At 43.3% G+C, this 71509-nt stretch overlaps 3 protein-coding genes, 1 non-coding gene and 1 pseudogene across 4 annotated transcripts; 3 read left to right on the top strand and 2 right to left on the bottom strand.

Moving 5' to 3' along the window:
• The first annotated feature begins 3966 nt into the window (after positions 1–3966).
• LOC114683596 (melanoma-associated antigen B4-like) lies at positions 3967–9175 on the top strand. The gene is made up of 2 exons (XM_028857915.2): positions 3967–4087; positions 7689–9175. The coding sequence occupies exon 2, from the start codon at positions 7750–7752 to the stop codon at positions 8770–8772; it is 1023 nt and encodes a 340-aa protein (XP_028713748.1). The 5' UTR covers positions 3967–4087; positions 7689–7749; the 3' UTR covers positions 8773–9175.
• An 8160-nt stretch (positions 9176–17335) lies between these two features.
• On the bottom strand, positions 17336–17442 carry LOC114683600. Its single transcript, XR_003733177.1, has one exon. It is a non-coding gene; the product is annotated as a U6 spliceosomal RNA (small nuclear RNA).
• Positions 17443–26821: 9379 nt separating this feature from the next.
• On the top strand, positions 26822–28143 carry LOC114683588 (melanoma-associated antigen B3-like). Its single transcript, XM_028857908.2, has one exon. It carries the CDS (start codon positions 26873–26875, stop codon positions 27869–27871), a length of 999 nt encoding a protein of 332 aa, XP_028713741.1. The 5' UTR covers positions 26822–26872; the 3' UTR covers positions 27872–28143.
• Positions 28144–35101: 6958 nt separating this feature from the next.
• LOC114683587 lies at positions 35102–44709 on the bottom strand (annotated as a pseudogene).
• A 5686-nt stretch (positions 44710–50395) lies between these two features.
• LOC114683586 (melanoma-associated antigen B4-like) lies at positions 50396–51939 on the top strand. Its single transcript, XM_028857907.2, has one exon. The coding sequence runs from the start codon at positions 50453–50455 to the stop codon at positions 51494–51496; it is 1044 nt and encodes a 347-aa protein (XP_028713740.1). The 5' UTR covers positions 50396–50452; the 3' UTR covers positions 51497–51939.
• Positions 51940–71509: the final 19570 nt, after the last annotated feature.

Raw genomic sequence — 71509 nt, 5'->3', positions numbered from 1 at the left:
GACTTTCTTAATGGCCTATACCAGCTATTCCTCTCTCCTGGAGACTGCTATCCTGCCCACTACCCAGCCTCATCTACATCACATCCTAGGAATGAGCCTTCCTAGCTACATGGGACCTTATAATATTTAATACATCTTATGTGGTTCCTGCATGCACAAATTGTGATGCCTGAGTTACAGGGAGAATCATAAATGAAAAGAAGCTGTGTCTGGCTGTGAAAGATTAATTCTCAAAAATAAATTGTCTATGGAGACTGATAAACTGATTAAAATCTCACTACTGTGGAATGTTTCAGGTCCAGTGGCTAATTACCTTATCGTTGGCAAGTTTATTTCTCCTTGTCTCTGTCTGTGTCTGAGCCAACATCTTGTGACTGATAGAAACCTTTTCAAATCTATTAACTAACAGACCACTAGCTTCCACTAAACCAATGCTAAGAATGTCATCAGATAGTGTCTTGGGACCATAGAAAAGTTTCTCCCATCTTGTATCTGCCTCTCTGAAGTTCCCATCAATGCATTTAAATTTGCCTTGATTTGTCACTTTCTTTATTCTGTAAAACTATAAAAACTTATGACACTTCTTCCACAATGGAACATAGAATTTGAGGTAACCCAAATCAGTGTTATCAGGCCATGGATACTCAAAATGGATCCAGAATAAACTATCTTATTTCCTTAAAATATTTTCTAATTTTTATTTTTGTGTGTATGAGTATTTTGCCTGCATGTATTTAAGTGCACTACATGCATGCAGTGCCCATGGAGGTCAGAAGAGGGCCTCAGATCCCCCTAAAACTGTTGAGAATTAAACCCAGATCCTCTGCAAGAGCAACCAAGCGCTTCTTAATTGCTGAGCTATCTCTCTAGCCCTTCAGTTTTTTTTTTTTATTTCTGTAACAACATCATAACAAATAAACCCTCTGATCTCAAAATACTGGTAGTAACATATAGGGAGATAAACGAGATGACCAAAATAATTGTGAAGACCTCTTATGTGTTTGTGTATCTTAGAGACACAGTTTCGTACTGCATTACCGACTGTCCCAGGGCATTCCATGCAGCAGATGATGTGGCAGTCATCATATCTTTCCTTCATGAGTGCAGTGATTGAATATATGATCCAAAATATCTGACTAAATATAAGGTATGGAAATAGAAAAAAATAGAATGTGTTTGGTGGTGATTGAATTGTGTACTTATGTGATATCAGACAGTTTCAAAAGATAAAGGACTTATAAAAATCTATCTGAGCCATCCAAATTTTTAAAAATAAAAGTTTAAGAAGCAACCTTAATAAATCAGGCTGACAAAAAAATGAAGGTATAGATAAGAGTTTTTAGCCCTTTCTGAATTCCATAATCTTCTTTGTATTTAACTTATTTTTAATTTTTTTCTTTAGGAGTTTGATCTAGACCAGGTGTTCTCAAATGAGGCTGACATTGAAATTATTACATAGTTTAGACTTGACCTGAACTTTCCATTTTCCTGGCTTAACAGGAATAAACTGCCATGTCTATCAGGCATTTTTATTATATAAAAATGGTGGTTTGCAGGCCACCTCCTAATTTTGAACCCCTGACTTATGTTGTTCATTTCCTGATGTTTTTATGACATAGGAGAAAAATGTTATCCTTGCATGAATTATTACTGAAAATATACACTCAACAAGACATCATTCAAACATCTACCCAAATGTAATATCATGCCCAGGATTCCTCAGACAATAGAGACATGCTATTAGATAGCTTCTCTTGAACCTACTGAGAGCATTGGCCAAAAGAGAGTGACAGAAATACAGAGAAAAAAATATTCTCAGATTTGATAGTCAGATGGGAGTCACAATTAGGATTTGAAGAGAAAGTAGAGTTTTGTTCCCTAAAATTCTTACTCTGCTGCTGGGTTTTCCAAAATCCAAACATGCCAAACCTAATGTAGCCCACAAAAACTTCTACCTTGGAGATTTCTCCAAAGAAAAGAAGCCACACTGGGGACTGAAAAGGGCAATCTAGGTTTATTGAGAGAGAAAGTGATCACTGAATCACAAGCACGGGATTGAAATAATATGTACAGATATATATGATTAATATAAATATATGTATATGGATATTTATACTAAAAGCAAAAGACTTCATGAACTGACAGCTGTTTTAGGCTAGGCAGAGCTATGAGGATGAGGTAACCCTGATTTTTCTCCTGAAGGAGGTTGGGAGTGAAATACCATGTCCTTAAACAGTCAGGAGGCTTGCCTTTAATGGGTACAAAGGTGAGAACAGCCAGGAACAGTCACAGGAGGACCAGATTCAAAAAGAGTGATAAAAAAATCTCTTAATAAAAAAAAGAGTGCTACCTCAAAACCCTCAGCCATGCTTCTGGCTGGACAGGTGAAGAATAGGAAACAGGTCCTAACTGGGGTGTGACTAGACATCCACTTCGGGTACTGAGGGGAGTGAATTCTATGGTAGAAGCAAATGGCCCAAGATCAGTAGAAGGGAAGATGCCACGAACCCCAGAAGCCATTTGTTGAGCCAGCAGAAAGAGTTTGTGGTGCACCTCCTCTCTGCCTGCAGTATCACAGCAAGCAGCCTAGTAGGTTTTAAGGGTCAGGACCCCAGTCCTGCAAGGCTGAGTTCCTGTTCAAAGCCAAAGTTAAGCTGAGAGACCCTCTGTGGAATGAAAGGAATTGTCTCCTAAGACAAAGTGTGAGCTCAGAATCCTGGCCCTGCTGTTGGAACCAAGAACCTCCAGCTTTGAGCACCATGTGAAGAAGTTTGCCTAGATTGTCTGGTCTCCTCTGGGACTAAAGAAGGTGTGGCTTCTTCTGGAGACTGGACCTTAACCTGAGGCATTTCTTGGCTCTGGGAAAGAGTGGGACTCAGCACTCTGGAGTCCAAGATAAAGCTGTCAATCTCTGCAGTAAATCTAGACTTCCACTTCAAGGACTGATGGGGAAACCCACAGAAACAGCTGACCTGAGCTAGGGGAAGCTCACGGAGTCTGGATGGACAGCTGGGGAACCTGCAGGACACTGAACCAGGCCCTCTAAATGTGGGTGAGAGTTGCATGGCTTGGTCTGCCTGTGGGGCCCCTGACAGTGGGACTTGGATGTATCCCTGGTGCCTGAACTGGCCCTTTGGAGCACACTCCCTATGGTGGGATACCTTGTCAGTCTTGATGCAGTGGGGAGGGGCTTGGGCCGCCTCAATTTGATGTTCCAGACCTTGTTGACTCCCCATGGGAGGCCTTATCCTCTCTGAGGAATGGATGGGGGTGGGGTGGGGTGAGGGGAGGTAAGAGGAGAGCAGGAGGAGGGGAGAAAGGGGGAACTGTGGTTGGTATGCAAAATGGAAAAAAAAAATAATATACGTATATATACACACATTTATTGTAAATATAATGTTATACATATATGAATGTGTGTTACTGAGGCAGGGAGGGCTGTGTGTGCAGCTGGCAGACTTGGATGCATACAGGTCAGGAGTTCAAGATTCACTGTTCCTAGTTGGGACATACTAGATAGAAGTTGTGACCTGGTAACTTTTATTCCCCCATCTCCCCCCCACACACACACATTACCCCCTCCCTGGGGTGGGGTGGGGGAGCAGAATTATAGGAAAACAGACAGAGAAGTGTACCTGAAAGCTGAGGATTAAGCTCTAAACAGAAGAAGAGTCACACACTGCCTGGGGCAGGGCATGCAAAGGGAAAGGAGGCGGCGTCAGGTGGTGTGGGGAGGGGATGGAAGTATGGCTGGTGGATGGAGCAAGTTTTCAGTGGGGGCTTCCGAGGCTGAGAATTAAGCTCTGTGTGCACTAGACGGAGGAGAGGGTGGGGGTGGGGAAGGCTAGGTGTCTTAGGGAAGCACAGTGAGGAGAGCAGACTCTGCTGTAAACTGCCTCCACTGCAGAGGGGTTCCATAGCAACCCAGCCCTGCTGTCAATCTTCAGAGCCAGCCCCTCACCGGATGTGGTTTATCCTTGCTTCCTGTGAGGAGGGGAGGAACTGGGTCTTAGTGCCCGTGGCAGAGAAGCCGCATTGCTGCTCTGGACCAGCTGCTGGCAAGTTCGGCCGGAGGTCTGCGGTTAAGGTAAGGACCCTGAATGTGTACCAAAGAGCAGATAATAACCGCAGGAGCTGTGCTCGCTCTCGCCCATAGGTCAGCAGGCCTGCCCTGGGAAACTGTGAGTCGTCTTGTAACTCTGCATGTCTGGGAGGAAGTAGGGACCCTGGTCTTAAAAAGTAACCCTCATTCTGAAAATGGTGGCTTCCTAGGTCACAGCTAAAGCCAAGCTCTGGCTTCTAAATGGTAAGGAGAGAACTTTGAACCGAATTCTTGTCCACAATGTGCTGTCCTGGCCCTGGGCTCTAAAATGCCCCAGGGAGAGTACACAAACAAAGGAAGTGGACTGGACTTAATCACCTCAAGATAGGGAGCTAATGTTTAAAAAAACGAGAGATGTAAACATAATTGTGGGGGAAAAATTTAAAAACAGGAGAAAAAACCCTAATGTCAGTGAAATGTGCGCTGGGTCTGTAAAACTTTAATGGTGGAATGAGAGAACCAACTTGTGCAATTTCTGTACAGTTTTTTAAATGCCTGAGGCGGCGCTTGCAACCCTCACCTCAGAAAAACAAAGAACTGGAAAAAGCCGCGAAAGGCACAGGGTTGGCCGTGCCCAACACGGGGTGGTGGGTGGTCTCAGTGAACCAAAAGGAAGAGATACTTTGAGGCTTAGGATAACCACGCCCAGCCTTTCGGAGTCCGAGGAAGCCTAACTTCGAGTAGCCATGCCCAGCCTGTGGGTGTAGGAGGAGGACTAACCAGGTGGCCACGCCCAGCCCGTGGGTGTAGGAGGAGGACTAACCAGGTGGCCACGCCCAGCCCGTGGGTGTAGGAGGAGGACTAACCAGGTGGCCATGCCCAGCCCGTGGGTGTCAGGACGCCTACCCGTGTGGCCACGCCCAGCACTTGGGAGTCAGGAGGCTTAACTGTGTAGCCACGCCCAGCCTGTGGTTGTCAGGACGCCTACCCGTGTGGCCACGCCCAGCACTTGGGAGTCAGGAAGCCTAACCAGGTGGCCATGCCCAGCCCGTGGTTGTCAGGACGCCTACCCATGTGGCCACGCCCAGCACTTGGGAGTCAGAGGAAGCCTAACCGGGTGGCCACGCCCAGCCAGCCCATGGGTGTCAGGAAGCCTAACCGTGTGGCTACACCCACCCTGTGTGTGTTAGAGGAGCTTTAACATGGTGGCCACGCCCAGCCTGTGGGTGTCAGGAAGCCTACCCAGGGGGCCATGCCCAGCACTTGGGAGTCAGGAAGCCTAACCGTGTGGCCATGCCCAGCTCGTGGGTGTCAGGAAGCCTAACCAGGTGGCCACGCCCAGCACCTGGGAGTCAGAGGAGGCCTAACAGGGTAGCCACGCCCAGCCCGTGGGAATCAGACGAGGCCTAACCAGGTGGCCACGCCCAGCCCGTGGGAGTCAGGAAGCTTAACCGTATGGCCACGCCCAGCACTTGGGAGTCAGAGGAAGCCTAACCAGGTGGCCACGCCCAGCACTTGGGAGTCAGAGGAAGCCTAACCAGGTGGCCACGCCCAGCACTTGGGAGTCAGAGGAAGCCTAACCGGGTGGCCACGCCCAGCACTTGGGAGTCAGAGGAAGCCTAACCAGGTGGCCATGCCTAGCACTTGGAAGTCAGAGAAGGCCTAACCAGGTGGCCACGCCCAGCCCAGCCGGTGGGAGTTAAGAGGAAGCCTAACTTTTGGTAGCCTCGCCCAGGGTATGGAGGTCAGAAGGAACCATACATATCTGGAGGCTTTTATATTCTCCTGAACTACTTTAAAAATCAGAAACGGAGCCAGGCGGTGGTGGCGCACGCCTTTAATCCCAGCACTCGGGAGGCAGAGCCAGGCGGATCTCTGTGAGTTCGAGGCCAGCCTGGGCTACCAAGTGAGTCCCAGGAAAGGCGCAAAGCTACACAGAGAAACCCTGTCTCGAAAAACCAAAAAAAAAAAAAAAAAAAAGAAAAGAAAAAGAAAGAAAAAATCAGAAACGGAGGGAGAAACAGCACAGCTGGGGTAGTGTTTGTTTAGCATTGGTGAAGCCCTAGGTAAAGTTGCAAAGACGGCAAAAGCAGTTGTTATTAAATGTATTTAGCCGTCAGGAGGCAGAGGCAGGGAGATCTCTGTGAGTTCAAGGCCAGCCTGGTCTACAGAGCAAGTTCCAAGACAGCCAGGGCTACACAGAGAAAAACTCTGTCTCAAAAAAGAAAGGGGGGGGGTGAGAAGAGGATAATAGGAAATTAAGTGGGATGAGGAGAAAAAGAATGAGGAAATACAGCAGTGGGTGAGGGAAGTGGGCAAAGTATGAAGTGTGCAAGGTATACATATGAAGAATTTTACAGCAGTTCCCATGGCTTAGTAAAATGAATGCAGACAAAGAAAAGGTGTCCGTTTAAAATGTTTGAGCAGGATACTAGCTAGCATCCTGGTTGAATGCAACCTGAGACCTAGCCCACAGCATAGGGATATTTAAAATGCCGCTGAATTCGGAGCTGGTAAAGTGAGAGCCCTCTCTGCTCCTCTCAAAGGTATTCTCTGAGAAGGAACAGCCTTGGTCTTGTCTAGGCCCACTTTAGCCTTGGTATCCAGTACCCAACATCAGTGAAGACAGGAAGGTGAGGGAATCACTTCCCAAAATAATGGGGCCTCTGAAAGTCCAGGTGCTATAGTGTGACGTGGACATGTAGTCCTGACTAGCCACAGTCAGTGTTCCCAGGGCATTTTCAGCCCAAGAGGGTAAGGCTAGCGCTGTGAGTTCCAGCATCTTCCTCATATCTTTGTGTGAGTGTGAGTGTGTGTGTGTGTGTGTGTGTGTGTGTGTGCGTGTGCGCGTGCGCGTGCGCGTGCGCGTGCGCGCGCTATTTTCTCAGTGCATGTGTATATGTGTGTGTCAATGTGTGAGTGCATGTTTGTGGAAAACAGAGGCCAAACTAAGGTGGTATTCCTCAAAAGCTATCCATCTTGTGTTTAAGATAGCATTTCTTCATGGCCTGGATCTGGCAGATAGGCTAGCTTTGCTGGTTGCAGAGGCCCCAGGATCCTTCTGTCTCTATCCCAGAACTGAGATTAGAAGTGCAATCCACCACACTTTGCTTTGCTTTTTACACATGGATTCTAGGTTTAAAGCTCTCAGGGCAAGCTCATTATGGATTGAGATACCATCCTAGCCCATCAGCATGTCTTATTTCAACCCAGAGATAAAATTCTTAGTTTGATATTGTAGGACCCAGTGAAAAGAAGGGTCATGGTGCTATGCTTAACATGGAGCCTAGCAAAGGAACCGCAAGTAGGGTTGAAGACAACAAAGAACATTGGATGGACCATTTTAGAATTCTCAGCACTCTGTACGCAGTCATTTCAATAGATTGAGCTCTCTGAAGCTCTTCTCCAGGTGCCTAGGCATCTTTCATATGGCAAGGAAAATAGAACAGTTCTGGATATGATTAGAACTAAGAGTACTCAGGCAACTCTGTAAGTCAGAATTAATGGGAGCCAGTCAGGAGAACAAAAGCCCAGTGTATTCTTACCACAGTGTTCTCCTCAAAATATGGGGAAAGAAATGTTAGGGAAAGCCAAGGTGTCTGAAATCTGCAGAAACTGCTTATAGTATATTGTTTTCCTGATCTAGGTGACAAGATCACCTGCTCTGCTACCCAAGCTACAGATTTCTCTTCCTGACCACAGCCATCATGCCCAGAGGAAAGAAGAGTAAGGCCCGTGCTCGAGAGAAACGTCGCCAGGTCCAAGATGAGGCCCAGGGGCTAAATGATGCTCAGACAAAGGCATCAGAGAAAGGAGAGTCACGTGCCTGCGCTGATCAAGCTTCAGGAGATGCTAAGCCAAGCACTCCTGCTGGCGTACCACTGGGTAAGACACCCAACATTACTGCCAGTAATAACATGGCCCTCCAAAGGTCTGGTAAAGGTGCAAAGGGCCAAGGAGAGAACAATGAGAGTTCTTTTAGGGCCCCACTCTCCACTGGAAGCATGCAGATGGATCTTTTATCAAGGAAGACAGGACTGTTGGTGGAGTACATGCTCTGCAAGTACAAAATTAAACAGCCTGCAAAGAGGGGAGAGATGCTCAAAGTTATCAACAAAAGGTTCAAGGAGCAGTTCCCTGAGATCCTTAAGAAAGCCTCGTATCGCTTGGATATGGTTTTTGGCATTGAGTTGAAAGAAATCCAGCCCAATGGTCAATCCTACATGCTTATCAGCAAGCTTGATTTCCAGGATGATGGAAGTCGGAGCAATGAGCTGGGTCTTCCCAACAGGGGCATTCTGATCCCTCTCCTAAGTGTGATCTACTTAAATAACTACTGTGCTTCAGAAGAGGAGATCTGGCACTTCCTGAATATGCTAGGAATCTATGATGGGGTCCCACATCTCATCTTTGGGGATGTCAGGAAGCTCATCACTGAAGAGCTAGTGCAGGAAAAGTACCTGGAATACCGTCGGGTTCTTGATGGGGATCCTCCATCCTATCAGTTCCTGTGGGGTCCAAGAGCCTATACTGAAACCAGCAAGATGAAAGTGATGGACTTTTTAGCTAAGGTCAGTGAAACCATGCCCAGTGCTTACTCATCTCTCTATGAGAAGGCTTTGATTGAAGAGGAAGAGAAAGCCAAAGAGGAAGCTGCAGCCAAGCCTGGCACTAAGGGCAAGGCCAAGGGACATACTAAGACCAAGTTAGGCCATGCTACTCACAAGTGAGTTATAGGTAGCCTCTGCTATATGGTTGAAAAGATCTGTTCATCTTTTTACAAATAAGTTGTTGATAAGGTTTTGGGAGTGTTTTAACAAATTGTTAACTTAGAGTTAGAATATATACAGATAAATTTTGTAGACTGTTTCTTTCCTGCTGTTTGTCAAGTTTAATGTTCACATTTTGAAATACAAATTGGTATTTTGCATGTGAGTTTGGCGGTGCTACATCAAAGTAACATGGCATTTATAGAGGAAGAATCTTGGAGACAGAAAAATCGGTAGCAAAATACTTGAAAATGGACAAAAAGTGAAAGTTGGTCATTTGTTGTTTACCCAGTTACTTTTTTCAAACTTAAGAGATGTACACCCTCATTTGTTTTTGATATTAAAGAATGCATGAGAAATTCAATCACAGTGAGTCAGATCTCTTTTTTAAGACTCGTGCTCTACCTAAACAATAATTAAACATCTAGTTTTGGGACGTCTTCAGACTTGATACTGAAGATGTTTATTGAAAGTAGATGTAGTGTCTGCTCATGCAGTATTAGATTCTAGGAGGAGATCTCATTATGCATGAAAATGAAAACTAGTTTTCTTCCCCATAAAGAAAGAAACTGGTTTTGTGGCAATGGACAGAAAACATTTTTAAGCTGCTTTTTTAAAGAAAAATTTCTGATAGTTAATTTTATTGCAATTTAAAATGCTATATACTCTGTGGCATCTCAGTTTAAACATGAAAAATAATCCCAGGTGGATGGGTAGCAATGAATCAATCAAATCAAAATGCTTATATTAATGATTTCCACTTCAAAAAAAACTCTTTTACAACTAAGGTTTTGTATACCAAACTCTGAAGTCATATATTGTGTTCACGTAACCAAAACAGCCATGTGTTGTTTCTCTTTGAACTTATTCCAGTGATGTTCCAGCCTACAACTTAGCAGGTTTTCTCAACACCTCACATAACAATCAAACCTCATAATCTTTAATTCCCTGACTGACTCAGAGTTTTATGCCACATACAGTCCTGCTGTGGGGGCTGATCCTTCTGTACACTGTGAAGATTTGTCCGCTGTGAGTAGTTTAATAACCAAGTTGTTCGGCCAATAGCCAGGCAGGATAAGGTTAGGGAGAAAAACCCACACTAAGGGGGGAAGAAGGGCGGAGTCAGAGAGTTACCAGCCAGACTGCAGAGGAAGCAAGAAGAGAATACCATGCTGAGAAAAGGTACCAAGCCACGTGGCTAAACAGATGTGAATTATGGGTAATTTAAGGGTAAGAGCCTGAGCTGCCGGCCAATATTTATAATTAATATGGCCTCTGTGGTAATTTAGAAAGCAGCTGCTGGGTACTTGGAGTTGCTGGCAGCACAGAAACTTCCAACTACACAGTACATACTCAATCTCCATATTGGAAAATGGACTGCTATGACCAGAGACATCAGAGTTCTGACAGGGCAAGGACTGAGGAGTAGTTTTTTTAGGAAATGGTTCTGCTAGAAACACAAGAGCAGATATCACTGAAAATATTCCAGAAACAAATGCACAACTGAGACTCCAGATTGCAGTTGAATACGCTTTGTTGAAGGATAGAAAACTAGCTCCCTCTACGAAATGTTCTGGTGACCCCCAGACAGTCACAGCCTCTCCTGACTCAATATCCTGCTATTTTCTGGTTATATCAAGAAGTAAACAATTAGCAAATGATTTAAACATTTTGTTTTGTTTTTTTTTGTTTGTTGTTTTTTTGAGACAGGGTTTGTGTAGCTTTGGAGCCTGTCCTGGATCTCACTCTGTAGACCAGGCTGGCCTCGAACTCAGAGATCTGCCTGCATCTACCTCTCCAGTGCAGAGCTCTTGGGCTCCACCTTCGCTGCCGCATCTGCGATAACCTTCCTCTTGGGCATCCTGGCAGCACTGTGTAGCCGCCACTGCACGAACTGCTGGGATTAAAGGTGTGCACCACCACCACCTGGCTGATCTAACCTCTTAAAAAGTCATTTATACTTAAAAAAAAAAAAAGGAATGAAGTGGGATTTTCCACCACCTTTTACAAATGTTGCTAGAGTTATTAAAAAACTCACATTTACAAAATAGTTGATAAAAATATTCCCACTTAGTTGGACCTATCTCTTCCACTTCAGAGGCTGGACTCTGGTTTTCAGCCTCACATTTTCTGCAAGCAGATCTATAGTTTGCTGGTCAGCCACATCCGCCTGTTTGCCCCTTGTTCCTCTCTTCCCTTTCGTTTACACTTTCTTGTGTGAGGATGTATCCTTTCCCGCAGCATCCCACCCCCCCCACCCCCCACCCCCGCTTTGCATCAGCCTTGGCAGGGGCGGGCTTGATCCCCAGCCTCGCAGAGCAGCGCTTGGGCTCCACCTTTGCTGCCGCGATAACCTTCCTTTTGGGCATCCTGGCAGCACTGTGTAGCGGCCACTGCACGAACTGCTGCAGCCTGCCATGGAGGCCGATTCCCACGTTTTATGAAGGTCACATGAAGCAGGTAAATGCAAATGCTGTCCATTCCGTACTGTTTTCTCAGTAGAAGAAGCCTCTCAAACTCATTTCTCGGTGTTATGTCAAAATTTTTTTTCCTGTGGAGATGCAATACATGTCTTTTCACCCCAGATATCCCACAACAGACCAAAATACAGATAACACCGAAGTCCAACTTGGTAAGCCATGAGTTTTACTGGGGCTACATACAGGACAAGAAATGACTCAAAGACCACTGTATCACCAAAGCTCCCTCTCCCCCCAATGAGTGACTGACTGGTCAAAACAGTGGGAACTTAGAGCACACTTCACAGCCTGCAGGAAGATCACCAGGTAGGAGACTGTCCTTTCCAGGTGCTACAGTAGATCAAAACCTCTTCCAAGCAGCTTGGCTGCTTTCTGCTGCTTCCGGGCAGCTGTTCTGGTCTCAGAGTCTTAGCAGTTTTTCGCCTTTGAAAGTTGTCGCAGCGTAGCTTTTCTGAGTCTTGGCAGTTTGGCTCTTCTGAGAGTCTTCTTTGCAGCCCAGCTTCCTTTTGTCTTAAGCGAGAGTCTGAGCTTTTGTTGTTTTCTCTGGCAGGGAATGGCCAAGTGAATCTGGTCAGTTTCAGAAACTTCCTGAAGTTATTGAGTTATTTACCTTCCTATTTAAAGAGCTTCCTGGAGCTATTTTCAGTCCTTTATCTTCCTGCTTAAGGAGCTTCCTGGAGGATGGAATATTTCGTTCCCCGAGTCCTCAGAGGAAATATTTGCACAGCTAACACTCAGGAGAATGAGAAGCTTAGAGTGTGTTTTAATAGTTTAAAGTTATGATTTGAGACTAGGTCCCTTTTTCAGAGTCCACACTGCTCCATTCCTCCTAAGTTGATTTGTGTGCTGTGGCTCTTCTTACAGTTTTATTTTCAGTATTTCAACATGTCTGATGTAAAGGAGAGACTTTTCATCAAAATACTGAATTAAAATACATAGAACAAGACTCAAAATGTATAAATAAGCACAGGAAAAACAGACTATTCAGTGACATATATTTATATTTATATTCTCAGTGTTATGTACCCTCAACTGATAAGGGACGTGAGGTCAGGATGGAGGGAGACATTCTAGAGCAATTGCCAGCTCATGTGTTCCCTCAACTATATGACATAACACTAGCCACTGTGGATATCTACTTTAATGTGGGGAGTAATACTCAAAGGACAGAGGTTACACCTGTAGCTAGAGTCCCACAGTCAGGACAGATCTCTGTCACCCGCCAGTCCCACAGCCCCTCAGATCCAACCAAGTAAACACAGATACTTATATTGCTTACAAACTGTATGGCCGTGACAGGCTTCTTGCTAACTGTCCTTATAGCTTAAATTAATCCATTTCCATAAATCTATACCTTGCCACATGGCTGGTGGCTTACCGGCGTCTTCACATGCTGCTGGTCATGGCGGTGGCTGGCAGTGTCTCTCTGTCTCCGCCTTCTTCCCAGAATTCTCCTCTCTCCTTGTCCCACCTACTTCCTGCCTGGCCACTGGCCAATCAGTGTTTTATTTATTGACCAGTCAGATCAATTTGACATACAGACCATCCCACAGCATACACCCAAATCTAATTCTAATAAAGATAGTAATTTATCAGTTTTCACTTATAAATCTATAGTTGGATGTTTCCAGTGCTATAGTTTCCCTATCTCATACAATTTATAGAATAGCTACTATTATGGGATACCTGAAGACAGACCGCCTGAGAGGCTTGAATAAGTCAATGATATGGAGCCCCTATTCTCCACCCACTGAGCTGTCCCATACAGAGCAGCACAAAACATCCTGACCTCCAATTTGCATGAGGTTTTCAAGGCAAAAACTGCAGTTATGTGACATAGATAGAAAGCCAGCTGTGGATATCTGCAGCAATCAAATAGACATTGTTGAGAGAAGCAGAAAGATAGCACCTAAGTGGTCAGGGACACATTGTATAGAAATATGTGACCAATGGCCAGTTTTCCCAAGATAATTTTAACATTGGAAGTTTTTCTTAATAGTTTCATAAGATGGTATAACTATAGTTCAGGAGCCCACTAACATTCCTCACTGGTTCTAGGAGAATGAGTTGCATTATCAACTCCTAGCTTGGAAATTTCATTTTAGGGCCCCTTGTATCTTTTTTTTTTTTTTTAATTTTTCGAGACAGGGTTTCTCTGTGTAGCTTTGTGCCTTTCCTGGAACTCACTTGGTAGCCCAGGCTGGCCTCGAACTCACAGAGATCCGCCTGACTCTGCCTCCTGAGTGCTGGGATTAAAGGCGTGCACCACCACCGCCCGGCTCCCTTGTATCTTTAATGTCCTTTTCTTTTGATTGGCTGGGAGGTGGGGATCAAAGGATAAACATTGACATATAAAAATGAGCATGAAGATACACAGAACAATAAGACAGAAAAAATAAGCACCTGCTTTACCCAGGTAAATTTTGGTAACAATGAAGTGGGTCATCCAGTCAGATCCCAGCCCCCATCTTGAGTAACCATTTCTGCAAGTTTTTGTAACTCTGTTTTTCCCCCCCAGTAATTCAGTTGTTACTGTCAGAGAGATTAAAACAGCACATTGTCCTAATTTCTTGGCATCCTTGATGGTGCAGTAACATTAAGTAATCAATAGTGGCCCTCGTATCTATTATAGCCTGTCAGTGGACTTTTTGTTCTTCATTTAACAAGGCAATAGCTCTGGACATATCCTTTAAACCTTTAGCTATTTTAAAGGCCATCCAGCTAAGCTGCTCATCAGTGTAGGCAGCCAGAATGGGGAGGCCTATTACAGAGAACATGATGGCCAAAGCCTCAGTTTTTGAGAGGAGGAAGAGATCATCATCACCGTCTTCAGTTAGGGGCTCTCTCTGTCTCTGACTTCGGTGTCTTGTTGGACTTTTTTTCTTCCTGGACTGTTGAGAAAATAATTGACAGTTTGCTTAAATATCAAAGGGTATTGTGAGACAAGTTAGTGGGAAGATAATTATAAGTGTACTGTTCAAAAGAGAAAAACCATCCTTCAGGCAAAGGAATATAGCCTGTCCCATTTTGACCTGGTTTTACCTCAGTAAAGCCCACCTCTCAGTGTTCTCCTGGTATCTTTCCTCAAGTCCTGACTCTCATGGGTACCTTGGATGGTGGCCCAGTGGTTGTTTGGGTACAATTTGTATGCCACCTGGCAGTGTCCCAACCCATCTTTTCTAGATGTGACATGTAAAACTTGTGTCTTAATAGTTCTGTTGGTTTTGTACTGCCCAAGTTGGTCCCTTGATGGAGTTGGTGATTCAGGTTAATTCCCACTGTTTTGGGGAGGAAATGGCATCCATCTGGGAGGTACTTCCCTTTAGTTTCATCTTCAGTGGCCTGGAGCTGGGGTAGCTAGCTATTGTTCCTCTTCCTTGTATGAAGGCTGAGGTAGTAATAGAGGCTCAGGTATGGACACAAAAATTTGCAGAGGCCCACTCCTTCTAGGGCAGCCTCTTTGGCCACCTGATTGGCAAGCCTTTTTCCTATGGCCTCAGGAGAGTCATTTTATGTCCTTTACAGTGTATTATGGCTGCCTGTCTTGGTAGCCAGATAGCCTCTAGGAATCATCTCTCTTTACAAATATTTCCATGAACGTGGGCTGTTGGGAAATGCATGTCTATCTGTAAGATGTTTACAGTCTTCCCTTGCCCATGGCAGAGGGCCTGTGTGAAAGCTATTATTAATTTAACCATATGGGCAGATGTCCCATGATCCAGTGCCCGAGCACAAATGACCTTACGTTTATTTACCACGGCTGCCCCACACTCCATCCTTTATGAAGCTGCTACTATCAGTGCACAGTACCTGATCACACTGAGCACAGAGGGTGTCTGTGAGGTCAGGGCAAAACCTGTAGATGGTATGGGCCACTTCTAGGCAGTCTTGAAGGGGGCTCATCAGGATCGCCATCTGGGAGAAGCATAGCTAGGTTAAGAGCAGTGGTCTTTCTACATTGGCTGAACAAGGAATAAGGCCTAATACTGTGTGATGAAGGCACTGGAGAGTCCTCAGTCAGGGATGGCCTGTAGGAGGGCCTCCACTGTGTGTGGACCAGCCAGGCTAATGTCCTGATGATATCCGTTTGTCAACATCTTTGACAAGAAGGGCAGTGGCCACTACTGCTCTGAGACAGGTTGGCTAGTCAGCAGCTGCTGAGTCAAGTCTTTTGGGTAAGTAGGCAACAGGGTGTCTCTGGGGTCCTAAAGTTTGGGTTAGGACTCCCTTTGCTAGTCCCAGGGCCTCACTTAGAAACAGATTATTTCTGTTTAGTCATTTCTGGAGGGGCCATTGCCAGGGCAGGGACCAGGGCCATTTCTAAGATCTCAAAGGCCTTTTGCTCCTTTCACCCCACAAGAGGGAACTTAGTAGCCCCTCTCATAATTGACTGTAGTGGTTTTGCAATTTCAGTAAACCTTGGTGTCCATAGTCAATATTATCCCACTGTCCTTAAGAATTCCTGGACTTGCTTCTTAGTCTTAGGCTGAGAGATTTGTAGGATTGCCTCAATACATCTCTGGGACAGGATGTATTTTCTTCTTTGTAACTTACAAAACCTAGTTAGGTAGCTTTTGTGCTACATAAATGGGCCTTCTTGGAGGAGACATGGTAGCCACTGTAGGGTAACAGGCCAGTGGAAAAATCATCTTGCCCCTGGTCTGTCCCCAAACCTGGAACTTCGAAATTCCCACTCCTGTGACTCAGACTTAATGGCCAAATAATACTTGGACTAGCTTACTGTGCATGTTTCCAAATCCCTATAAAGCCTGCCCTTTCTGCCCAGACCACTGCTGTCTCTGTTTCTGCTGCCGTTGTGATATTCCTTGGTTCTGGATTGCTGAGATACCCTTGTGCTGGGAAATGCTTTCAGCCACGGTCTTGAATCTCCCCTAACAGGCCTTTTGTGGCCTGTCTACAATTGGCCTCAGTGTCAGCAGCCAATAGTTAATCATCTACATACTGTAAGAGGGTAACCTCTGGGTAATTCTTCCTAAAGGCAAGAAGATCTGCCCTGGGAGCCTCGTCAATCAGGGTGGGTGAATTTTTAAATCCTTTTGACAATCTAGTCCAAGTAGGTTGTCTATTAAATAACTTTTCTGGATCCATCCATTTAAAGTAAATATAGGCTAGCTTACTTTGACTATCAGCAGGCTGAAGAAAGCATCCTTCAGGTCCAGAATAGTGTAGACTTGTTTAATGGGGGAGCAAGAAACTAAAAATGATATATGGGTTTGGAAATATGGGGTAAATAATTTCTCCCCATTTATTTACTTCCCCAAATATTGGACAGTCCTGTAATTGTTAGTGCTGGGTTGTTGGATTGGAAGGAGAGGGGTGTTCAAGGTGACTGGCAAGGAACTAAAATGTTAGCCTCCCTGAGTCTCTGGATATGAATGGCAATTCCTTTTTTTCCCTTCCCTTCCCATGGGGGTATTGTTTTACTTGGATTGGGGTTGTGGTTGTAGTCAACTGAACTACTATTGGGGCTTGATCTATTGCGTGTCCAGGTGGATTTGTTTCTGTCCATACCCCAGGAATCTTCACTTGTAGTTCAGCCAGATGTGGGGTGGATTCCAGCTGCACTGGGGATGGCTCAGATAGTAACTGGTATTCTTCCACACCTGGACAAGTAACTCGGCTATTAGTGGGGAGTTTGTAGTCTAATTCTGTCATGTCTTCCTTAAAGGTGATGGTGGCTTATAGTTTCTGTAACAGGTCTTGGCCCAGTAGAGGATAGGGCATTCCAGTATAACCAGGGATGTGTGTGTGTGTGTGTGACTGTACCTCTTCCTGAGTCCTGGCCAGATTCCCCTGTTGCACCTTGGACTTTTACTTTATCTCTTTTTGCCAGGGGTCTGTCGGATTTCTTTAGGACTGAAAAAGCCACCCCAGCGTCTACCAGGAAACTGTCTTGCCCCCAACTTGTAAAGTAACCATGGCTTGTGAGAACTTAATGTAGTTGAGCCCTGCTCCCATCAGGCAGTTTTAGTTTCTTTCTTTCTTTTTTAATTATTAAATGTATTCATTTATTTTACATCCCAAAAAATATGGAACGCTTCATGAATTTGTGTGTCATCCTTGCACAAGGGCCATGCTAATCATCTCTGTATCGTTCCAATTTTAGTATATGTGCTGCCAAAGTGAGCACCAGTTTGAATTTCTAATTGGAAGACTTTTACCTTGGGTGTTTTAGCCCATTTGTTCAGACATTCATTTTTTCCAATGTCCTCTTTTATAATATGCACATTGATTTCAGGCTAGAGGAGATTTGAGTGGTCTCACTGCATTTCCTGGTCCCTTCTGGAGGCTTTATTCATTACCTTCTGGCAGACTATACATCCCCATTGCTCTCAACAATTGCCTTTCCTAACCTTTTTGCCTGTCTATCTTCTGGCAAATCTCTATTATTAAAGGCTCTCTCAGCTACTTCACTAACTCTAACAGTATCTTTTCCTCAAATCATTCTAGCCTCTGGAAGGTCTTTCTAATATCCAGGGCTAACTGGGTGCCAAAGGCTATGTTTATAGCCCCCTTCTGTTTTCTAGGGCTTCTGGACATGGGTATATATGTCCAGTAGGCTTCCAACAGCCTCTTCAGAAATGTAACAGGAGTTTCAGCTGGTGTTTGCAAAACTTCACTAACCTAAGACAAATTTGTGGGCTTCTGTGCAGCATTGCAGACACTAGTCATCAGAGTGCAGCAGGAAGTATCAAGATTCCCAAGATTCCCCTTACCTTGTTCAATATTAAGGCCCCATTGGTAGAAGGAAGGACCGTTTCCTAAATTAGGGGTCCTCAGAGGCTACTGACTTCCTTGTTTTCCTCCAGGTCCTCTCTCTGTCTTCTGAGGTAAAGAATGTTTGGAAGAGCTTTGGCAGACATCCCCGATAAACTGATGAGTGAAAAACACTGTCTCAAAAAGAGAAATAATGGGTTGGAGAGATGGCTCAGAGGTTAAGAGCACTGGCTGCTCTTCCAGAGGTCCTGAGTTCAATTCCCAGCAACCACATGGTGGCTCAAAACCATCTGTAATGAGATCTGGTGCCCTCTTCTGGCTTGCAGGCATACATGGAGGTAGAATGTTGTATACATAATAAATAAATAAATCTTTAAAAAAAAAAAGAGAGAGAAATCAAACCTTGAGATTTGTCAGAGAAGGTGGGGGTTGATTTTTCCAGCTATAAAAGATTGCTGGCAGAAAAGGGAATATAGACCATAAATACAGCCACGGGAGGGGTACCATCATCACCTGTGCCTTCCTTTGGAGGGAGACCCAAGACCCGGAGGGGCAACTGGGCTGGAGGTTGGGCTATACCTGGGTCTTATGAGTACAGTTCTGTAGGGAAGCCTTGCATAAAATTGAGAGGAGGGAGGTAGGGCATAGGAGGACCCACCGCAGGTGTGGGAAGGACTAAGAATAGAGTCAGGAGGGGTAGGTTCTGGAAGAGTCACAGGCAGGGAGAAAGTGGCAGTGGAAGCTCAGAATCGGGGTCCTCTGGCAGTATGGAAGGCTTTTTCTCCTGCATTTCTAAGATCTGGATCCCAAGTTTGTGGCACTCTGGCAACCAGGAAGGTTACATTTCCAGCATATCCAGCCATATTTGAATGTAGGAAAACTGACCTAGGTGCTGGGTCTTCCTAGAATAGTAGACTGAACTGTAGCATGAATCTTAAAAGGTCTTATTAATAAAAAGAAAAAAAAACAGGGCCAAGTATTAGGGTGAATGCTGGAAGATCAGAGAGACAGAACAGGCCACAGCTAACATCACCTGGCCAGCTTCTCAGCTGATCCTGTTTCCCCAGACTGGAAGTCTCTGTAGCCTCATCCAAATGGATCTCAGCTGAACTGCTGCTCAAAAGCCTAAAAGCTTAACCAGCTCTAGTTCCTGATTTTCACACCTGTTATACCTTTCTGCTTTCTGCCATCACTTCCTGGGATTAAAGGTGGGTGTCACCATGCCTGGCTGTTTCCAGTGTGGCTTCCTAAGTGATAGGATTAAAGGTGTTTGTGCCACCATTTTCTGGCCTCTATGTCTGTCTAGTGGCTGTTCTGTTCTCTGACCCCAGATAAGTTTATTAGGGTGCACAATATATTGGGAGACACACTATATCACCACACTGTACCCTGGCAGCAGCTTTGACATAGAATGACTTAGTGTCTGGCCAACCCACACAGAAAGCTTCAACCCACACACAAAGTGAATGGGGAGTTCCTTTGGAGAAGTGGACTTCAAATTCTGATTCCTGTGCTTTGAAACCTAATTTAAAGTTTTGTAAAATGTATTCCTAGAGAGGGGTTGAAAGCATCAACACGGGTTGGTTTCCCATGTCTTCCTGTAACTGGAAAGGGTTAATGAGGTCACAGAAACACAATAGACAGAGACAACAAAAATGAAACAAACAGACATAGGACATAGATTGGTGGCCACCAAGACAAACCAGATCCTGATGGTGTGTGACAGTGTCCCAGCCACAACACAGACTTGGAATCTTTAGGCTACATACAGCTTTTTCCACAAGTCCCCCAGTTAGCTCCCTAGACTGACCAGAAACCAGAAACCTAGGTTTATCTTATCTTTGAAGGTTCTGAATTCAGGGACGAAGGTAGACGCCTTTAAAATTTTTAGGGGAAAGTTGGTGAGGCATAGTCAATTCCTGAGGCCATGGAATGTCCTCTCAGTCACCTACCCTAGGACCAACAGCCCTTACCCTTGCCTAGAAGGAGCCCTACCTCAAGGGTCGAGGGTTTTCTCTTCCGGTATATTCGTGGGACCTCCAAAATGTTGCAGGGTGCCTGAAGAGAGACCCCCCTGAGAGGCCCAAATAAGTCAAATAATATGGAGCCTTTATTCTCTGCTGGCAAGGCTGTCACATACAAAGTAGCAGGGAGCAGTCCTGACTTCCAGTTTGCTTGAGCTGTAAACCAAAACCCACAATTAGGTGACATATACAGAAAGGCAGCTATAGATGCCTGCAGGAAGCAAGCAGATGTTGTTTACAGAAGTGGAAAGGCAGCAGTTAAAGAGTCAGGCTGTTCTCGTAACCTTGAGGTCAGGGACACATTGTATAGAAATTTATGTCTGGTCAACGTGACTAGTGACTAGTTTACCCATGATAATTTATCACTTAAAGTTTTTCCTAAGAACACTTTCAGGAGATGGTATAACTATAGTTCAGTACATATATATATTTGGGCAGTGAGCTTTCTCCCTCTTCTAAGTAGAGCCCCACCCATTCTATTCAAAGGAATCTTGTCTCTGAATATATATATATATATATATATATATATATATATATATATATATATATATATATATTCACTGCACTGCTCATTTTAAAGTGTTAAAAAATTAACAAACAATGTACCTTTGAATCAAACTGAGAAGGTTTGTTGAAAACAATGTTAACTCTCCTTTTGGCAGGATTGGGTATTTCCCAGAACTATTTATACCTCCAGACAATTTTTTAAAAGCTTGAGATACGAACACACATATGGGAGAAGTACAGACACAAGCACCTCAGAATATGAAGTTTGTTGCAGAGAGACCTATTCCACATCCACTCCCTGACTAGAAATATCGCTTCTCATACTCTGTTAAGATTCTCAGTAATCTAAAGGGACCAGGGAGCATTGTCATGTCAAGCAAGGGAGGATTTTCAGCTTTGATCAGAGTAAAGTAATAAACCAAAATGCAAATGATAGAAGACTCAAGCAGAACAAAAGTGTGTGGGGAAAAGCAACAGTAGGAACTAAAGACAAACAAGGCAGAAAAGTAACTTTAGAAAATCTCACTACTTTATCCAGGGAAGGGCACTTCCAAGACATGGGTTGAACTTAGCCCCTTGTGGAGTGGGAAATAGCTTCAGAGACAAGAGTCCTTTGAATAGAATGGGTGGGGCTCTACTTAGAAGAGGGAGAAGCTCACTGCCCAAAAAGTATCAAGATGGTGATAGCAAGTGTGAATGAGTTACCCAGGAAAAACAGTCACACAGCACTTAGGTCCTTTGGTCAGACCTGAAAGACTTTCACTGTGCTGAGATCACTGACAAGCATTTACCCAGCAGGGTTCTTGCCTCCTCCTGGAACTCACACGGGCCTCACATAGTGGATAAAATCTTTTCAAAAGGAAGGGAGCCTCCTTTTCGTCCAGAAGGCCAATCAGGGAACTTGGGTAGCGACAGAGCTAACAATATGCTTTTCAATAGAGAGGACAGAAAAGTGACCCACCCTGTCCTTCATTAACCACATTGACAGGGCTGTAAAGCAGGCCTATCAGATGGGGATCGCTCTATGTTTTTATGTTGTCTTTTTTGTTTTGTGTTTGTTTTTCCTGGCCATGGCTGTCCTGGAACTCACTCTTTAGACCAAGCTGGCCTAGAACTCAGAAATCCACCTGCCTCTGACTCTGGAGTGCTGGGATTAAAGTTACCTCCCAGCTTATGTTAAGTCTTGTGTGTGTGTGTGTGGGGGGGGAATCTCTTGGTTGGCATCTGCAGCCATGAGACAGAATAAGGGAGAGATTCAAAATGTGCTAGTCACTGCATCAAATACTTTACATTCCTTGCACTTATTCTATGGCTATTAGAAGATAGGGGTTACCAAACCCATTGTCCAGACGTGAAGCATGCAGCTCAGGGAATTTGTTAGCTTGCACAGCTGCTAAGTGAGAGTATCTTCCGCAGTATAAGATCATCAAAACCCACAATATTTCACCCCTCCCAGCCTGAGATTTCCTTTGTGCTTCTGAATTCCTTCTTGTTCCCGTTACTGTGAATGTTAGAGCTTATCATGGGAACACGAAGCTTGAGTCGAGGGCCGGGTCCTACGCAAACCAGATAAACTCTCTGTATTCAAACGACGGGATATGATATCCAGTGAAAGCAGTAAGATCAGCAAAATAAATGTGAGGGAATTGTTTTTATGTCCTCATTTCACTTTGGAGCAAACATCTCACACTACCAGACCAGGCTGGCCTAAAAGTCTATTAAATTCTCCTACCTCCACTTCCTGGGTGCCAGGATTAAAAACATGAAACAGAACTCCCTGTTCACCATGAAGTATGAAGAAAAATAAACAATATATACAGTAGTTATAGGATTATATAGATTTGTGATGTCTGAAGGCTTCAAAAGTTCATGTCATTTGCAGGAAGGTAGATGGCACTGGAGATTAGGATTTTAAGTGCTGTAATGTTTTCCAGAAATCAAATAACCACATTTTCTTTCACACTAAAAACATATATTTAAAAAAAATCTTGCCGGCTGGTGGTGACTCATGCCTTTAATCCCAGCACTCAGGAGGCAGAGCCAGGCGGATCTCTGTGAGTTCGAGGCCAGCATGGGCTACAGAGCAAAATCCAGAACAGGCACCAAAACTACACAGAGAAACCCGGTCTAGAAAAACAACAACAACAACAACAACAACAAAATCTTAAAGATAGGAGGAGGACTGAAGGGGGGAGGGGATAGGAGTAGTGGCTGAGAGCTGGAAATGGGGATTCGTGCGTATTAACATATAACATGTGTGGGAAAATGCCAGGAATCATAGTTTTATAGTTAATTGATGCTAAAATACAAATAAATGAATAAATCAAAAATAAGGCCTGATGGGTGTAGTGGAACACACTTGTAATCCTAGCACTGGAGAGGAAGAGGCAGGAGGCTTAAGAATTTCAGGTCAGTGAGTTTGAGGCTACTCTGGGCCTCAAATCTGTCTTTTTAAAAAAAGCGAGCCAGGTGGATCTCTGTGAGTTCGAGGCCAGCCTGGGCTACAGAGCGAGTTCCAGGAAAGGCACAAACCTACACAGAAAAACCCTGTCTCGAAAAACCAAAAAATATTTAAAAAATTTTTAAAAAGCAAAACAGAGACTGAACCACCACCTGCCTGAGTGGCCTTCCTTGTATCTACTAATTCCCTTTTATTTCAAATACACCCAGAGGTCTCAGGGAATTTCCATTGTGCAATACAGTATTATTAACAGTCTGAATAAAAGCCACCACGTACTCATTAGTCTTAAGCCTAAATCCCTAAGGGATTCCAAAAGTCTTTGTCTAAGGGAATTGAAATAGAATGCATAGATGAGGCAATTAGGAGCACTTCCATCAAGGCCTAGATAGATAACTCCTCAGTTAAGAGCATTTGTTTGTTTCCCAGGGACCCATATGGAGGTCCATGACTGTGTGTAACTCCAGTTCTAAGAGATCCTACACCCTCGTCTGACCTTGTTGGGGACCATACATGCACATGGATGTACATACCTGCAGGCAAAACACTCATGCACATGAAATAAACTAAATAATTTTTTAAATTAAAAAATACTAGCATAAGCCAGAAGGCAGAGCCAGGCGGATCTCTGTGAGTTCGAGACCAGCCTGGTCTACAGAACGAGATCCAAGACAGGCACCGAAACAACACAGAGAAACCCTGTCTCGAAAAAAAAAATAAAATAAAATAAAATAAAAATAAAACTTTTTTTTTTTTCAAATGGAGAGTCTATAGAGGGAGGGAACACAGGATTCAGAATCTACTCTGTTGAGTCAGCATGGTAAATTTCTGGTGTGCTCCCCAGCTCTGTTGTCATGGTCACAACAAGTAGCCTAATAGGATGTTATGAGCCCCAGATATGCATGAGAGAGGTCTTGGTCAAAAACAGTAAAGCTGGGGCATCCCGCATACTGATGAGAGAAGCTTTTCCCCAAACTAAGGAGGCGCCATTCAGCCCTTGCTGTTAGACCTAAGAACCTCCAGCAGGGAGTGCCAGGGGAGGCTTTCCCAATGGACTGTGGGAGGTGTGCACTTGCCCGGATCCTATCAGCTGACTGAGGGGGAGCATGCCTTTGCCTCGGCCCTGCCAACCGACATAGGGAGATGTGCACCCTATGCGCAGGTCCTATCAGCTGACTGAAGGGGGTGAAAACTTCACTTAGGAGGTCTGTGATTCAGGTCAGTACCACAAGGGATTTCTAGCTCTACTAAACCACTCACTAAAAGTGGAGGAGTGGGGTAGGGGGCTATCAAAAGACTCAACTCTGTTTCCTATTGGTCTGTGTGTTAGCCATTTAGTTTATACACATTCTGTAAGAACTAAGCAAGGCGAACACTATATTTGAAGGTGGAAGCCTTGAGTCCTTATAGGGGGGATTCTTGCTCCACTGAATTCACTCTGTGAAGCCCATAAACAGGAATTTGGCATGTTCCTCATTTCTGCCTGGAAGGACACAGCAAACAGCCTAATAGAATACAATGGGTGGGGACCCCAGTTCTGATACCGGGAGTTCTTGTTGAAAACCAAAGTAAAGCCAAGAGGCCCTTGGGAGGATGAGAGTAGAGGAATTGTTCCCTAAACAAGGATTCTCACAAACCTGCTGGACTGAGAAGCTTCAGCCATGAGCACCATGGGGGTCTTGCCTACATTGCTTCCTCTTGGGAAGCATGTGGCTTCCTTTGGAGGCTGAGGGACTTCAGTCAGTATATTGAGGTATCCTTTGGGTTTGCCAGTGTACAACTTAAAAAGAGGAGATGCCAAAAGAGCCAACTCCATTTTCAGTCCTGTGGGGACCCAGAGAAAGCTGTTCTCTTTTGTAGTGTATCTGGATTTTCACTCAAAAGACCATGGAAGGAGAAGAAGATGTTTGTGGCTGTCAAACTTGTGTTGGTATAAGGAGGGATCCTAAGATGCAGAAAAATCATTCAGTAGACAGAGTTAATTCCATGATTGAAGTGTTCTTCATTTGTTCCCGGAGAGTCAGAGAAAACAACATAATGGGATGTGATGGGTAGGCTACTGGTTCTGCAAGGGAGGGGTCTTGTTCAAAATCAATTGAGAAACTGAGTGGTGATTGAAGGACACATCCCCAAATTAGGGAGTCTCAGAGAATCCTGTATCCCCTGTCATATCTGAGAATCTTTACAGAGGTTAGCCCATTGAGGCTTGAAATGATTACTCCTAATGGTGACCAAAGAAAGTCAAGACTTCATTTCAAGTTTACATTACTCAGGTCAGAACAGCTCAGAATCCCTACCTCTACCTGATAGGTTGAGGACCACAAAGCATGGATTCTATAATATTAGGTTTCCTTAGCAACACATCCCTGTTGTCAGTATGGAGAAAACCTGGGCGACAGTGGCAGGATGTAGGTCATCCTCATTTACCTTGTGATACCAGGCCTTGGAAGAAAGACTCAGCGTCTGTCTAATCAATTAGAGATGAATTTCTTGGAGTCATCTGGATTCAAGTTTAAAACCCTGACTTTGGATTTAGGAGATCAGTTCCATCCTCACAATCTGTAGGGTCCCACTGAATCTGTCCCCTGGGGTCACCCCAGCCCTGTGTGGCCCCAGTAAACCTGTCATACTAAGTTTTTCACAGAAAGTCTCAGAAAGGAAAGTGTTATCTAACAGAGCAGCCAGTGGACTCAGTGTGCAGAATACTTCTGGGCATTAAGCGGAGACAAGTTGAAGGTCTTCCATCCCAATCGGAGGATCTTTCTCCACTGGAAACAGAAACACAGAGCGGTGTTCCCACACTCATTTCTCTAAGGCTCCAGACAATAGGTATTTGTCCTGTTCAAGACCTTGGGAACTGGTGGGGTGTCAAGGTCGGAGACTTGAATAACTGAAGAAAGCAAGTGTACAAAAATGAGTTTTCATTTATTCTTCTCAGTCATGGGCATCTCCAGAAAAAGGTCAGTAGATGTCAGTTTCTTTACTCCAAGAGTGATTAAGTTAAATTTATTGTATACTCCAGTTCTCCATAGGAGACCCAAAACATTACCAGACTCTAGGTCAAGATCCTAAAAAAAGACTTGTACTAATTAATTCTCCTACCAGAAAGAGGCCATGACAGAATACCTTCTCCCATACCTGGTTCACAACTCTGAGGAGCCCAGGTGTGAAGATCAATTGTGTGTATGCATTCTTTTTTTGTGATCTTAGCCTACTGAGTCTCTAATGTGAGGTGAGGAGCATCAGGGCCTACCTAAAGACACAGTGAGGACCTTGAATGAGGCCTGAGAACATCAGGGAGCCTGTGTCAGCTCTTAGAACTGAGTGACCCATAGAAAGTGTTGAGGGCTCAGGCGTTCTTTCATTTAATCTTAGGGGCCCAAGGAAGTGGTGGTGGGGGCGTTAAATGGAGTTATTAAAAATAAGTGCAGCACAAGGAAGGGGCCCAGACACTGCTAACAGTTTGAGATGATAATGGCAGTGGCTTTGAAGCTGAGAGATCTTACCCCACCCCCACCCCTGGCCCCCACAGAGGAAAGGGGTTCCACCAGACTTAAGCCTGCCACCACCGCTGGCATTCCCAGTACACACCAAGCAGGGAGTGGGGCAGGCCGCAGTGGAAAGCACACTTTAGTTTCATAATGTGATCAGAGGACAGGCTGAGCAGAACAAGTGCCCGCTGACTTCTTAGGACAGCACTTTCTCTGAATCCTGAAAAGGTGGGCTCCTTAAAGCCAAGAGTTATGTCTGTGTCTATGCTGGAGGTACTTAGGCAATCCCATTCTCTTTCCAGGTGACTGCAGCACTTGCTTGCTAGCCTACACTCCTGCTTATTGTTCCTGAACAAGATCATCATGCCTCGGGGTCAGAAGAGTAAGCTCCACGCCCGAGAAAAATGCCACCAGACCAAAGGTGAGACCCGAGATCTCCAGAGTGTTCAGGCCCCTACAATGGAGGAGAAAAGCTCTCTACTTCCAACTTCTCCTTATTTAGGGGTTACTACCCGTACAAAATCAGCCTGCAGGCTACAAAGCACTTCCAAGGTGCCTCAGAGAGCCTTTTCTACCAGTGAGTCTAAGTGTGTTTCTCCTACAAGGTCGTATAAAGGAGGTAACTACAGAAATAAGAGAAAACAGGATTCTTCCAAGGCCTCATCCTCCATTATGAAGCCCCCTCGAAGTTCTCTCATTGGCACAGTCCGAGTGGTAGTAAAATACATGATGCAGATGTATAAAATGAAAAAGCCCATTCTGAAAGCAGATGTGCTGAAGGTGATCACCAAAGAGCATAGAAAACGCTTCTTTGAAATCCTCAAAAAAGCTTCTTTCAACATAGAGGTGGTATTTGGTGTGGACTTAAAGGAAGTGGATTCTATAAAGCACTCCTACACCCTTGTCAGCAAAATGAATCTCCCTAACAATGGCACTGTGACTAGAGGCAGGGGACTTCCCAAGACTGGCCTGCTAATGAATCTCCTAGGTGTGATATTCCTGAAAGGAAACTGTGCCAGCGAGGAAAAGATCTGGGAATTCCTGAACAAGATGAAAATATATGATGGAAAGAAACATTTCATTTTTGGGGAACCCAGGAAGCTTATCACTCAAGATTTAGTGAAGCTTAAATACCTGGAGTACCGTCAGGTGCCTAACAGCCATCCTGCAAGCTATGAGTTTCGGTGGGGCCCCAGATCTCATGCTGAGACAAGCAAGATGAGGATCCTGGAGTTTTGGGCTAAGATCAACCACACAGTTCCCAGTGCCTTCCAGTCCTGGTATGATGAGGCTCTGAGAGATGAGGAGGAGCGAGCTGGAGCTGCAGGCATACTCGGTGACACATTAATCCATGGCAGTTAAGTGTTCCACAACCATGTCAAACAGGTCCTCCCACATCTGGGCAAGTTAGAGCTTTTTGATTTTACTCTGGAGTTCAAGAGGGCAGCTACTGAAAGAGGTAGTGAAGGACTGTGTGTAGCTAGAGGGAAGGTGGTGAATAGCTTTGTGTTCCTGTTCTGTATGGGCAGTTTGGAAAATTATCTGCCTTTTGTTTAATTTCATTTTTTTCAAATGTTCTTTTTAATCTATCAGTATGATTCCTTTAATAAAAACTATATTGTTCACACATGTTCATCAGTGTTAAAAGAAAGAGTTTCATTATAAAAGAAATTGGCGAAGCTTTTATTAGCTAATCTATCTACTTCAAAATAAGATAGAATTGTAAAAAAATGTAAAAAGCATTTTTCTAAAATTTTAAATAGTTCAACAGTAGAATATATGAAATAGAGAAATAGAAAAATAGTAATGTGGTTAATATTTGCATTAAAAGTTTTTCTCTATATTTAATAAAAGAGTTAAACAAATGTCTTTCGTTTATTTACCTGGGAGGAGGTTGAATAAGGGAAACAATGTAATCAGAATTTATTGTATGAGAAAATTTTAATGAAAAAATGTGGACTTAAGTAGTAGTCAGTTAGGCCCAAATGCTCATATACTTATCTGTTCCATAACGGTCATTTGACCATATTCTCTTAGAAAACTCCATGCTAGTACTGGGAGGGCTAAGATAAAGAAGAGGTAGTAATTAACCAATACAATTAATGGAGGGAAGGAAGTGGTTTTTTGGTGGTGGTATTTTTTGGGTTTTTTTTTGTTTTTTGTTTGTTTGGGTTTTTTGTTTTGTTTTTGTTTTTGTTCTTTGTCTTTTGAGGCAGGATTTCTCTCTGTAGCCTTTGCTGTCCTGGAACTTGCCGACCTTGAACTCAATGATTCACCCACCTCTGCCTCCTAAATGCTGAGATTAAAGGCATGTGCCACCAGTGCCCGGCTAGGAAGGAATGTTTTACAAGAAAATAATCAAATGAAAATTATTTGATTAATGCAAAGTTGGGTCTTAGGAAACTTCAAGCCTTTCCGTGGGAAATAATTTAAATGAGGCTACCAGGTGGGTTAGCTTAGGATGTGGGAGTGAGGAACAGGAACCTTCAGAATTGAGAAATGAAGCTGTGAAAGGCAAAATGTCCTTGGCATTTATTTGTGGGGGGTTTTGAGAAAACTGGCAGGGACAGAAAGTATCCTGTAAGCCTGTGCCAGGAGTTAAAGATTGCTGAATAACCCGAGTGTTCTATACACACAGAATCTGAGAAATGAGTGATACGCTGTGGAATCCAGAGCTTGCCCTCTTAAGAGGGCACTAATCAGGTTACACTGTATGCAATTTGGCAACTTTCAAACATTTTCAGTAGGGGCTAAGAGGGATAAAATTTAAAGTGACTTTACTGGAATGGCACCTCAAAGGGAGGAAAGTTTTAGAGTACTTGAAGTACGTTTTAAAAACATTGTGCTGCATCAACTGGGGAAGGCTGACCTCACACAGTAATTGATCTTTCAGGGCTGGAGAGATGGCTCAGAGGTTAAGAGCACAGGCTGCTCTTCCAGAGGTCCTGAGTTCAATTCCCAGCAACCACATGGTGGCTCACAACCATCTGTAATGAGATCTGGCGCCCTCTTCTGACATGAAGGCATACATTCGGACAGAGCACTGTATACAAAATAAATAAATCTTTAAAAAAAAGTTTTAAAAAATTGCTTTAAAAAATAATTGATTTTTCATAGGAAAACATAGTATTTAGTTTTCCTTGCTAAGTAGCACATTATCTAGTAGTGTTTTCATTGTCCTGGAATGTGATATAATTTCTAATATAGAACCTGGCTTTAAAAACAGTGTGGTCACTATAACATCAAAGGAAAATGAATCATAACAAGAATTGGTATTTTAAAAAATATTTCCATAGTTCTACATGTCTTATACACACTTAGGCATTCCTACAAGATAGGGGTCTGGAGTTTGGTCTGTAGATGTAGTTTGGTCGATGTAGAAGATTAGAGAGGATGAATGGGAAGAGGCAGACTCACCTGGTGAAGGCTGTGCAGGCTATGACTGAATTAACAGGTTAGATGTGACTCAAAAGGGGCCTTTAGATTGGAAAAAGCTGTTCAGGATCTAGTTTGGCCAAGAGGTTGGATGTGGTATCGGGCAGATCTTGGCAAAAGTGTAGACTTTGGGGACAGCTCAGGCAGTGGTAACCAGACTAAGCCAAGAAGATCCCAGGCTAGATCTTGGGCATTGGGGAGGGTGCATGCAGGAGAGAATGAGTTGGTCATACCCAGCTAGACCCTGGGGTTAGGATCCTGATATGTTTTTCCAAAGAGAGATTTAGTGGCTAATCCACTAGTTTGAAACACATAACTAAAGCAAAAAAAATCTGAGATACAGAGAGAATGAAAGATAGAAAATATTGATAAAACCATGATTACATGGGCAAATCAGATAATGCACTCATATTCCACCATTCTGCACAATTTTCTTTTTGAAAATTATAACATTTTCAATGTAAACATATGAGGCTAAATCTGACTTGTAATGAAATAAAGAAAAGAACAAACCTATGTTTTTCTAAAGAAGCATCTGTCCAAGGTCCCTTCCTGTGTTATGATTTTCCTCTAGAAGAGAGGAACTGGTCAGTTTTAGGAATTTGGTGTTTCCCAGTGAATCTGTGATCTGGCAACATGAATAAATAACATGCTAGGCAGGGCTGTCGGCCAGAGGATCACCTACCCCAACAGTAAAGATTCTCAGGGTCTGTCTTACCCAAAGGAGAATTGCCTTACATCAGTAGAGAGAGAGTCTTAAATCAATGAGAAATTGTATGCAATGATGAGGAAGTGGAGAAACACTCACCCAGACCAATGTGCTTCCTCGTATCCTGACCCTGTGGTAGGCTCACAGTTTCCACACACCCTTAACGGAGTGGGGCTGGTTTCTCCTTCAGAGATGTCTGGAAGATGAAGACTTGGGCCTCGGGCTTGGGTGACTCAGACCTTGAGATGGAGGATTTTCAAGGTATGGCAGGTTGAAAGTGGATGCTCTGAATAGTGCTAAAACTATCAAGCCTCTATCAGTGAGACCTCTATAGAATTCTCTCTCAGACTTTAGAGATTTCGGGCACCAATGTAAGTCAAAACCACCCTCACACCCTGCTTCGCAAAAGTATGGTCCCACAATGAGTTAGATTTAGGCTCCTGAGTTAAGTCTCAATGAGAATTCCAACACAAAACATAAATTTGTCTGCTACTTCTGTATGTTGGATGAGGGGATAGGTATGTGAGGAGGTCAGAGGTCAACTATGATTGTTGTTTGTTGTCAGGCACTAGCACTTTTTTTTTTTTTAGTCCTCAGGGCTACTTACTGGCCTAGAACTTGGCAAGGAGGCTAGGCTGGTCGGCCAGCAAGCCCCTGGGATCTTTGTGTTTCTGCCAGCCCAGCGCTAGGATTACAAGGACACACCACTGCATTCAACTCCTGGGAACTGAAATCAGGTCCACATGTTTTCACGGCAAATGCTTTGCTGACTGAGATGTCTCTTCAGCCTTTGTCTGCCACATCTTAGAAATCAAGGATATTTGTGGACTGATAAGGTCAGTCACCTTCATTTTCATGAATGAGGGCTACATAAAAGGTGCAGGGATATATTCCATAGTTTATATTATACTTCATTCTTGGTGTTGTATATTATATTGTCTTTGACAAATTCCTAATGTATAATGAGAATTTATCACTATAGCACTGTTTCACTGAAAAATCCTTGTGGTTCCTTATGTTCATGTCATACTTCCCCCTGAGTGCTAGTTACTGTCAATATATTACTGTCTCTACAGTTTTGCCTTTCTCTAGAATGTCATATAAAACATTCACCATACATAGTCTCCATATTGATTTCTTTCACTAAGTAATATATACATAAGTTTCTTCTGTATCTTTTCATGCTTTAATAACTCATTCATTTTTTTAAAGAAACCTCAGTTTGTAGACCCTTTACCACACAAAATTTGTTCAAGTTATGCCCAGTTGAAGTAGTAAGGTCACAGCTAAAGAACAGGGCTTTAGTTTTATTAACATAGTCTGAATGCACCACAGTTTATCTATCTGATCACAAACTGACAAGCATCTTGATTGCTACTAATTTGGGCAACTTTGGATAAAACTGCTATAAACCATTATGTGCAGATTGTTGCATAGATGTTACCTTTTTTACTTGTTTGGGTAAATATCGAGTAGCATAATGGTTGTATTCTATAGCAAAAGTCTGAATGGTTTTGTAGGAAACTTCCAAATTGTCTTCCAAAGTGATTGTGCTAGTTTGCATCCTCACCGGTGATGAATCTGGGTTCACGTTTCACAGTCTTGGTGCCTGCATTGCCTGCACTTCACCCCACATTCTTGTCATCTGTCTCTGACCAGTCATCCTGTCTCAGGATGAAAAGGGTCCCGTCCATGCTGGTGAGAAACACCACAAGGCCCAAGCTGAATTCCAGTGTCTCCAAGTGGCCCCAACTTCTCTTCCTACTTCCCTGTTTTAGGGGATCTTCCCAAAGCAGAGATGTTATTGGCCTTTTCTAGTAGCCTCAGAAACTTTTGCCTACCACCAAGGTTTTCTGTTGTCAGAGTTTTGGATATGGGCCTTCTAATAGACGTGTAGTGGAACTGCATTTTTGTTTTAGTTTGAGGTGTCTAGTGACCTGTGATGTCAGGACATACATACTTATGTATATTCTGTATCTTTTGCTTAGGCATCTTTTCAGATCTTTCCCCTATTTTTCCATTGAATTTTTGTCATTTAGGTTTAGATATTCTTGAATATTTTGAAACAGCCTTCTATCAGCTATGTCTTTAGAAAATTATTTCTCCAAGTTTGTGAGTTGTTTTCTCATTCTCTTTATGATATTTTTTTTTGCTAGGGAAGGAATATATTTTAATTCTGTGAAGGCAAATGTATCTCTTGCTTCATAGATGCCCATCGTGTTTTGTCTTAGGTCTAGAGGAAAGGAGATCATTATTCTTAATGTGCAGTCATCAGTGAACAAGTGAGACCATGGCCCTGCAGGGTGTTCAGATGAGGACACTGAGTAAGGACTTAGGGCCTGAGAAGCTCAGGGCAGGCATGCTCTATCTCCTGAGCTATCATCACTGCATGCTCCTTGGTAAGGATGGTTGAACGATTCACCTTTACACTTCCCCATATGAGTCATAGAGAGCTTCTTTGCGAGGGAGACAATGAGGATGACACTCCTTTTATTTCCTTATTATTAGTAGTACATATTTTTGTACATAATAATGGTTCCCTTGTAACATTTTATATATGCATAAAATGTATGTCAATCATGTGTAAAATGTATATCACGTATATCCGTTCCCCATTCATTTGTTCTTGTCTCATTTATCAGCCTCACGGTCTCCTTTGTCCCCAGTATTCCCCTTCCTACTTTCATGTCTTCTTTGTAGTCTAGATTTTGTATGAAAGAAAACATTTTGTGTTTGTCTTTCTGAGTCTGACATATCTTTTAAGATTTTGATGTTGGAGCACTTTATAGGGTTTTGTTGTCCTTTGCAACAGTGAGGAATCACCCTAGAGCCCCATGCACCAGGAAAACAATCTACCACTGAGCTGTATTTTCAGCACTCCAGGGAACTTTAAAGTATGAACTTCAGAGCCAAGCATAGTATCATACACCTGTAATCCCAACACTTGGGAAGCTGAAGTGGGAGGTCTGCGAATTTGAGGCCAAATTGGGCTACATAATGAAATTCATCTCAATAAACAACCCACAGAAAGAAAACGTCAGTCTTGAACTGCAATGGAAGGAGAGCCAGGTCCTGACAAGCATTAACATGAAAATACTGAAGTCAAACTTAAAGAAACATCTGCACTATTGAACAGAGGCTATGTCCTGCTGTCTCTGCAGTGAAAAATGGGCACAGTAGTGGGTTGTAGTCTAAAAAAGATAACTTGATCTACTGCATTATCGGTGTACAAACTGAATAAGACAAACAGGTCAGTTGGATGCCTAGAACAATGTTTACCCTGAAACATACAGAAGAAGCTTCCTGAAAGAGGAAATGATATTTTCCTGATGCAAGTGCTCATATTACCTCATTGTTTTCTGTCAGGGTGGCTGCATCACCTGCTCTCTTCTTTTTTTCACTTTAAAAATATTTCATATTTTTATTTATTCTTTGATAATTTCATATGGGTATACAATGTCTTTTGATCAAATCCACTTTCCCTCTCCAGTTTACCCCAGACATTTCCCAACATATTACCCTCTGAACTTCAAGTCTTTGTTTTTTAAAATAACCCATTGAGTATTATTATTATTATTATTATTATTATTATTATTATTATTATTATTTTGGTTTTTTGAGACAGAGTTTCTTTTCTCTGTATAACAGCTTTGGCTGTCCTGGAACTCACTCTGTAGACCAGGTTGGCATTGAACTCACAGAGATCTGCCTGCCTCTGCCTCCAGAGTGCTGAGATTAAAAGTGTGTGTCACCACCCCCTGGCCATATCTCCAACCCCCCTCTCTCTCATTCTTTCTTTTTTTTTGAGACAGGATTTCTTTGTATAGCCCTGGCTGTCCTAAAACTCCCTCTGTAGACCAAGCTGTCCTCAAACTCACCAAGAGCCACATGCTCTGCCTCCTGGAGTCTAATTATTGTTACACACACAGATGTGGGGCTATCCACTGGATAATTCTCTAGTTTGTAGTTTTCTTTCTTTAGAGACAGGGTCTCACTATATATGCAATTTTCTTGCCTTGATCTTCCTAGTTCTAGGATTTCAAGACATATGCCATTATGCTCAATCCAACTTCATTTCTTGATCTGTAAAACGGTGCTTTCCTGAAAGGGCTTTTTGTAATGTGCTTAGAACAGTGCCTAGGACACAGATGATGTGTTAGTGTGGCATGATTGTCAGAAGGTAGAGAGAGGAGCATTGAAAGTACATCTTTAGCCACACAGTGAGTTTGAAGCCAGTGTGGGCTACATGAGACTGTGTCGGAGGAGGAGGAGGAGGAGGAGGAGGAGGAGGAGGAGGAGGAGGAGGAGGAGGAGGAGGAGGAGATTTCAGCTGTCTTAAAACTGAATGTGTTTTCACAAATGCTTTATGGCTTCTGGTTGCAGTCAGGTGAGAGGGAAACAGCACAAGCAGGAGCATGCAGATGCTGTGCTCTTGCTAGTCTAGAGCCTCAGGTCACTTTCTGTGCACACATCCTTCTGAGCTCAGACAAGACCTCCTTGGGCGGATCCTGATTGGCCTGCTCTATCAGGCAGCTTTGAATATTAAAAACCTTCTGTCTCTAGAAATCCTTGGGATGGAGAATAGCTGAATGGTTTAAATGCCTGAGGGCACTGAGATCCAGGTCTCCTTCCTTTGGTACTAGCCAAATAGGTGTCTCTTGGGCACTGTCTTCTACCCCTAATGGTTGACAGATACAGTCTAGTTTGAGTGCGTTCTCCCCAAAGCCTAGCCATAGGAATCTACCTGCTTCGTCTTTCAGTAACCAGTTGTCATGGAAGATATGGAGCAGCCAGGTTCTTTTGTATCTCCCTATGCTCTGCCAGTGTTCAAGGTAAAGTCCAAAGTTTAACCAGAAAAAGACCATATGGCAAATTGCTTTTTTATTTGTGCTCAGTGGCTTCAGTGGATTCTGAGGACAAGGAGCTATCCACAGACACCCCATGATGTCCATTGAAGGCCTCATAAATCAGCGGTACCCCTTTTGGTCTACAGCCTCCAAAAATGATGACATCAATAGAAACACCTTGTGGGGCTTCCCAGGCTGGGTCCACGATGGGAACCAGCACCCAGGTTCACAGCTTTCCTTGTTAGCAGGTTTCTAGAGCTTTCCTCGCCAGGAAGATTTGGTGACATCAGGTGAAAAAGACTGGTCAATGCTTACCCAGTACACACCACCATCACTGATCTCAGTCACATGTGGTGATATTTATAATCTAAGAACTAAAGCTTGCCTGAAGATCAGAGGACAGTGCCAGCCACAGAGTTAAACATAGAGGTCAGGCAGTGGTGGCACTCACACCTTTAATCCTAGCACTCGGGAGACAGAGATCCATCTGGATCTCTGTGAGTTCAAGGCCACACTGGGATACATGAGATTGATCCAGTCTAGGAGAGAAACAGAGCCAGGCAGTGGTGGCACATACCTTTAACCCCAGGATTTGGGATGCACATGGGCCATTAATCCAACACTAGGAAGGTTGAGATAGGAAGTGAAATGGCTGGGCAGAGAAAGGCATATAAGGCGTGAGGAGACAGGAACTAGAGCCTTTTCAGCTGAGGACTCAGAGACATTCAGTCTGAGAATCTGTGGAGTTGGCAAGGTGAGAAGTAGCTGTAGCTTGTTACTTTGCCTCTCTGATCTTTCAGCATTTACCCCAATATCTGGCTCCAGGATTTTATGAAAAGACCATTTAGGATACATACAACACTCACATTGGTGAAACGGGTGTTACTCTGGATTGCAGCCATGATATTGACATTGCTGGCGGCAGAAGTGCCAGGGCCCTTGTGAAGAAGCCATTCTCAGGGTTGATGGTCCAGAATTGACCTTCATTGTTAAACCTTCACTGGTAAAACTCATTCAGGTGATGCCATTACTCCAAACTCTCTACTTTCCTGCCTGTCAGTGCAGACTGCACCATAGACAGATTGTTCCAGATATAGTCACTGAGGAGCAGAGCTGCACATAACACTTCTTTTATTCTCCCCTTTCATGTGATGTTTCCTGAGGATAACTAGGGATGGCATTTCAAGGATCTTCTTAAAACTCCACTTACTACCACTAGTGCTGCAGGGGCTTAACATACAGGATAATGAACGTGCCAAGAGCCAACACAGTGAAAGTGTGACTTCCTTTAAGGTCCCAACCTTCACTGAGAGCTCAGACAAAGGTCTTTCTATGAAAGAAAACAAGGGTATTCAAGACGTTTCAGCCATACAAATACAAAATGAAAAGGCTGATTATAGGAGAATTAATAATGGATATTTTCAACAAAAAGTACAAAAAGCACCATGTTAGTCTCTTTTTTATTATAGTAAAATACCTGAACTAAAGTATCATATTAAAAAAAGATGAATGGTAAAAACAGCATTTTGCCAGCATGTTGAAAGGGTACCATGGCTAAATTACAACATGAGGAATAAATAAAAAGGGAACCATCAAAGTGAAAAAAAGAAGGCCAAGAGTGTGGGTGGGGAGAATCACCTCTTTATATAATCTACTTTCACTAAAGCTAAATCAAACCAGGGGCAGCATGTATCCCTTTTGAAGGTAATTTACTCATGACAGAATTATTTTGTGCTAGATCCAATCTCTTAAAGGTTCAACCACCTTAGTGATGCCGTACTGGGGACAAGCTTTCAGTATATGAACCTTTTGTGGATGATTTTCAGCCACACCCAAATCATAGTGAACACTACTCTGATATTCATAGGACAACGTTTTCAAACATGGAACTAATCTTTGGCCTTGAATTGAAGGGCATGAGCCCCTTCCTACATACTTGTCACTAAGCTAGACTTTTTCAGTTATGAGAGTCTGATCAATGACTTGGGCTTTCTTAAGAATGGGATTCTGGTGGCGCACGCCTTTAATCCCAGCACTCGGGAGGCAGAGGCAGGCGGATCTCTGTGAGTTCGAGGCCAGCCTGGGCTACCAAGTGAGCTCCAGGAAAGGCGCAAAGCTACACAGAGAAACCTGTCTCGAAAAACCAAAAAAAAAAAAAAAAAAAAAAAAAAAAAAAAAAAAAAAGAATGGGATTCTTGGGCGTGGGGGAGTGAGTAGAGGGATAGCAGAGTCAGTTAAGTGCTTGCCACACAATCATGAGGACCTGTGTTTAATTCCCAGAACCCATGTTAAAAAGCAAGTATGGTGGCATGTACTTGTAATGGTCAGCACTGAGGATGCAGAGACAAGAAGATCCTTCTCCAGGGTCTATGGTTCAACTAGGCCTGCTTGCTTGGCATCCCCTGCCCCCTTTAATGGGATACTTTATTTATACCAGACAGACCATCCCTACATTACATAATGCATTAATAGTCAATCTAGGGTAGAAGACTATACAGAACTTAGTAATACACAAGATTCCACCTTAAGTTGGCCATTTGATAGTATGTGACTGAGTCAATTAGCCATAAATAAGAAAAGGAAATGATTACATGTCAAAAGACCATCCTGTGTGTGTATACACAATATTAACTGCAAGTACTAGACTAGCATTTACTGTAAATATTAGACTTCATTTCAAAAATATAATATATATACATATAAAAAACATTATCACCTATTATTTCAGGGGTTCACGTATTTTTTTTTTGGAGTTGAGGACTGAACCCAGGGCCTTGTGCTTGCTAGGCAAGCGCTCTACCACTGAGCTAAATCCCCTCACGTATTTTTTTACTCTTGTATATTTTTAAAAATTTTGGGCAATGGCAATATATCCGAGAAGAGTTTTTTTTTTTTTTTTTTTTTTTTTGGTTGTTTGAGACAGGGTTTCTCTGTGTAGCTTTGGTGCCTGTCCTGCATCTCACTCTGTAGACCAGGCTGGCCTCGAACTCACAGAGATCTGCCTGCCTCTCCCTCCCGAGTGCTGGGACTAAAGGTGTGCAACACTACCACCCGGCCCGAGAGGAGTTTTAATGAGGGTCCAGTGATGATGGTGTGCCAGAGGCCAGAGGATTTGAACCAGACCAATACCACATTACCCAATGAACATATGTGGGTGGTGCTGATTGGACAAAAGGGTATACTGTGTGACACACTGCAGCTCCCAATGCCACTAAGACAAATGAAGCGGTGCTGGAAAGAGGGGAAAGACAGAGCAGTGCAAGGTGGGATTTTGTTGTTGTTTGTTTGTTTTAAATTAATTTGAGGGGGTTCTTTTGGTGAGACACTGCAGGAGTGATGGGTGGATGATGAGGGACTAGGAGGTGAGTGGGATTGGGGTGTATGATGTGAAATTCCCAAAGAATTAATAAAGTATGTTATACAAAAATCAAATTTTAATTAATAGTAATAATAATAATAATAATAATAATAATAAATCTTTTCTCACAAAAACAAGGTGAAGAGCTCCTAAGGAATGACACGTGAGACTGACAACTGGCCTCTACATTCACAGACGAATTCTGGCTGGTCAGATTAACCTAATGGGTGAACTCCAAGCCAGTGAAAGATCCTGTCTCAAAAAATCCAGGTTACCAGGTTGACACTTAAAGCTGACTACTGGCATCCACATATGTGTATACATGCACCTTCATGCAGACTTACATCTAAAAGCACACACATGAGTCAGAGACAGACAGAGATACAGAGACAGACAGACACAGACAGAGGGAGAATCTATAATATAAAGAAGGTGTCCAGATACTTCCTAAGAGAAGCCACAGAAGAGGATAAAATGTGAGGCATTCCAAATGAGGATTCTTAGTATAAATTTTCCATGATAAGGTATTAGACATTGGACATCTTCACATTCCTCAGTGGCAGGTAAATATAAGTTGACTGTATGGTGACTAGATAAGTCTGTAGATGCTCATAGCTGAGATTCTAGGCCTAGAACAGAAAATTACTCTTAACAGATATCATGGGACTGTGAATAAACTGGAGGGAATCTCCACCTGGGGCATGCATAGAAAATTGTCCTGTGATCTTTGAAGCTCATTCAACTAAAAGGGATATTTAAATTTTTAGGCGGGTGTATTCGTATGTGTGTGTGTGTGTGTGTGTGTGTGTGTGTGTGTGTGTGTGTGTCTGGACAAGCTAAGCAGATACGGATTTTGGGTGATGGCATCCCAGGATATCTATGAATGTGTCCCCAAATGTTTACAGATTTCCACATCATGTTGCAAAGTCAAAAGGTTAGACACCACTGGTGCAAAAGGTCAGATTTGGTCTGTAAGTAGAATCCTGGAAGATTTAGCTGGGAAAGGCACCTTTACTGAAAATATGGTTTAATGAGAGAATTTGTTCTTACATTTTTTTTTTAGAAGTAGCATTTTGAGCTGATTTGTTGTTCCATGTCCTTAGTGTTAAACTTTTTGTCATCTTCTGGATTTTAAAAAAGTCATCAGTGTGGAAGGCAGCCAGGCCACCCTGTCTCCTGTCTGAGTCTGTGGTCCTACAGCAGCCAGGGTCTGCACTGGTGTCTGTGGCCATGTTACCACCCAAGGCTATGCAGATGTCCGTGGTGTGTGCTGCTGCCTGAAGCCATGTTGATGTCCATGGGCTGTGCTGTTCCTGGGAGCCATATTGATGTGAATGATTTATGCTGCCGCCTGAGGCTATGATAATGTCTGGGCCTGTGCAGCCCCAGAAGGCCATGTCCGAGTCTGTGGTCCTCCTGCAGCTGGGATGTCTGTGACCCATGTTACCATTGAAAAGAGCAAGGAAGCTGCTTTTATAGTGATATTGATGACTTCAGATGAACAACTGCGAAAAAGGGACGTGAAGGCTTCTGTGGCAACCCCACCCCCCACTTACCCCAAAAGTAGCAACCTAAAACAGGAAGCTATCGAAGAGAATTCTTAAAAAGCATGATAAGGATAATTAGATGTAGCGCTCCACAATTGATGGCTTCTGGGGAGGGTGTGGGAGGGGAAGGACTCACTTCTATTTAAAGGACAGGATACTGAGAGTTTGACCATGCTTCAGTGAGTATATAGATAACACAAACTAGACTCTTTTTAAAAATTTTCTATTTATTTTTAATTTTTGAGGTGGGGAGGTTACAAGAATGGGGGTCAGACATAGAAGGATTTGGAAGTGAACGTGATCAGTGTGCATGATGTGAAATTTCTGAAGAATCAATAAAAATATTATGTTGAAAAAGTTCATCAGGATGGAATGCCATCCTCTGGGGTTAAAATAACTATAGTAATGGTAGTAATGGCAGACATCTCTTAAAGTCTCAGTGCACTAGAGGCATGGTGCCAGGTCCTTTGCATATACTAACTATACACTACCAATCTTGTAAGACAGATCGTATGAACTGATCTCACAGATGCACTGCTTGAGGGTCATAGAGTTTGGTAATGTACCCAATGATAAGTTTCAGGCCTCCTGAAGGCCTTTCTGCTGTTGCAACAAACCAAATCAGACTGAATTGGAAAGCCCAGTTTTAATGGGTAAAGCGTTCCGGGCGATTCCCTGGCTCACAGAGAGGAGATGGGGATGTGAGACTGGAAGAACCATGCATCTGTTTTCTGGGATGCCGCTTATATATTCCCTGTGGGAGTTGTCCTGAGCCTCTCTAGGGGAGGAGCTGTGTTTGGCGAGCTTTGAAGGGGTGAGTTTGGGGAGAAGCTGTGTTTGATGGGCTTTGAAGGGGCAGGTTTAGGAAAAGAGATGTGGAGGGAGTTGAGGTGGATCTTCCACCAGACTCCTTCCAAACATTCCAGACTCTTGGGGTATAGGGATGCCAGGGTGCCAGGGGTTGAAGTGGAGCTACCACCCAAACACTCAAGCTCACCTAGCTGGTAAATGACTAAACTGAGCCTGAATTCTTGGTCTGAAGTACTCTAAGAGCCCACTTTATCCCACTTATTCAAGATTGAGCTGACCATGAACTGCTTCATTTGCTTTCTTCTACTATTTCCAAATATACTTCAGATGATTAAAAAGATGAACTCTAACCAAAATGCTGAATTGGAATACAAAATCAATAAGAATATAAAAAGAACTGAAAAGGGTGGATAAAATAGAGAAAGAGATAATACAATATGATCAATGACATATGCAAATTTGGACAGACTCAAAAGATCCAAGGCTCAGAAAAATCATCCGACTCTATCGTTCTGTGAAGAAAGCAAGTATTTTAGAAGAACCATTATGTTGTTGGCAAAGAAAACTAACAGATCAGTGTGCTCTCTGATAAGACAAGATTTATCTTGAGATTCCTGCCACTTTTAACTAGAACATAAATTTTAGTTTCATTTAGAGCACAAGTACACAGACAAATATGAAGCAAAACTGAGCAATGAATACTCAAATAATATAAAATCAATAGAGTATATTCTTAAGAACAAATATTTTATTGTATTGTTACAAAGGTTAATTGGGAGTTGACCAAGAGCATTAAATTAATACATTTTAACATTAGTTTCCTTCCATTTCAATTCACCTTTATCATAGTATTTTTATTTATTTATTTTTTATTTTATTTTACAATACCATTCAGTTCTATATATCAGCTACGGGTTCCCCTATTCTCCCCCTCACACCCCCTCCCCTTCCCCCCAGCCCACCCCCCATTCCCACCTCCTCCAGGGCAAATCCTCCCCTGAGGACTGCGATCAACCTGGTAGACTCAGTCCAGGCAGGTTCAGTCCCTTCCTCCCAGACTGAGCCAAGTGTCCCTGCATAAGCTCCAGGTTTCAAACAGCCAACTCATGCAATGAGCACAGGACTTGGTCCCACTGCCTAGTTGCCTCCCAAACTGATCAAGCCAATCAACTGTCTCACCTATTCAGAGGGCCTGATCCAGCTGGGGCCCCTCAGCCTTTGGTTCATAGTTCATGTGTTTCCATTCATTTGGCTATTTTTTTTTCAATAATTGAGTAAAACCAAAATTTATTATAAGCCACAGTGGTCCTAGGGACCTCCATGCTATATATATAGCCTCCATGGTTCTATGGGTTGTGGTCTGATTGTTCTTTATTTTATATCTAGAATCCACTTATGAGTGAGTACATACCATGACTGTCTTTCTGGGTTTGGGTTACCCCACTCAGGATGATTTTTTTCTAGTTCCATCCATTTGCCTGCAAATTTCATGCTTTCATTGTTTTTCTCTGCTGAGTAGTACTCCATTGTGTATATGTACCACATTTTTTTTCATCCATTCTTCTGTTGACAGGCATCTAGGTTGTTTCCAGGTTCTTTATCATAGTTTTAAAGATTGTTATCATATCAGTTTTAAATGGTATTTTTTAAAGATTTTTACTTATTTTTATTTTATGTGTGTGGGTGTTTTGCCTATGTGTATATATGCCCACTATGTGTATGACTGGTGGCTCTGGAGGACAGAAGAGGGCATCAGATTCCTTTGAACCGGAATTTCAGGTTGTCCTGAGCCACAGTGTAGGTGCTGGGAATCAAACAGATACTCTAGCAGAACAGCAAGTGATCTTAACCACCGAGCCATCTCTCTAGCCCATAAAGGTGTTTTTAATGTCATTTGGTGCTATCACTTAGAAATTACTTGAGAACAAAAGGGTGAATTTATCAGTTAAGTCTCTGTATGTTCTGTCTTGTGTTGAAACTTCTCAACATTACATTCCTGAGAAAAAGACTTCTTTTCATGGTTTGCAATCAGTAAACTGGTCAAGTAAACTGGTTACTTTTCCAGCGATATCTAATTTCCTTCAAAGCCTTTAAACAAGAGATAGCAGTCGAGATAAATGAAAACTGGAGAGACAGTCCCACCACAATATAGGAATCACTTAGAACTTTAATGAAGGTGGCCAGTACTAAGCTATGATGGATATAAATGTGATGAGCCGAACATAAATCGAAAGACCCATGCAAAACTGTAGGATCCTACAGTGCTGTGTTCATTGCAATGACCAAAAGGACTGTGAGTCATCCTCACTCTCAACTTAAAACTCTTAGGGAGAAATGATGTCCATGTGAAAGGCAGAGAAGTCTCAAAACAAGCCATTTGTCTTGGTCAGCATCTGACTGTGAACTACATGTAGTATGCACTCCAGAAGGGATCCTATGGATAGATACCACAAAATGCTCAGTTCTGTATTCCCTAGGAAGTCCCAGGCAGAATGATATACCAAGCTGATTACTACCTAGAAAATTTCAAGAAAGTGAGGGTTTCAGTTTAATGGGAGCAACCTCAAATTTTACTAGAAGAAAAATCCTAGGACCTTCCAAGAATGTGAAAACGTCGTTATGAGATTATGCTAAAAAAAAAATGTGTGTGTGTGGGGAGGGGATGATGGAAAAAAGTGTGTGGGGGGGAGGGGATGATGGTGGTGGTGGGGATCACTTAACAAATACCCATCTGAGTTTCCATACAGAACCACCAGATTCAGGTAATCTTGTCTGTCTGAAATGTCTCCAAAAAGCAAAGTAGTAATTTCTAGTAGGTGGGGCCCTAGTTCAACAAAGGAAGAAATTTGTAGAAAATCTGAATATGGGAGAGGATCTATATAGGTCATTCTCAGTGTCTGTTTCCGAAGGGGAAAAAAAAAAAAAAAAAGCAGTTCAGACTCCTTCTGCTGCTATACCCAGGGGTTCCTGCAGAGGACGCTATTTGAGGTTTGTCTCCGTTGCCTTTGTGGGGACTGTGAAAGATCTGGGCTTGGTTTGGTGGGTGGGAGACTTTGGCCAGTACAGTGAGTATTTTCAAGCTCTTCTATCTATCAAGTGGCACTCAAGGAACACTGATTCTGAAATAGTGGGATGCACCCTTAGCAATGCACCCCTGCCGTTAGCTCTAAGAGACCCCACGCAAACACAACCGGATACAGTTCTTTCTCACTTCCGCTGTGAGGGCGGAGACCTCGGGCTTCACACCGAGACGCCGCTGCTGCAGCTGCCGCTTTCTGCGTGGTCCTCCGAGGGTGAATTTCTCTGCAATCAAGGTAAGGTCCCCGAATATGTTCTGAAGGGACTAACCCCTCACCCATGAGAGAGCAGAGCCCATGAAATGTTCTTCCCTACTCCTGTTGGTTTGTTTGTCCTCCTTTATCCCTCGGCGTCGTGGGCGTCGGCGTCGGCGATGTCCGCATTGTTGTCGTCGGTGGCTTTGGCACATCAGTCATCCTGCGGAGGTCCTGGGCCAGGACTTTTATGACTAAGCTGGAGCATTATTTCCACCCAGAGGCTCCCCGAAAATATATTTTTTCCCCTAGAAGAAACAAACACCGGAAATGGCAAAATGGCTCAGCGGCTAAACACGATTTTCGGTGCATGCCCGAGGATCTGAGTTCGATCTCCCGGACACGCATGGCGGAAGGAGAAAGCCGACCTGTTGTTTTCTGACCTACGTATGCGTGGGCCAGGGCACACAGGGATAATTTATAATTTTTTTTTTTAAAAGAAGAAAAGCCCCGTTAGCAGAGCGGGAGGGGCCTCAGAATAGACGAGGTCTTTGTTGTGTTTAGTTGTTTTGTTTCGTTTTCCTGAGGCTGACTCTCACTTTATAGGTCCTACTGGCCTGGAATTCACTATGTATACCAGGCTGAGCTTGAGCTCACAGAGTTCCCTCTGCCTCTGATGCCAGAGTGCTGGGATTAAAGGCACGAGTGGCTAAGCAGCCCTGGCGGAAGCAATCTGGAGTGCCATTGGGTAGATCAATAGTCAAAACGTGGAAGCTCAGAAAGTTGAGCCCGTTGTTGTTAGGCTTGGAAATCTTCCAGCATAGTCAGCAGAATGACTCAGCAAGAAGTCGGCTTGGGCTGGGCAGTGGCGGCGCACGCCTTTAGTTCTCGCACTCGGGAGGCAGAGGTAGGCGGATCTCTGTGAGTTTGAGGCCACCCTGGTCTACAGAGCGAGATCCAGGACAGGCTCCAAAACGACACAGAGAAACCCTGTCTCAAAAAACCAAAAGATTTAAAAAAAAAAAAAAAAAAAAAAAAAAAAAGCCCGGCGGTGGTGGCACCCTCCTTTAATCCCAGCACTCGGGAGGCAGAGGCAGGCAGATCTCTGTGAGTTCGAGGCCAGCTTGGTCTACAGAGTGAGTTCCAGGACAGGCTCCAAAGCTACACAGAGAAACCCTGTCTCGAAAAACCAAAAAAAAAAAAAAAAAAAAAAAAAAATCCTTGTACCTACCTGTGAGTCATGTAGGATCTGGATACGGCAATGTAAGTCTCATTATCTTCTCTCTAAAGCATCTATGATAAGGTAGATGGACAACCTCAGTTTAACAGGGAGAGAATTCCCAGTTAGTTCCAGGAGCCAGGGAAAGGATTCTAACAACTTTAGGATCCACTTACCATATAACAAGACAGTGCATATTTTTCCCTGATTACTCAGTCAGCCTTGGTAGACTGCAGCAAGCTGATGAGACCATAGGCTCACTAAGAATTATTTTAGCGTCTCTCAGGATTGTGAGGGCCTTAGCGTGAGTAGATAAACACTAAGTAAAGACTAGGAGGAAACTGGGGGAGGACTAAGAGGAAGGAGTACTTAATGAGAAAGTACAACCCACAACTTCCTTTCCCTCTAGGAAACTCCAAGCAGAACTCACTTGATATACTGCCCTCTTACATCTAACTCTGGAGAGTCAGGAAAATGAAGGCCTTGCTATAAGGCTGGAGGAATCACATGGGCTGAGGAGTGAGCTTATACCTCGGCTGACTGAGAACTAGAGACCAATGGCCTCCTAACAGTAGGGTCCCATAGTGGGTACAGATGGCTGGTTGTAGCTTATGTTTTCTTTCGTCACAGGGTTCTGAGGGAGGTAAAAATATTAATCTGCTTTGAAGGGTATCAGGTCAGTAGGGGAGACTTTCAGGTGATCATGAGGAATTCAGGAAACTCATACCTTATATTGGGGAGGTCCCAGAGTTCCTCTTGATGTTATTCCCATGAAGCCTCAGTTACAGAAATTCCCTTAGTTTCTCTGCAAGACTAATAAAAAAATGTAGGTGTAGCTGGAGTTTTCTCTCCAAGTCCCACCAAGCCCTGGCAGTCTGACAGCCCACTTATAAAATAAACACACAGATGCTTATATTATTTACAAACTGTATGGCCGTGGCAGGCTTCTTGCTAACTGTTCTTATATCTTAAATTAACCCATTTCTATAAATCTATACCTTGCCATGTTGCTCGTGGCTTACCTGCATCTTCACATGCTGCTTGTCATGGTGGTAGCTGGCAGGTCTCTCTCTTTGCCTTCCTGTTCCCTCAGTTCTCCTCTCTGTTAGTCCTGCCTATACTTGCTGTCTGGCTACTGGTCAATCAGTGTTTTATTTATACAGAGCGATATCCACAGCACTTCCCCTTTTCTTCTTTTTCAAAAAGGAAGGTTTTAACTTTAACATAGTAAATTTACAGATAACAAAACAATTACCAAGCAAGAATTACAGTTATAATATCTAGTCTATTTATAATAACGTTTATTTGGCAAAATTAAAGAAGATATCCTATCTATCTTATATTTGTGAGTCTAAGGTTTTATATCGAACTTGTCTTTTCTCATGACTAAGGAAAATTGTAACTATCTAGCTTCAACTACATCAAAGACCTTAGAAGGATATATACTATTACCTGAGAAATGGGAGAAGGATGCAAGCAACTTTCGGGGAGTCTTGCAGGGTAGAAAGAGTTATCTGGCAACCTGGACAGTCATGCAAAGTTCTCCTGTAAAGTTGGGGCATCTGTCTTTAGCCTACAGGCTTAGAGTATCTCAGTCACTTTTTTTAGTCTAGAATGTCTGGCAGTTTCCTCTGAGAAGCAGGAACCTGAAGGACCATTTTGTCAAGCAAAGTTCAGTGGTCACCTTTTTATGGGTCTTGTATGTCTAGTCGATCAAGCAGTCCAGGCAAGAACAATTATTTGCCCAAATGGCTATTTTTGTTAAGGTGAAGATAAACTCCATATGGAGTGTCTTCAATGCCCATTCTCCTCTCTGAAGTAAATCTGTGCTGCCAGGAGCAGACAGGTCTCACTGTCCAGAAAGTCTAAATTTTTAAAATATTTTAAATGCCATATTCTGTAGATCTTTGAAGTATTTGAAGATTACCTATCTATCTGAAATACATCTATGCATATCTAGAAGACTTAACTAACATGGATACGAGTATGATTGTTATAGATGACTAATTATTAATCTATTTTTTATTTATCCATTACAATTTTAAATGAGCTGTACAAACATAACACCTTAAACAAGAGTAGAAATATATACCCAATATAACAAAATTAGCTTTAAGTTTGTATCAATAAATTAAAATCTGTACCAATGTAAAACATTTTAAACAAGTTGTTGCTCTTTAAAATAGGTTCAACAATTTACCCTTTTATCTTATCATATCTGTATCATATCTCCTTTTCTTCTTTAGAAAGAGATTGTATTTATAATCAACTTGTTTTAAATAAAAATATTGGTTTTTCTCTGTCCAACACCAGAGGGCTCTTTTGATTTGGGATATAAGAATGTTTGTTTTTTTTTTTACACAATATGCCTGGGTTTAGAGAAGGAGTGAGCCAATTCCATCTCCAAAGCCAGCTTGGTATATTAGGGAATTTGGGCATAGCTTCGCTTACTACTTCCTGCTGGAAGGGGATGCTGTATCTTATGAGGACACAAAGAAAATTTTAGGATTATGGAGTAGTCCGTGAAGGTGTATCGTCTGAGTCAGTTGCCTTGAAACGGTTCTAAATGTTGCATCATCTGGGCCTTGGTGTCATTGGAGACCTTTCAGTGGGTCTTGGCTAGTCAAACCTGATGTATCTTAATCTGGAACAAATCCATAGCCTCTGGCTTTCTGTGGAAACAAAAGCAGAGCCTCTGTTCCAAAGCAACATATCCTTATATATGAATTTTGAAGTCAAGGTACCTTTAAAATATACATTTTGGCATAACTCAACAGCTTTTGCAATCAAATGTTTTTCTTCAGTTACGAATATCAAAGAGAACATAATCCAGATTCTCTGTGTGGTAGCCATCTTTACGTGGCTTATTTTTTATATTACCTTGAGCTATTGCTTTAAACTGCAGCATTCTAAAACTAAAATGGCTGTGACTGCTGGCTCTGCCCACTTCAGCTTTTCAACATGGTGGTGGTATGTTTTCCACCAGCTCTGGGAGTCATCAACTCTCAGAAATAGTGGGTCTATATGCTTCTATCAAGGCAGCATATAGCCCTGAAACCTCTTTTTTTTAAACTAGTAAAAACTATATCCAACACACAGCATAGTGCGCCGCTTGGAGACACCTCTGTGTAACATAGCCTAGGTCAAGCCCGCATGCACGCCACAAACCCTCCATAGCTCAAACCCGCGTCTAGCTGCCCGTATGAGACATGAAGCAGGAACCTGGTTTTGGCTCTGTTTAGAAGTGGTTATTAAATATTTTATGTTTAAGGTGGAAATTCTAGCCATTGGGCGCCATTTGTAGCTGGAGTTTTTTCTCTGGGTCCTGCCACGCCCCGGCAGTCCGACAGCCCACTTATAAAGTAAGCACACAGACGCTTATATTATTTACAAACTGTATGGCTGTGGCAGGCTTCTTGCTAACTGTTCTTATATCTTTTTTTTTTTTTTTTGAGACAGGGTTTCTCTGTGTAGCTTTGTGCCTTTTCCTGGAACTCACTCTGTAGACCAGGCTGGCCTCGAACTCACAGAGATCCGCCTGCCTCTGCCTCCCAAGTGCTGGGATTAAAGGCGTGCGCCACCACCGCCCGGCCTGTTCTTATATCTTAAATTAACCCATTTCTATAAATCTATACCTTGCCATGTTGCTCGTGGCTTACCTGCATCTTCACATGCTGCTTGTCATGGTGGTGGCTGGCAGGTCTCTCTCTTTGCCTTCCTGTTCCCTCAGTTCTCCTCTCTGTTAGTCCTGCCTATACTTCCTGTCTGGTTACTGGCCAATCAGTGTTTTATTTATACAGATCGATATCCACAGCATGTGCGTCTTAGTCTGATGAATCAGCAAGGGGAAGAATTCGGGCCTTTTTGAGACTCGAAGACTGAGTGAGGACCATGAGCTAAATGACACATGAAAGGGCCTTAACCTACCTGCCACAGCCTTAGGCCTCTGGAAAATATGGTCAATATGGCTACATAGAGGCACTCTCACACCTTCTGCTAAGTGTCAGTGAGGTTTAAGTGTAGAGAGGGGAGCTAGCGCTAGGTACTTCAGGATTCAATGTATAAACAATAGGTGAAAACTGAAAGTACTTCTCCCTCAATCCCAGTTTATGGAAACCATACTCTGTGGCTGTCTTGGCACTCAGCCCTTGGAGCCTCAGAACACAGTTGAGACTCAATTCTTTATATCATGTTTAAGTGAGATGAGATCCTCTGGCTGAAGGTATAAGAGAAAGGAGGGTTCTTGACCCTGTATGGAGACAAAATGATAAGTCTTAGTGATAATTAAGGGACCCAGCAAGACAAACGAGATCCTCACAGAGCTGTTGGTAATTCTTCCTTATAGGAGCAATGGGAGGAAAATCCTCCTGCATTTTCTTTTCATGACTACTAGGGGGATTTGAGCTTTCAGCTGCTGAGCAGCACGGGAAAGAGGTTCTAGGACCTGCTGAAAGTACTGTGTGTGAACTGAGAAGATTCCAGCAGCCCTAGCTTCTAGAGGAGCCTGGCTTGTTGCAGCCTGCACAAACCATAACTTCCTTCACTGTCTTCTCAGGCTAACTAAGAAGAATTCCTAGATTAGTATTTGTATGTTTGTACATAAACCTGTATAGGCAGGTTGCTAAAAGCCAAAGTACTATGATTCTCCTGAAAGTACTTACAGGATTTTATTATCCTTCCTCCAGGCCCCCAAAGTACTTGATTTCCAGCCCACACTCCTACCTGCGGCTTCTAACCACAGCCATCATGCCCAGGGGACATAAGAGTAAGGCCCGTGCTCGAGAGAAACGCCGCCAGCTCCAAGATGAGGCCCAGGGGCTCAAGGATGCTCAAGCAAAGGCAGACGAGAATGAAGAGTCACCCTCCTCCTCTGCTCATGATTCTGGAGATGCTGTTGCAAGCACCTCTACTGCTAGCTTCCCTCAGAAGTCTAAATCTCTGGGTGAGGCACCTCCCATCACTGCTGGTAAACGTGTGGCCCGCAGAAGATCTGGTAAAGGTGCCAAAGGCCGAAGGGAGCAAAGTGCTAGTTGCTGCTCTAAGGCCCCACAGTCTGCTGAGAGCCTCCAGAATGAACTTATAACAAGGAAGGCGGGACTGCTGATGCAGTATCTGCTCTGCATGTACAAAATGAAACAGCCAATGAATAAGGGAGAGATGCTGAAAGTCATTAATAAAAGATTCAGGGAGCAGTTCCCTGAGATTCTTAAGAAAGCCTCTGAGCGCATAGAGCTCGTATTTGGTCTTGAAGTGAAGCAGCTCAAGCCCAATGGTAGCTATTACACCCTTGTCAGCAAGTTAGACCCCAGCATTGGTGGGACTCTGGCCACTGGCTTGCCTTTCCCCCAAAATGGGCTTCTGATGCCTCTGCTGGGTGTGATCTTCTTAAATGGCAACCGTGCCTCTGAGGTAGAGATCTGGGAATTCCTGAATATTTTGGGAATCTATGATGGGAAGGTGCACACAATCTTTGGGGAGCCCCGACACCTCATCACCAAAGTTTTGGTTAAGGAAAAGTACCTGGAGTACCGGCGGGTGGCAGACAGTGAGCCTCCAGGCTATGAATTCCTCTGGGGTCCCCGAGCCTATGCCGAAACCACCAAAATGAAAGTCCTGGAGTTTTTAGCCAAGGTCAATGAGACCGTTCCTCAGTCCTTCCCATCTCATTATGAAGAGGCTTTGAGAGATGAGGAAGAGAGAGCCAAAGCTGAAGCTGTAGGCAAGTGTGGCACTACTGCCACAAACAAGGCAGAGTCTAAAGTCACACCTGGTGACTCCTCTTGCCCCTAGAGAAATTAGAGGCAGATATATCCTTGGGTTTGGAGCAGTTTCCCACATTAAAAGGAATGAGAGGCTGAGAGTTCATAATGTGTATCTTCTTGTACTTTGGTTATACATTAGTACTTTTCAAGTGTTTCCCTTTTCTTAGAATCGTTATTTAGATTCAGAATCAATAGTTATAAATAACATAGTTCATATTACTTGTTGCTGGAAGATTTAAGTATAAGAATTTTGATATTCTATATTACATTCTAAAAACCCTTGAATCTTTAAGTTGAAGAGCAAGCAACCGTGACTTTATAATGGAGATTTTTTTTTAAATGTGTGAGAGAGTGTAATTTGTTTCTTAAAAAAAGGAAAACAAACAAAATGTATAAACTGCCATTTTCCCTTATTCACTTTTGTTTCTATTTCACTTTTTGTTAAAGTTTGAAGAAATACACTTAGTTGTTGTTAACTGAATAAAAATGCAAAAAAGAGAGAAAATTTACTTGTTTAATAGACTCATTTATTCTGGTTACCTCCTCTTTGGAAGACTGCTAGTGTTACATCTAAACCATTATGTGCCATGAGGAAGGGGAGAGACAACACTTATGAGTTCCAAAGATTTTATTTATTCACCACATAAGTGGATAACTAATCAAGTAGGACGGCAGAACAAGGACTCGGGAGCCTTTATGTCTCCTGACAGACTTGAGCAGGGGCAGAAATGGGGTTTATAAGCGTAACATTCACAAACATTTGTTGCCAGGTTACAGTTGCAGTGTTCACCAATCAGGACTTAGAGATTAGGGGCCTCCTTGAATGTTCCAGCATTGTTAACTGACATACAATGCAAGCCTTTTAGTCCAACCTATAAGATTCATTTGTTCCTTCTGTTGTTGGGAACATCCATAATGTTTCTAAAGAATAAAGATGCATAATGACTATTTCTATGGTTTAGGGAGGAGGTTGGTCAGTGTTTGGAAAGTTCTCAGCTCCCCTAGGGCTTGGGAGCCTGAATTTTATTTCACCCTGCAGGTAAAATGGAGTATGAAGTCAAAATGGCAGCAGTCAGGCCAAGGTGCTTTTGCCTGCTACCTTCACTAGTAGTGACAATTTTAAGAAAAGAGGCTTTTTTGCCTATCCATAGGAATTAAAGTCTAAGAGGATATATTATAAAAAATGATGTGGTACACTAATAAAGACCAAGTGAAAAAGAGTGAGGATGGTAGCAAAGAAGGTCTGGATGAGAGCTGGTAAAGTAGAAATTCCCAAGCCAAGGTACTTTGGGGTTTGGAACATTACTATTTATTTGTTAAGAGGTCATTTTGTTTTATTTCTAATTTTTTTCTTTTTCTTTATTCTCCCATATAATAGATCCTGACTGCAGTCTCTCCAACCCCTCCTTCTCCCACCCCGCTACTTCACCTCTACCCCAGATCCACACTGCTGCTCCATACATATCCCTTCCAAAAAAAAAAAAAAGCAGGTCTTCCAGCATAACAAGATGCAATAAGATTAAGAACAATCCATCATATAGCAGCTGGATGAGGTAACCCACTGGGAGGAAAAGGGTCCCAAGAGCAGCCAAAAGAGTCAGAGGCAATCCCACTCCCATTGTTAGGAGTCCCACAAACACCTCAAGCTAAACAACCACAACATGTATACAGAGAACCTAGCACACACCTACCCAGGCTCCATGATTGCAACTTCCGTCTCTGTGAGCCGCTATGAGCCCTGCTTAGTCAATTCTGTGGGCCACGTTCTGGTGTTCTCGACCCCTCTGGCTTCTACAGAAGTTTGGCTGGGTCGCTGCATCTGCTCCCATCAGCTGCTGGAGGAAGCTTCTCTGATGATTGGGCTAGACATGGATCTATGAGTATAACAGAGTATTGTTAAGAATCATTTCATTGACTTGTTACTATTTTTATTATTATTATTTATTATCTTGTCAGTTGTGTTTGGTTGTACCCTAGGTCTCTGACCCTTCCAGCTTCCAGTTCCTGGCCATCCTGGCCGGCTAGGGCACTCCCATAATCTCTGAGCCATCATTGTCCCAGCACATCCTAAAGGCGGGGCAGGGTTTTGGTCAAAGGTTTTGTGGCTGGGTTGGTGTCCCAGTCTCACCACTGGAGCCTTGCCTGGTTACAGAAGATGGCCATCTCAGGCTTTGCGTCCTTCATTACTAGGAGTCTCACTAGGGTCACCCTCATAGGTTTCAGAAAGTTTCCACTGCACTAGGTTTCCACATTGCCCCCTAAATGTCCACAGCTATTCCAGCCTTCTCTCCCCATACTCTCTCCCTCTGTCCCTCCCTCCTTCACCTAATCCCTTGTGTTCCCATCCCCACCCACCCCCAGTCCACCCCCAAAATCCCCTTCCCAGGGAGATCCATGTGTTCTGCTAGACTAGAGGTCATTTGAAATCAGCCCTGTTTTACATAAAGCTAGGATAATCATGAGCAGATGCCAGACACTGATTTGGTGAACCCCATAGTTGAAAAACTAAACCTCAGATTGCAAGCTGTCCTTCAGAAATTGTAAAGCAGAGAGATTGTCTAGGGTAGGAAGAGAAGTTCTGCTCTCCTGTCCTAGTACAGTTTAGCACAGTGTAGAAATCAGTATTTCATATAATTTTTCTTTTTTACTTATTCTCTCATATGTTTACATCTTGTGGTGAGCCACAGAAATATGAAATAGAAGTCCAGCTATATAGTATAAGCTATACCTTGACCAGACCAAGGATCAGTCAAGTGGGAAGCCATTTAGCAAGGACTATCTGGTGTTATGCAGCTTTGATATTCAATTGTGCCTTACTATGAATTCCTTGTGCTCATAATTCCCCTAAAATGTGTATGCATGTGAACCGCCCTTTCAAAGTACTTAGATAAAGTCCGCGTAGACAGAACCTTCTGCCTCTGAGCTCTGGCTCCCCTTTAGCATTTGTTTTGGGTATCTGCCTTTTGGGAATATCCTCCCTAAGCTACTTCCTAAGATAGGGTCTACCCCAAACAAAGCCTTGAAAAACAAAGGAGGAACAGATAGCTACCAGACCACCTGCTAGACACCTATAACCCACCCCCCCAACTAAGGTAAAATGTCCATTCAGAGACAACCTGTCTCCCAGGCCAAGTGCCCATCCACTAGATGCATAGCTTTGTTTCTCCTGCAAATCAAGTTCAGGTCTTCCCCTCTTACTGCCCAGAACAACTTCTTAGATCAAAGGGGTTTCCTCTCACCAGGCGCTTCAAGCTGTGATGCAGATTGACTAGCTATCAGCACTCCCCTGCCCTGTCAGGAAACTGGCAACAGAGGAAAAAATGACCGGTTTAACTTTTAGTGACCCACAGACTTTCCCTACCTTATCACCTGTAAGTTTATGGTTGAACACATTTGTGATAGACTCATAATACTTTCACCTAACCACAGGATATATTTCTAGCACATAAATTCCTTTTCTGATTTATTCCAACTGCTAACTGACTCCACTCTTGTCTCTCCCCTTTTGAGTTGCAAATAAAGTTGCCAGGAAGCTTCTGGTGGGGACCTTGCAATCTCGTGTTGTATACTAAGTAGTGTCCCTACTGGGCCCCTGGGATAGTGTAATATTAAGGCTGGGCATTTAATATTATACAAAAACATCTGGACCATAGTTTCCCCTCCCTCCTCTTTTTTAAGTCCCTCCCCTCTCACCTCACCTCTCCCCAAGTCGACAACTCCTTTCCATTTAGAAAAATGCAGGCTTCCCAGGGATATTAACCAAACATGGCATATCATGTTATAATAAGACTAGGCACATCCCCACATATTAAGGCTGGATGAGACAGCCCAGTAGGAGGAAAAGGGTCCCAAAAGGAGGCAAAGGAGTCAGAGACACCCCTTGCTTCCACTATTAAAAGGACTCCCACAAGAGGACCAAGCTGTACAATTGTCACATGTATGCAGAGGGCCTAGGTCAGTCCTATGCAGGCTCTCTGGTTGTCAGTTCAGTTTCTGTGAGCCCTTATGATGCCTGGTTCGTTATTTTTATGAGTTTTCTTGTGGTGTCTGTTGTATTTAAAATAGCAGGTGGCAGCCTTGGTGGGTGGAAGGCAAAGGGCACAGTGGAAAGTCACTCACATCATGCAGACAGCGCTCATGTAGAGGATTTTATTAAGGGAAGGGAAGAAGGGACTCAGAGTATACTTCTGGAGATAGATAAAAGTTGAAGAGAGAGGACAAAGGAGACAGAAAGGGGGAAGAGAGGAGGTGCAGAGGCAGCCTTGCAGGGAGGGAGGGAGGGAGGGAGGGAGGAAGGGAGGAAGGGAGAGGGAGAGGGAGAGGGAGGGAGGGAGGGAGGGAGGGAGGGAGAGAGAGAGAGAGAGAGAGAGAGAGAGAGAGAGAGAGAGAGAGAGAGAGAGAGAGAGAGAGAGAGAGAGAGAGAGAGAGAGAGAAATGTGGACAGAACCCACCTCTTAAAGGGGGCTTAGCACATGCACAAATGGGCTACTTAGGATGATGTCGTCAGGACCCTGAGCTGGCTGTGGTACTGCCTGCTTACTGGCTAGGACCCCAAGAGACCACCTAGGTAATATCTAAATGCTAATAGTGTCCTTGACCCCTCTGGCACCTAAAATCCTTCCTCCCCCTCTTCCACAGGATTCGCTGAGCTCTGGCTAGTGTTTGACTATGGGTCTCTGCATCTGCTCCCATCAGTTGTTGCTAAAGACATTTATTCTAGACTCCAGCCTGTGAATATAGCAGAGTACCATTAGGAATCATTTCTTTGACTGGTCATGTGTGGTTCTATTCAAGGTCTCTGGACTGTGTAGCCTCTGGTCCCTGGCCCTCCAGGCAGTGTCAGGGGTGGGCTCCTTCTTGTGGCATTGGTCTCAAGCTGGATTGGTTGGCCACTTACACAATTTCTATGTCACCATTACCCCAGCACATCTTGCAGACAGGACAAATGATTGATCGAAGATTGTGGCTGGGTTGGTGTCCTGATTCCTCCAATGGAAGTCTTGCCTGATTTCAAAAGATGGACAGTTTAGGCTCTGTATCCGCTGTTACTAGGACTTTGCTAGGGTCTACCTCCTGGATTCCTGGGAGTTTCTATTCCACTAGGTTTCTAGCCAATCCCCAAAATGGCCCCCAAGTCCAGTTCTCTCCAAGTGTTCTCCAGTGTTCTCTCCCATCACCCGCACCCCCATAATTTCCCCTTCCCAGAGCGATCCATGCATCCCTCCCTTGAGCTCTCCTAGTTACTTAGCTTCTCTGGGTCTGTGGATTTTAGCGTGATTATCCTTTATAGCTAATGTCCACTGAGGACATACCATACCATGTTTGTCCTTCTGGGTCTGGGTTACCTCACCCAGGATGATTTTTTCTAGTTCCATCCATTTGCCTGCAACTTTCATGATGTCCTTTTTTTTTTTTTTTTTTTTTTTTTTTTTTTTTTTTTTTTTTTTTTTTTTTTTTTTTTAGCATCAGAGCAATACTCCATTGTGTAAATGTACCACATTTTCTCTATCCATTCTTCAGTTGAGGGGCATCTAGGTTGTTTCCAGGTTCTGGCTATTAAGGTGTCTTTGTGGTAGCATGGAGTGTCCTTTGGGTATACTGCCTAGGAGTGGTATAGCTGGGTCTTGAGGAAGATCAATTCCCAATTTTCTGAGGAACAACCATATTAATTTCCAAAGTGGTTGTACAAGTTTGCACTCCCACCACCAACAGAAGAGTGTTCCCATTTCCCCACATCCTCACTAGCATGAGCTGTCTTGTGATTTTGAACTTAGCCATTCTGACAAGTGTGTATTTCTCTGTTACCCATTTCTTTTTTCCCCATTTTATTTATTTATTTACTTTTACTTTCATTTATTCTTTGTGGATTTCAACATCATGAATTCTGATCTGACCTATCTCTCTGTCTCCTCTCATCTGACCTCTGCCCTTGAAACCTCCCACCAAAAAGAAAACCAAATTTAAAGGAAAAACCAAAAGCCAAACTGAAAAGATTTTGCACACCGATAAGCCTCTCCACCATCTAGATTAGACCAAATTAGACCGAATTAAAAAAAGCGGCGGCGGCGGCGGCGGCGGCGGCGGGGCGGCGGCGGCGGCAGCGGCGGCGGCAGCGGCGCACGCCTTTAATCCCAGCACTTGGGAGGCAGAGCCAGGCGGATCTTTGTGAGTTTGAGGCCAGCCTGGTCTACAGAATGAGATCCAGGAAAGGCGCAAAGGTACACAGAGAAACCTTGTCTCGAAAAAAACCAAAAAAAAAAAAAAAAAAAAGGAATCTGTTTGGGAGGTATCCAGGCAGTGGTACCGGGTCCTGTGCTCATTGCATGAGTTGGCTGTTTGAAACCTGGAGCTTATGCACGGACACTTGGCTCAGTCTGGGAGGAGGGGACTGGACCTGCCTGGACTGAGTCTACCAGGTTGATCTCAGTCCTGGGGGGGGGGTTTTGCCCTGGAGGAGGTGAGAATGGGGGGATGGCCTGGGGGAAGGGGAGGGGGCGGGAGTGGGGAGAACAAGGGAATCCGTGGCTGTTATGTAGAACTGAATTGTATTGTAAAAAAAGAAAGAAAGAAAGAAAAAAAGCCCTGGTTTAATGGGTAAAGCCCTCCTGGGTAATTTTCTGACCCCCCCAGAGAGGAGATGGAAAAGAGATACCGAAAAACTGTGTGTCTGTTTTCTGGGGGTGCAGTTTAAATATCCCTTGGGAGTAGTCTTGAGCATCTCTGGGGGAGGAGCTGTGTTTGGCCGGACTTTCTGGGGGCCAGGGTCTGGGCATAGAGGTGGGGCTTCCACCAGTACATTCCAGACTCTTTGGGTGTATGGATTCCAGGCTGCCAGGGGCTGAGGTGGAGTTTCCACCGGAACACAAACAAGCAAACAAAACAAAAAAAGGAAGAAGAAGCATCTTGTGGTAGAAGATGTAGTGTGGCCCTGTGAGGAACACAGTTTACCCTTTAGGATGTTCATCTTTACTTGCGAAAGTTCATTGCCAGGAGTCATTGGTCTCACTCGAGGCCTCTGGTTTCTGCTACACCATAGATAATGGACTCTCAGTGGAGCTCCTCTTGGCTACCCTGTTGTCCTGTGTCATGGAGATCCTGTGTTTTGTGAGGTCACAAGAGTAAGAGAGCTAGCCCTGACCCTCACTGGCTGCAGAGCATGAGAAAGCAGTCTCTGCTTCCTGTGTGGGCAGCACACTAGAGCTGACCCTGTTGTCAGGGTAGCAGGTCAGCCAGCCCTGAGGCTGTGAGAGCAGGAGAGCTGACCCTCGTCCTCCCTTGTCTGCCATGCGGTGGTATGGGTGAGGGAAAGAAGCCCTCTCTCCTCCGCCTCTTTCTACCTGTGGCAGGTGGGAGAGATGGCCCCAGGATCACAAGAGGGAGAGAACTAGCCCTGTCCTACACCAGCTACGGAACACCAGAGAGTGGTCCCTACATCCACCTGGGCAGCACACTAGAGCAGATCCTGTTGTCCTGATGCAGGTGAGCCAGCCTGGAGGGCATGAGAGCAGAAGAGCTGACTCCACCTCCACTTTGTAGGCCCCTACAGCAATGGGAGGAAAGAAGGCCTTGCACCCTGCCTGGGCAACAGTAGAGCTGGTCCTGGTGATATGAGTGAGGGAGACTGAGATCTGAGGGCCCAAGAGCAGGAGAACATTTCTTCAACTGTTTCTCAGCCATCTGAGATTCCTCTGTTGAGAATTCTCTGTTTAGTTCTGTACCCCATTTTTTAATTGGACTATTCGGTTTGTTGATGTCTAGTTTCTTTCTTTCTTTCTTTCTTTTTTTTTCTTTCTTTTTTCTTTCTTTCTTTTTTTTTTTTTTTTTTTTTTGGTTTTTCGAGACAGGGTTTCTCTGTGTAGCTCTGCGCTGTTCCTGGAACTCACTTGGTAGTCCAGGCTGGCCTCAAACTCACAGAGATCCGCCTGGCTCTGCTTCCCGAGTGCTGGGATTAAAGGCGTGCGCCACCACCGCCCGGCATGTCTAGTTTCTTATTTTGGATATTATAAGCCTTTTGTCAGATGTGGACTTGGTGAAAATATTTTTCCCATTCTGTAGGCTGTGGTTTTGTCCTGTTGATGGTGTCCTTTGCCTTAGAGAAGCTTTTCAGTTTCATGAGGTCCCTTTTATTAATTGTTGGTCTTAGTGCCTGTGCTAATGCTATTCTGTTCAGGAAGTTGTCTCCTGTGCCAATGTATTCAAGGCTATTCCCCACTTTCTCTTCTATCAGGTTCAGTAACTGGATTTATGCTGAGGTCTTTGATCCATTTGGAGTTGAGTTTTGTGCATGGTGATAGATATGGATCTATTTGCATTCTTCTACGTGATGGCATCCAGTTAGACCAGCACCATTTGTTGAAGATGTTTTCTTTTTTCCATTGTGTCTTTCTGGCATTTTTTTTTAAATATAAAAAAGTCAGGTGTCCATAGGTGTGTGGATTTATGTCTGGGTCTTTGATTTGATTCTATTGATCCACCTATATGTTTTTATACCAATATTGTGCTGTTTTTATTACTATAGCTCTGTAGTAGGGCTTGAAGTCAGGGATGGTGATACCTCTGGAAGTTCCTTTTTTATTCAAGATTGTTTTAGTTATCCTGGGTCTTTTGTTTTTCCATATGAAGTTGAGTATTATTCTTTCAAGATCTGTAGAGAATTGTGTTGGAATCTTGATGGGGATTGTGTTGAATCAGGATGTTTGTTCTAACCAAAGGTAAAATAAAGCCGAGGCTAAGCAAAAAATCATGGCATGTAGATGGTTGCTGAAGAAAAGAGAGTCTATGGAAGAATGTTGATTGTGCTCTTGGAAACAGAAATAACTCAGGGATACCCTGCAAATGCCATGATTCCTGTTTGGGCAGAAGGCTTAATTGTCACTATGATTTAGATTTAAATGCACATGTGGTTCCAGTTTCTAGTAATAGGGCTGCAGTATCAGATTGAGTGTATAAGCATGTATATACACAAATTACATATCAATAAATTGATAAATAATAGCTATGTGGTAGATATTTGTGTGTGTGAGAGAGTATAAATGTGTGTGCATATGTACTTGCAGGTACATTTACATGTGTGTTTATAGGTTAGATGTTGATGTTGAATGTTTTCCTTAATTAATTTCCATCTCAATTTTTGAGATAGAATCTAAGCTAGGCTGGCTGGCCTATGAGCTCTAGGAATCCCATCGGACTCCTCCTTTCCAGGGCTAGTATTCAGATGTACCACCGTGCCTGGATTTTTTATGGATGCTGGGGATCTAAACTTAAATCCTCATGCTTGCACAGCATGCCTTTTCCTGACAGAGTTATCTTACCAGTTACTCAGTATATATTTTGATGCATGAAATGCATTGTGATGGATTCAATTATTCATTCAAATTATTTTTCCCTTTTTTCTTTTTATTTATTCTTCTCTCATGCAATACATCCCGACCACAGCCTTCTCTCGCTCTGCTCCTCCTAGTTCCCCCTCCAACCTCCCATCTCCCCCTGATCTACACTTCCTCCATGTCCCTTCAAAAAACAACAGGTCTCCCAGGGATATCAGCCAAACATAGCATAGCAAGATGCAATAAGACTAGAAAAAACACTCATATCAAGGCTGGACAAGGTAACCCACTGGGAGGAAAAGGCTCCCATAAGCAGGAAAAAGAGAGACAGTCCTACTCCCATTGTTAGGAGTCCTCCAAAAGCCCCAAGCTAAACAAGGACAACATGTATGCAAGGACCTGGCACAGACTCATGCAGGCTCCATGGTTGCAGCTTCAGTGAGCCCCTATGAGCCCTTCTTAGTTATTTTGTGGGCAGTGTTCTCCTGGTGTCCCCCTGGCTCCCGAAATCCTTTCTCCACCTCATCTGCGAGGTTGCCTGAGCTCCTCCTAATGTTCAACTTGGTTTCTCCATCTGCTCCTGTCAGCTGCTGGAGGAAACTTCTCTAATGATGACTGGGCTCCCTCTTCTGGCTTGGGTCTCAAATTAGACCAGTTGTGCATTACCACTCCCACAAGCTCTGAGCCACCATTGCCCCAGCATGTCCTGCAGGTAGGACAGATTTGGGTTTAAAGGTTTTATGGCTGGGTTGGTGTCCTAGTCTCAACACTGAGAGTCTATCCTGGTTACAGAAGGTGGCTGGTTCAGGCTCCATATCCTCCATTACTAGGAATCCTCAGTAGGATCACCCTCATAGGTTCTAGAAGTTTACATTGCATTAGGTTTCCACATCACCTCCTAAGCTCCCCCCAATTCCAGTTGTCTCTCCCAGTTGTCTCTTCCTCTGTCTTTCCCACCTCTGGCCACTCCCTCTTGTTCCCATGCCCACCCACCCCAGTCCACCTGCAAAATCTATTTTATTTCCCCTTCTCAGGGAGATCCATGTGTCTGCCCTTCAGCCCTCCTTGTTACTTAGCCTCTCTGGGTCTGTGGACTGTAGCATGATTATCCCTTACTTAATAGCTAATATCCACTTATAAGTGAATATACATATCATGTTTCTCTTTCAGAGTCTGGGTTGCTTCAGGATGATTTTTTCTAGTTTCGCCCATTTGCCTGCGAATTTCATCATGCTATTTTTTTCTAACAGCTGAGTAATACTCCATTGTGCAAATATACCACATTTTCTTTATCCATTCTTTGGTTGAGAGACATCTGGGCTGTTTTCAGGTTCTAGCTATTATGAGTAAAGCCACTATGAATATAGTTGAGCAAGTGTCCTTGTGGTAGGATGGGGTATCTTTTGGGTATATGACCAAGAGTGGTATAGCTGTGTCTTGATCAATTCCCAATTTTCTGAGAAACCACCATATTGATTTCCATAATGGCTGTAAAAGCTTGCACTCCCACCAGCAATGGAAGAGTGTGCCCCTTGCTCCACATCCTCACCAACATGAGCTGTCCTTGTGTTTTTTATCTTAGCCATTCTGACAGGTGTAAGATGGATTCTCAATGTAGTTTTGATTTGCATTTTCCTGGTGGCTAAGGATGTTGAGCATTTCTTTACGTGCTTCTCAGCCACTTGAGATTCCTCTATTGAGAATTCTGTTTAGATCTGTACTTCACTTTTTTCATAGGAATGTTTGGCTTGTGCATGTCTAGTTTCTTGAGTTCTTTATATAGTTTAGATATTTAGCCCTCAATCAGATGTGGAGTTGGTAAAAACCTTTTCTCATTCTGTAGGCTGCAGTTTTGTTGATGGTGTCTTTTATCTTACTCAAGCTTTTCAGTTTCATGAGGTCCCATTTATTAATTGTTGATCTTAGTGCCTGAGCTGTTGTTGTTCTATTTAGGAAATCCTGTGCCAATTCGTTCAAGGCTATTCCTAATTTCTATTCTATCAGGTTCAGTATTTCTGGTTTTATGTTGAGGTCTTGGATCCACTTGGACTTGAATTTTGGGCAAGGTGACAGACAGATATGGACCTATTTGCATTCTTCTACACTCCAACATCCAATTATCCCCTGTGAATAAAAATGTTTGAATAAAAATGCCCCCCATAGGCCAATAGGGTGTGGCACTATTATGAGGTGTAGTCTTGCTGGAGTAGGTGTGATCTTGTGGGAGGACATGTGTCACTGGGGGAAGGCTTTGAGGTCTCAGATGCTCAAGCTATGCCAATGTCTCATGGCTCTTTCTGCTGCCTGCAGATCCAGGTGTAGAACTCTCAGCTACCTCTCCAGCACTATATCTGCCTGTACACTACCATGCTTCCTGCCATGACAATAATGGACTAAACCTCTGAAACTGTAAGCCAGCTCCAATTAAATGTTTTACTTTATAAGAGTTGCTGTGTTCATGGTATATCTTCACAGAAATAGAACCCTGTAGACAAATTTCTAAATGGTCTTATTAAATAAAAAATATAGGAGTGAAAGCCTTCGATCAGGGGAGCAGTGAGAACCACCAGCCAACCCACCTCACCAAGTCTGCAGCTTCCAAAATGCCACAACTTCCTGTCTACCCAGGCTTTTATTGTCTTGCTGTTCTGCCCTCTCATTGGCTATCTTAGCCCAGCTACCTCACTTCCTCTCCCTACACAGCTCTGTCACTTTTTGTCTGTCTTCACAGACCTCCAGGTCTCTATGGTTGGTACTGGGATTAAAGGCATGTGTCACCACGCTTGGCTCTGTTCCCTATTGTGGCCTTGAACACACAAAGACCCTGCTTGCTAAGTGATAGGATTAAGGGTGTGTGCTACCACTGCCTGACTTTTGTGTTTACTTAAAATGGCTTGCTATTTCCTCTGATCTCCAGGCAAACTTTATTAACGTATAAATAAAATATCACCACATTTCAGCACAAATAAAATATCACCACAGATCCCCTAACTAAGACACCCTCTTTACATGTCTGTTCTTGTCATGAGCACATGATAGGAAGACTGTACTTACCTTATTATTATCTTTGGGCTCATTGCTTTGATTTGTTTTGGCCAAATGTGACATGGAAGGAGCTTGTAACTGATTTGTTTATTAAAGTGTGTTTTCTTGACCTACTGCCACTATCTTTTGAAAAAAATTCAACCAGCTCTTTGGTGCCAATCAATCTACAGTATGAAGCATAGTGTATTCAACCAACCCATGGATTATGAGGACAAATGGTTGTGTTAACATGCTAAGTTTTCATTAGACCACTGAAGCTAACAGACAAGTCTATTAAGAGCTAACAGCAGTTCAAGAAATTTCTATCTTTTTTATGGCCTTGTTTTTATTTCTTTTTTTTTTGTACAGGAGCAGATATATTCTTAAAAGTATTTTTAAAGGCTAGGAACAGTAAGAATTAAAAGACATGTGGAAGCAGGGAATGGTGCCACAAACTTGTAATTGCGGCACATGGACACATGGGAGGTAGAGGCAAGAAGATGAGTTCAAGGTCAGTCTTGACTACACAGTAAGTTTGATGTCATTCAGGGATACATGAGACCTATCTCAAACAAACTAACTAACAAATAAAAAGAAGTGGAGGATTCCAATTACAGGTGTTAAGTGAGTTATTAAAATGGGAAAAATAGGCAGTGATTTAAAATAATAGCTAAATTATATATGACCATTTCACTAATAAATTGTAGGAAATTCAACATCAAAAACACTCATCCAACTATGGTGTTTTAAAGATGAGGCCTCTGGAACATAATTATGATTAGATAAGGTCATCAGGGTAAAGATTCTGTGATTGACTACTGGTGACTTTGTGAGAAAAGAGACATTAAGGTCACACACACACACACACACACACACACACACACACACACACACACACACACACACACACACACACACACACACACACACCATGTAGCCCTTACACTGTCAACCAAAATCCTAAACTAAAACAAAGTCTGTAATACTATGCCTTAGCAAAAGAAAATAGGCCAAGATGCTAATTAATAAGGAAAAAATGTAGAGGCTAAATTCATGATATTTCATAGTTTTAAAAAATACAGTTTAGCTAGCTGGCTGAAGACATCCACAGGCCTACCTGGGTCCTCAAGGCCCAGACAGGAGAAGAAACACACAGTCCTGCCAGGGTCCTCATGGCCTGGGCTCCCTGAAGGCATCTACAGGCAGGTACCATTATGGTGAGCAAATATATGGTGGAGAAATGGGAGAGAAAGAGAAGCTGTGCAGTTCATGTGCTGTGGAAAGAGGCAGAAGAGAAGAAGTGAAGGTGGTGAGAAGTAGGCAGATGTGGGTGGCCTGCTTGCCCCTGGGGCCATGGTGTCCTCCAGGCCCAGGCATCCACCAAGGGCCATGTCTGGGTCTGTGGTCCTATCTCAGCCTGGGTCCATGTTGACATCCATATCCCATGTTGCCACCAAAGGCCACAAGGATGCCTGGGGTCTGGGCTCCCACCTTTGGCCATGTTGATGTCATGGAGCTGTGTTGCTGCAGGGGCCATGGTATGTATCATATGGGCCAGAGCTGCTGCTGAGGACCTTGTCTGGGTCTATGACCCTACAGCATCCAGGGTCTGACTTGATGTTTGTGGCTCCCATTCCACCGAGGGCCATGAGGATGCCAAGGGTCTGGTGAGCCACCTTAGACCATGTTGATGTCCAAGGACTATACTGCCACTAGGGCTATACTGATTTGGGAAACCTGTGCTGCTACCCAGGGCCATGGTGATGTTCAGGCCCTAGCTGCAGCTGAGCCCATGTCTGAGTCTGTAACCCTACCACAGCTAGGGTCTGTGTTGATGTCCATGGCTTCTGTTACCACCAAAGGTAGTGCAGATGCTTGAGTCTGGGCCACCACCTGAGCCTGAGTCACTACCTTGGGCCATTTTGGTGTCCATGGTTCATGCTGCTGCTGGGGTCATGCATATCTTCATGACCTGCACTGCCACCAGGGCCATGATGACATCCCAGCTGAGGCTGCTACTAAGGACCATGTCTGGGTTTGCGACCCTATACCAACTAGGGTCTGAATTGATGCCCATAGCTTCTGTTACCATTGAGGGCCATGCAGATATCTGGGGTCTGGTCAGCCACCTCAGACCATGGCAGTGTATACCACTCAGATTGGCACAGCTCTCAGACACCAACATGGCCACAGATGGAATCCAAGACCTTGGGCTTTTATGTGGCCTTCAGTTGCAACATAGGACACAGGTATCAACACAGACCCTGGCTGGAGTTGGACCATGGACCTCATGCTGCCACTGGGTCCATACTGATCTGGGTGGCCAGTATTGGAACCAGGGCCATGGTGGCGTCCGGGCAGTGTTTGGGTCTGTGGTCCTGCTGCAGCTGGAGTCTATATTTATCTCCATGGCCCATGTTACCACAGGGGACCATAGGCACCATATGTGTTGAAATATGAGGATCACACTGAGCTGGCACAGTTCTTTTGTTGGCCCTGGGAGAACCAGCCTTGTCCCTCACTGGGCACTGCAGCAGGAGAGCTGGCCCCACACTCAGGAGAGATGGTCCTACACCTTACTATGGCCATGGGAGTGCTGGCATCTAGTGTAAGCAGAAATTCCTGTCCCTCCAGCCACTCTGAAGTAACTACACAGAGGCTTAAGGCTTAATATGAATTATAAATGCTTAGCCAATAGCTCAACTATTGTTATTAGCTAACTCTTACATTTAAATTAACCCACATTTCTTACCTATGCTTTGCCACGTGGCTTGATACCTTTTCTCAGTATGGAATGCCCACCTTGCTTCTCTCTGCATCTGCATGCTAATGCAGACTCTGCCCTCCTTCTTCTCAGCATCCTCCTAGTCTGGCTCTCCCACCCAATCTCTTCCTTCCTAGCCAAAGGCCAGTCAATTCTTTATTAACATGTAGTTGGAAAAAAGAAAAGGGGAAGTACTGTGGATATTGTTCTTTATGCAGTGAATGTGTTGCTCTGATTTGGTTGATAAATAAAATGCTGATTGGCCAGTAGCCAGGCAGGAAGTATAGTATAGGCAGGATAAGCAGAGAAGAGAATGCTGGGAGATGAAGGCTGAGAGAGGAGTTGCCAGCCAGACCCAGAGGAAGCAAGATGTAAAAGTACTGGTAAGCCACAAGCCACATGGCAACTTATAGATTAATAGAAATGGGTTAATTTAAGATATAAGAACTAGATAACAAGAAGCCTGCCATGGCCACACAATTTATAAGTAATGTCTCTGTGTGTTTACTTGGGTCTGAGTGGCTCCAGGAACTGGGTGGACACAGGAAAACTTCAACTACATTAACAAATGAGAGTAATACATATTCACAATATACAGAGGGATTATTCCACAGCACCCTAGAGCATGGGCACATCTACCCCATCTGTGCCCTGTGGGAGTGCATGAAGGGACTGGCCCTGGGAAACATAGATGCAGGATCTCTATGACTTGGAACAACAGCAGGATATCTGAGAAGAATCTTTGTGAGGGTCCAGCATTAATGGTGTACCAGGAGCCTTGAACCTAACATTGAACATTTACAAGTAAAGCTATGTAGACAAAAGAGTATACTGCTCTACACACCAAAGCTCCCACAGCCACTAAGATGAATGAAGAGGTATTGGCGATGCAGGAAAGACAGAGGAGCAAAGTGTTTTTGTGTGTTTGCTTGCTTTGTTAATATGGTTTTTTTTTTTAAATTTTCTTTTCTGGGGGGGGTGATACTTTGGAGTTAAGAGGTGGATATGGAGGGACTGGGAAATGAGTGGAATTGGTGAGGTTGCATGATGTGAAATTCCCAAAGAATCAATGAAAAAAACCTGTTTAAAATACAGTTAATGGAGAATATTTACCTCACTATCTTAAAAAGAAATTGCTGGACTTAAAGCATATGATCAAAGAACCAGAAACCCATTGCTTGAATCCAGGCTCTATTGTTATTAGTTATGGATCTTGAATAAATTATTCAGCTTCCCAATATCTTTTTAAGGACTTCAGAATAGTTTTCATGAGTAATTAAAATTATGTATGCATTATTTTTTTTTATCAGAAACATTTGTGGACTAGAGAGATGGCTCCACAGCTAAGAGTGTTTTCTGTACTTTCAGAGGGCCTAAGTTTGGTTCCCAGCACTCACATGGCCACTCACTATACTTCAGTGCCTTCTTCTGGTCTCTGTGTGTACCAGACACACATGCAGGCAAACACTCATACAAAAAAATAAATGATAAAAAAATCTTTAAAAATTGCTATTTTATTTTTGTTTGTACAGAAATTAGTTTAACTTTAGTATAGAACGAATATTGATCCTGACAAAATTTTCATGATTAAGAAACTAACTTCTAGAAATAATAACATATGACAATGCATAGTCCCAAAACACTATATGAGGATTTTTATTCATAATTTGGAAAATCAATAAGAAGGATCAATGTTAAAATAGTTCAATCCTGGCTATGGAAAGTGGTAGCATTAACCCCCTACTCCCTGTTTTGGGTAGGATAAATGAATCCTCCAGAGGCAGTGAGATGGCTCAGTAGGTAGAGACATTTGTTACTAAACCTGGTGAGTTGAAGTTGACCCCATGGACCCATAAGTTACAAAGAGAGAGCTATTCTCTGATTTCTACACATGCATCATCAAGATCTTGGTAATAAAGTACTATGAAACTCACGTTGGACCTCTCCCTATATTCTAATGTCTCCCACTTCAACATTTCTAAAAAAAAAAGTCAACATTTCCACGAAAGTACACTTAGTTCTCTAAGATCCATATTATATATTAGCACTTTTTAATTATTTTCCACATGTGACTCTTGACTCTTTTCACATGCAAATTTTTGTTGTTGTTTTTTGAAAGTTTCTCTGTGTAGCACTTGCTGCTCTGGAATTTGCTTTGTAGACCAGGCTGGCTTAGAACTCAGAGATCCACCTGCATCTACCTCCCAAGTACTGGGATTAAAGGTGTGTGCCACCACACCTGGCTTACATGCAAAATTTTTACATGATCCAGGAATGTAAATATATAATGTAGGTATACAAATAAAACATTTACTGATAATTAAACATAAGAAAATTTATTTTAAAATAATTTTGTTACAAAAATCATGTTAACATTTATTAAATATTAAAGCAAATTTGCATAATAATAAGGTTATATACTTGTTTATTTCTACATAAAGAACTAAATCATGGGGCCTGCAAGATGGCTCAGTGGGCATCTTTGGTGGGCACTTGCCACCAAACCTGATCCCCGGAACCACATAGTGAAAGGAGCAGGAACCACATGGTGGAAAGAGAGAACCAAGTCCCTCAAGTTGTTTTCTGACCTCCACACACATGCCTCAGTGTGAACCAGGACAAAATAAACACATAAAGTGTAAAAATAAGAAATGAAGAAATCTTATATTTTAAATTAACCCCTTGCTGAGTACTGCAGTACATAGAGGATCTTAAATGTTTTTCAAAGTTCATCAGTACACACACACACACACACACACACACACACACACACACACACACACACGGTTTTTCAATATAGGGTTTCTCTGTATAGCCCTGGCTGTCCTGGAATTCACTCTGTAGACCAGGCTGGCCTCTGACTCACAGAGATCCATCTGCCTCTGCCTTCTAAGTGCTGGGATTAAAGGCATGCACCATCACTGCCCAGCTAATAATTTTATTTTTAATTATCAACATTGAGTTGAATAAGTACAAACTATAAAACATCAGAAACATGTTCAGGGCCATTTCAGAAATTATTAGAAATTTTGTCTTAATTGCAATCCAAAATTAATTTAATGAGTTTTGAAGGTTTTTTATTTGTTTGTTTTGTTTTGTTTTAGACAGAGTCTCACTATGTAGCCCTGGCTGGCCTGGAACTCCTTATGTAGAGTGGTCTAGACTTGAACCTGCAACAATATCACATTCTCTGCTTCCTGAGTGCTAAGATATCAGTCCTGTATCACTGTGCCCTGCTATTTAATGATCTTGTATGAAATTCAAGGCAGCAATTCAAATAGAAAAATTTTCATATTGAACATATCAAACATTCTAGTACATGACAACCTAAAGGTATACAAATTAAATCTCTCTCTCTCTGTCCCTCTCCCTCCCTCCCTCCCTCCCCCCCCCCCCTCTCTCTGTGTGTGTGTGTGTGTGTGTGTGTGTGTGAACTCATGTCCTCACACTTGTGTTGCTGGCACTTACCCCTGAGCCATCTCTTCAGCACTGGATGTAGTAATTTGATACTTACATGCTAAAGAATGATAGTAGGAATGTATTAAAAGCTTTTGTTTTTCATAAGTAAGCAATTGTATTTCTATAAAAGCAGGAAATTTTATGTGTACAGTAAAATGATTGCAGTTCAGGACAAAGTTCAAATCTGGACTGAAGTGTTTCCAGTAGTCTTAGTTGGCATTGCATAGCATGATATTATACACAGTTCAAAGTACATATTTTGTGTGGTCAGAACCAAGGTTACAGTAAAGTCACATAATGTGACACAGAGTAGTATTGCCAGAGATACTTAAGATTTTAATTAATTAATAGCACCATTTTTTCATTTTTCTTTATTAAGAATTTTTCTACTCACTCTACATACCACCCACAGATCCCCCCTCCTCCCACTCCAACCCCTCCCTCCCAAGCCACCCCACATCCCCACATCCCCCAAATCAAGGTCTCCCAATGGGGAGTCAGCAGAGCCCAGCACACTGAGCCTAGGCAGGTCCAAGCCCTTTCCCACTGCACCAAGGCTGTGCAAGGCGTCACACCACAGGCACTGGATTCCCAGAAGCCTGTCCATGCACCAGGGGCGGATCCGGATCCCCCTGCCTGGATGCGCCCTGAATAGTTCGAGCCAAACAACTGTCTTCCGTATCCAGAGGGCCTAGTCCAGTCCCATGGGGGCTCCACAGCCACTAGTCTACAGTTCATGGGCTTCCACTAGTGTGGCCGATCATCTCTGCACGTCTTCCCATCATGATCCCCGCCTGCAGAATCCCTCCTCTCTCTCATCCATTGGATTCCTGGAGCTCAGCCTGGTTAATAGCACCATTTTTTAGTTAATTTTGCCTGTTGCATGTTGAGGAACCTTTTGCTCTTGGTAATTTTTTTTCACAACACCTACATTCAATTATGCCACCCCATGTGGGGTCATGACCCACAGATTAAGAAGCTTGGTCTATAAATGAAAATTCTTTTTCATGGAAGCTTTGGAAACTTAACTTCTTTCCTTAATTATCTCTTAGAGGATGATGAGGAACCCCAGCACATCTTGCCCACAATTTCATGTCCTCTTTTAATTTTTTTTTATTTACTTTTTAAACCTACTGTATCCAATTAGTGCTACCCTATGAACATTATTGTGGGGGCATCCAATGGGGCATGAGCAACCTGCCATTGGCCACCCCTCCTAAAGAAAAATGATTCTCCCTCCACTTCTACTGGCAGCCACGAGCTGTCAATAGCTCCTCAGGTATGGGGGGTGTGTGTCGCGGCATCAGTAGTCATTCTCACATCCATGCTGCAAGTTTTAACTGGCTTGATCTTGTGCAGGTCTGCTGAAGGTAACCACCAATACTGTAAGTTGAGGTGTGTAACAGGCATGCCGTGGTCAGAATGCAGTATTTCACAGTACTATTCCCCGTCCTCTTGACTCTCACAT

The sequence above is a fragment of the Peromyscus leucopus genome, chromosome X (assembly GCF_004664715.2).
Source record: "Peromyscus leucopus breed LL Stock chromosome X, UCI_PerLeu_2.1, whole genome shotgun sequence".
NCBI classification, from domain to species: Eukaryota; Metazoa; Chordata; class Mammalia; order Rodentia; family Cricetidae; genus Peromyscus; species Peromyscus leucopus.
This window is presented reverse-complemented; position numbering and strand designations above follow the sequence as displayed.

Bases quoted from the DNA above. Each gene is read 5' to 3' on its own strand.
- LOC114683596 (XM_028857915.2), top strand. From the start codon at position 7,750: ATGCCCAGAGGAAAGAAGAGTAAGGCCCGTGCTCGAGAGAAACGTCGC.
- LOC114683588 (XM_028857908.2), top strand. From the start codon at position 26,873: ATGCCTCGGGGTCAGAAGAGTAAGCTCCACGCCCGAGAAAAATGCCAC.
- LOC114683586 (XM_028857907.2), top strand. From the start codon at position 50,453: ATGCCCAGGGGACATAAGAGTAAGGCCCGTGCTCGAGAGAAACGCCGC.